The sequence below is a fragment of the Spermophilus citellus genome, assembly GCF_964194105.1.
Source record: "Spermophilus citellus genome assembly, chromosome: 6".
Taxonomy (NCBI): Eukaryota; Metazoa; Chordata; class Mammalia; order Rodentia; family Sciuridae; genus Spermophilus; species Spermophilus citellus.
Window position 1 is genome coordinate 57,383,614 of NC_138187.1, and position 72,089 is coordinate 57,455,702.

A 72,089-nucleotide genomic window follows, 5' to 3' on the forward strand; every position below is an offset into this window, starting at 1 on the left:
GAGTTTCCTGAAATCTCAGCACACATTTTTTCACCCAAGCATGATGACACTTTCAGGTAATGATCAGTAGCCCAATCCGACTTGGCATTCCAAATTTCGTTCTTCTAGGTGAAACCGTTCGTTGGCAGTAACAGTTTTAATTTTTAGGTTTCACTCTGTTTTCTCCTATATGGATACATGTAGTTGGAACTCTAAATCAAACACGGTTTGTGCTAGCTCTTTGAAACTTGACACAATAAAGTAGTTCCAAGTTCTATCTCTATGGTTTGTTTCCTATTGATGTAGCCCTAAGCAGAGACTGTCGCAAATCACTTTCATGGAAAGTGGTTGCCAAGCTTCCAAAAAACTACGAGTTTCCTGACATCTCAGCACACATTTTTTCACCCAAGCTTGATGACACTTTCAGGTAATGATCAGTACCCCAATCCTCCTTGGCTCACAAAATTTCGTTCTTCTAGGTTAAACCGTTCGTTGGCAGTAACAGTTTTAATATTTAGGTTTCACTCTGTTTTCTCCTATATGGATACATGTAGTTGGAACTCTAAATCAAACACGGTTTGTGCTAGCTCTTTGAAACTTGACACAATAAAGTAGTTCCAAGTTCTATCTCTATGGTTTGTTTCCTATTGATGTAGCCCTAAGCAGAGATTGTCGCAAATCACTTTCATGGAAAGGGGTTGCCAAGCTTCCAAAAAACTACGAGTTTCCTGAAATCTCAGCACACATTTTTTCACCCAAGCTTGATGACACTTTCAGGTAATGATCAGTAGCCCAATCCGACTTGGCATTCCAAATTTCGTTCTTCTAGGTTAAACCGTTCGTTGGCAGTAACAGTTTTAATTTTTAGGTTTCACTCTGTTTTCTCCTATATGGATACATGTAGTTGAACTCTAAATCAAACACTGTTTGTGCTAGCTATTTGAAACTTGACACAATAAAGTAGTTCCAAGTTCTATCTCTATGGTTTGTTTCCTATTGATGTAGCCCTAAGCAGAGACTGTCGCAAATCACTTTCATGGAAAAGGGTTGCCAAGCTTCCAAAAAACTACGAGTTTCCTGAAATCTCAGCACACATTTTTTCACCCAAGCTTGATGACACTTTCAGGTAATGATCAGTACCCCAATCCTCCTTGGCTCACCAAATTTCGTTCTTCTAGGTTAAACCGTTCGTTGGCAGTAACATTTTTAATATTTAGGTTTCACTCTGTTTTCTCCTATATGGATACATGTAGTTGAACTCTAAATCAAACACTGTTTGTGCTAGCTATTTGAAACTTGACACAATAAAGTAGTTCCAAGTTCTATCTCTATGGTTTGTTTCCTATTGATGTAGCCCTAAGCAGAGACTGTCGCAAATCACTTTCATGGAAAAGGGTTGCCAAGCTTCCAAAAAACTACGAGTTTCCTGAAATCTCAGCACACATTTTTTCACCCAAGCTTGATGACACTTTCAGGTAATGATCAGTACCCCAATCCTCCTTGGCTCACCAAATTTCGTTCTTCTAGGTTAAACCGTTCGTTGGCAGTAACAGTTTTAATATTTAGGTTTTACTCTGTTTTCTCCTATATGGATACATGTAGTTGGAACTCTAAATCAAACACGGTTTGTGCTAGCTCTTTGAAACTTCACAAAATAAAGTAGTTCCAAGTTCTATCTCTATGGTTTGTATCCTATTGATGTAGCCCTAAGCAGAGACTGTCGCAAATCACTTTCATGGAAAGGGGTTGCCAAGCTTCCAAAAAACTACGAGTTTCCTGAAATCTCAGCACACATTTTTTCACCCAAGCTTGATGACACTTTCAGGTAATGATCAGTACCCCAATCCTCCTTGGCTCACCAAATTTCGTTCTTCTAGGTTAAACCGTTCGTTCACAGTAACAGTTTTAATATTTAGGTTTCACTCTGTTTTCTCCTATATGGATACATGTAGTTGGAACTCTAAATCAAACACGGTTTGTGCTAGCTCTTTGAAACTTGACACAATAAAGTAGTTCCAAGTTCTATCTCTATGGTTTGTTTCCTATTGATGTAGCCCTAAGCAGAGACTGTCGCAAATCACTTTCATGGAAAGGGGTTGCCAAGCTTCCAAAAAACTACGAGTTTCCTGAAATCTCAGCACACATTTTTTCACCCAAGCTTGATGACACTTTCAGGTAATGATCAGTAGCCCAATCCGACTTGGCATTCCAAATTTCGTTCCTCTAGGTTAAACCGTTCGTTAGCAGTAACAGTTTTAATTTTTAGGTTTCACTCTGTTTTCTCCTATATGGATACATGTAGTTGGAACTCTAAATCAAACACGGTTTGTGCTAGCTCTTTTAAACTTGACACAATAAAGTAGTTCCAAGTTCTATCTCTATGGTTTGTTTCCTATTGATGTAGCCCTAAGCAGAGACTGTCGCAAATCACTTTCATGGAAAGTGGTTGCCAAGCTTCCAAAAAACTACGAGTTTCCTGACATCTCAGCACACATTTTTTCACCCAAGCTTGATGACACTTTCAGGTAATGATCAGTACCCCAATCCTCCTTGGCTCACCAAATTTCGTTCTTCTAGGTTAAACCATTCGTTGGCAGTAACAGTTTTAATATTTAGGTTTCACTCTGTTTTCTCCTATATGGATACATGTAGTTGGAACTCTAAATCAAACACGGTTTGTGCTAGCTCTTTGAAACTTGACACAATAAAGTAGTTCCAAGTTCTATCTCTATGGTTTGTTTCCTATTGATGTAGCCCTAAGCAGAGATTGTTGCAAATCACTTTCATGGAAAAAGGTTGCCAAGCTTCCAAAACACTACGAGTTTCCTGAAATCTCAGCACACATTTTTTCACCCAAGCTTGATGACACTTTCAGGTAATGATCAGTACCCCAATCCGACTTGGCATTCCAAATTTCATTCTTCTAGGACAAACCATTCGTTGGCAGTAACAGTTTTAATTTTTAGGTTTCACTCTGTTTTCTCCTATATGGATACATGTAGTTGGAACTCTAAATCAAACACGGTTTGTGCTAGCTCTTTGAAACTTGACACAATAATGTAGTTCCAAGTTCTGTCTCTATGGTTTGCTTCCTATTGATGTAGCCTTAACAGAGACTGGCAAAAATCACTTTTATGAAAAGTGGTTGCAAAGCTTTCAAAAAACTACGAGTTTCCTGACATCTCAGCACACATTTTTTTACCCAAGCTTGATGACACTTTCAGGTAATGATCAGTACCCCAATCCTCCTTGGCTCACCAATTTCGTTCTTCTAGGTTAAACCATTCGTTGGCACTATCAGTTTTAATATTTAGGTTTCACTCTGTTTTCTCCAATATGGATACATGTAGTTGGAACTCTAAATCAAACACGGTTTGTGCTAGCTCTTTGAAACTTGACACAATAATGTAGTTCCAAGTTCTATCTCTATGGTTTGTTTCCTATTGATGTAGTCCTAAGCAGAGACTGTCGCAAATCACTTTCATGGAAAGGGGTTGCCAAGCTTCCAAAAACCTACGAGTTTCCTGAAATCTCAGCACACATTTTTTCACCCAAGCTTGATGACACTTTCAGGTAATGATCAGTACCCCAATCCTCTTTGGCTCACCAAATTTCGTTCTTCTAGGTTAAACCGTTCGTTGGCAGTAACAGTTTTAATATTTAGGTTTTACTCTGTTTTCTCCTATATGGATACATCTAGTTGGAACTCTAAATCATACACGGTTTGTGCTAGCTCTTTGAAACTTGACACAATAAAGTAGTTCCAAGTTCTATCTCTATGGTTTGTTTCCTATGGATGTAGCCCTAAGCAGAGATTGTCACAAATCACTTTCATGGAAAGGGGTTGCCAAGCTTCCAAAAAACTACGAGTTTCCTGAAATCTCAGCACACATTTTTTCACCCAAGCTTGATGACACTTTCAGGTAATGATCAGTACCCCAATCCGACTTGGCATTCCAAATTTCATTCTTCTAGGACAAACCATTCGTTGGCAGTAACAGTTTTAATTTTTAGGTTTCAATGTTTTCTCCTATATGGATATATGCAGTTGGAACTCTAAATCAAACACGGTTTGTGCTAGCTCTTTGAATCTTGACACAATAAAGTAGTTCCAAGTTCTATCTCTATGGTTTGTTTCCTATTGATGTAGCCCTAACCAGAGACTGTCGCAAATCACTTTCATGGAAAGGGGTTGCCAAGCTTCCAAAAACCTACGAGTTTCCTGAAACCTCAGCACACATTTTTTCACCCAAGCTTGATGACACTTTCAGGTAATGATCAGTACCCCAATCCGACTTGGCATTCCAAATTTCGTTCTTCTAGGTTAAACCTTTCGTTGGCAGTAACAGTTTTAATTTTTAGGTTTCACTCTGTTTTCTCCTATATGGATACATGTAGTTGGAACTCTAAATCAAACACGGTTTGTGCTAGCTCTTTGAAACTTGACACAATAAAGTAGTTCCAAGTTCTATCTCTACGGTTTGTTTCCTATTGATGTAGCCCTAAGCAGAGACTGTCGCAAATCACTTTCATGGAAAGGGGTTGCCAAGCTTCCAAAAAACTACGAGTTTCCTGAAATCTCAGCACACATTTTTTCACCCAAGCTTGATGACACTTTCAGGTAATGATCAGTAGCCCAATCCGACTTGGCATTCCAAATTTCGTTCCTCTAGGTTAAACCGTTCGTTAGCAGTAACAGTTTTAATTTTTAGGTTTCACTCTGTTTTCTCCTATATGGATACATGTAGTTGGAACTCTAAATCAAACACGGTTTGTGCTAGCTCTTTGAAACTTGACACAATAAAGTAGTTCCAAGTTCTATCTCTATGGTTTGTTTCCTATTGATGTAGCCCTAAGCAGAGACTGTCGCAAATCACTTTCATGGAAAGTGGTTGCCAAGCTTCCAAAAAACTACGAGTTTCCTGACATCTCAGCACACATTTTTTCACCCAAGCTTGATGACACTTTCAGGTAATGATCAGTACCCCAATCCTCCTTGGCTCACCAAATTTCGTTCTTCTAGGTTAAACCATTCGTTGGCAGTAACAGTTTTAATATTTAGGTTTCACTCTGTTTTCTCCTATATGGATACATGTAGTTGGAACTCTAAATCAAACACGGTTTGTGCTAGCTCTTTGAAACTTGACACAATAAAGTAGTTCCAAGTTCTATCTCTATGGTTTGTTTCCTATTGATGTAGCCCTAAGCAGAGATTGTTGCAAATCACTTTCATGGAAAGGGGTTGCCAAGCTTCCAAAAAACTACGAGTTTCCTGAAATCTCAGCACACATTTTTTCACCCAAGCTTGATGACACTTTCAGGTAATGATCAGTACCCCAATCCGACTTGGCGTTCCAAATTTCATTCTTCTAGGACAAACCATTCGTTGGCAGTAATAGTTTTAATTTTTTAGGTTTCACTCTGTTTTCTCCTATATGGATACATGTAGTTGGAACTCTAAATCAAACACGGTTTGTGCTAGCTCTTTGAAACTTGACACAATAATGTAGTTCCAAGTTCTATCTCTATGGTTTGTTTCCTATTGATGTAGCCCTAAGCAGAGACTGGCAAAAATCACTTTTATGAAAAGTGGTTGCCAAGCTTCCAAAAAACTATGAGTTTCCTGACATCTCAGCACACATTTTTTCACCCAAGCTTGATGACACTTTCAGGTAATGATCAGTACCCCAATCATCCTTGGCTCACCAAATTTCGTTCTTCTAGGTGAAACCGTTCGTTGGCAGTAACAGTTTTAAAATTTAGGTTTTACTCTGTTTTCTCCTATAGGGATACATGTTGTTGGAACTCTAAATTAAACACGGTTTGTGCCAGCTCTTTGAAACTTGACACAATAAAGTAGTTCCAAGTTCTATCTCTATGGTTTGTTTCCTATTGATGTAGCCCTAAGCAGAGACTGGTGCAAATGACTTTCAGGGAGAGGGGTTGCCAAGCTTCCAAAAAAGTATGAGTTTCCTGGAATCTCAGCACACATTTTTTTACCCAAGCTTGATGACACTTTCAGGTAATGATCAGTACCCCAATCCTCCTTGGCTCACCAAATTTCATTCTTCTAGGTTAAACCGTTCGTTGGCAGTAACTGTTTTAATTTTCAGGTTTCACTCTGTTTTCTCCTATATGGATACATGTAGGTGGAACTCTAAATCAAACACGGTTTGTGCTAGCTCTTTGAAACTTGACACAATAAAGTAGTTCCAAGTTCTATCTCTATGGTTTGTTTCCTATTGATGTAGCCCTAAGCAGAGACTGTCGCAAATCACTTTCATGGAAAGGGGTTGCCAAGCTTCCAAAAAACTACGAGTTTCCTGAAATCTCAGCACACATTTTTTCACCCAAGCTTGATGACACTTTCAGGTAATGATCAGTACCCCAATCCGACTTGGCATTCCAAATTTCATTCTTCTAGAACAAACCATTCGTTGGCAGTAACAGTTTTAATTTTTAGGTTTCACTCTGTTTTCTCCTATATGGATACATGTAGTTGGAACTCTAAATCAAACACGGTTTGTGCTAGCTCTTTGAAACTTGACACAATAAAGTAGTTCCAAGTTCTATCTCTATGGTTTGTTTCCTATTGATGTAGCCCTAAGCAGAGACTGTCGCAAATTACTTTCATGGAAAGGGGTTGCCAAGCTTCCAAAAAACTACGAGTTTCCTGAAATCTCAGCACACATTTTTTCACCCAAGCTTGATGACACTTTCAGGTAATGATCAGTAGCCCAATCCGACTTGGCATTCCAAATTTCGTTCTTCTAGGTTAAACCGTTCGTTGGCAGTAACAGTTTTAATTTTTAGGTTTCACTCTGTTTTCTCCTATATGGATACATGTAGTGGGAACTCTAAATCAAACACTGTTTGTGCTAGCTCTTTGAAACTTGACACAATAAAGTAGTTCCAAGTTCTATCTCTATGGTTTGTTTCCTATTGATGTAGCCCTAAGCAGAGACTGTTGCAAATCACTTTCATGGAAAAGGGTTGCCAAGCTTCCAAAAAACTACGAGTTTCCTGAAATCTCAGCACACATTTTTTCACCCAAGCTTGATGACACTTTCAGGTAATGATCAGTACCCCAATCCTCCTTGGCTCACCAAATTTCGTTCTTCTAGGTTAAACCGTTCGTTGGCAGTAACAGTTTTAATATTTAGGTTTTACTCTGTTTTCTCCTATATGGATACATGTAGTTGGAACTCTAAATCAAACATGGTTTGTGCTAGCTCTTTGAAACTTGACACACGAAAGTAGTTCCAAGTTCTATCTCTATGGTGTGTTTCCTATTGAATAGCCCTAAGAAGAGACTGTTGCAAAACACTTTCATGGAAAGGGGTTGCCAAACTTCCAAAAAACTATGAGTTTCCTGAAATCTCAGCACACATTTTTTCACCCAATCTTGATGACACTTTAAGTTAATGATCAGTACCCCAAACCACTTGGATCACCAAATTTCGTTCTTCTAGGTTAAACCGTTCGTTGTCAGTAACAGTTTTAATTTTTAGGTTTCACTCTGTTTTCTCCTATATGGATACATGTAGTTGGAACTCTAAACCAAACACGGTTTGTGCTAGCTCTTTGAAACTTGACACAATAAAGTAGTTCCAAGTTCTCTCTCTATGGTTTGTTTCCTATTGATGTAGCCCTAAGCAGAGACTGTCGCAAATCACTTTCATGGAAAGTGGTTGCCAAGCTTCCAAAAAACTACGAGTTTCCTGACATCTCAGCACACATTTTTTCACCCAAGCTTGATGACACTTTCAGGTAATGATCAGTACCCCAATCCTCCTTGGCTCACCAAATTTCGTTCTTCTAGGTTAAACCGTTCGTTGGCAGTAACAGTTTTAATATTTAGGTTTTACTCTGTCTTCTCCTATATGGATACATGTAGTTGGAACTCTAAATCAAACACGGTTTGTGCTAGCTCTTTGAAACTTGACACAATAAAGTAGTTCCAAGTTCTATCTCTATGGTTTGTTTCCTATTGATGTAGCCCTAAGCAGAGATTGTCGCAAATCACTTTCATGGAAAGGGGTTGCCAAGCTTCCAAAAAACTACGAGTTTCCTGAAATCTCAGCACACATTTTTTCACCCAAGCTTGATGACACTTTCAGGTAATGATCAGTAGCCCAATCCGACTTGGCATTCCAAATTTCGTTCTTCTAGGTTAAACCGTTCGTTGGCAGTAACAGTTTTAATTTTTAGGTTTCACTCTGTTTTCTCCTATATGGATACATGTAGTTGGAACTCTAAATCAAACACTGTTTGTGCTAGCTATTTGAAACTTGACACAATAAAGTAGTTCCAAGTTCTATCTCTATGGTTTGTTTCCTATTGATGTAGCCCTAAGCAGAGACTGTCGCAAATCACTTTCATGGAAAAGGGTTGCCAAGCTTCCAAAAAACTACGAGTTTCCTGAAATCTCAGCACACATTTTTTCACCCAAGCTTGATGACACTTTCAGGTAATGATCAGTACCCCAATCCTCCTTGGCTCACCAAATTTCGTTCTTCTAGGTTAAACCGTTCGTTGGCAGTAACAGTTTTAATATTTAGGTTTTACTCTGTTTTCTCCTATATGGATACATGTAGTTGGAACTCTAAATCAAACATGGTTTGTGCTAGCTCTTTGAAACTTGACACAATAAAGTAGTTCCAAGTTCTATCTCTATGGTTTGTTTCCTATTGATGTAGCCCTAAGCAGAGACTGTCGCAAATCACTTTCATGGAAAGGGGTTGCCAAGCTTCCAAAAAACTACGAGTTTCCTGAAATCTCAGCACACATTTTTTCACCCAAGCTTGATGACACTTTCAGGTAATGATCAGTAGCCCAATCCGACTTGGCATTCCAAATTTCGTTCTTCTAGGTGAAACCGTTCGTAGGCAGTAACAGTTTTAATTTTTAGGTTTCACTCTGTTTTCTCCTATATGGATACATATAGTTGGAACTCTAAATCAAACACGGTTTGTGCTAGCTCTTTGAAACTTGACACAATAAAGTAGTTCCAAGTTCTATCTCTATGGTTTGTTTCCTATTGATGTAGCCCTAAGCAGAGACTGTCGCAAATCACTTTCATGGAAAGGGGTTGCCAAGCTTCCAAAAACCTACGAGTTTCCTGAAATCTCAGCACACATTTTTTCACCCAACTTGATGACACTTTCAGGTAATGATCAGTACCCCAATCCGACTTGGCATTCCAAATTTCGTTCTTCTAGGTTAAACCTTTCGTTGGCAGTAACAGTTTTAATTTTTAGGTTTCACTGTGTTTTCTCCTATATGGATACATGTAGTTGGAACTCTAAATCAAACACGGTTTGTGCTAGCTCTTTGAAACTTGACACAATAAAGTAGTTCCAAGTTCTATCTCTATGGTTTGTTTCCTATTGATGTAGCCCTAAGCAGAGACTGTCGCAAATCACTTTCATGGAAAGGGGTTGCCAAGCTTCCAAAAAACTACGAGTTTCCTGACATCTCAGCACACATTTTTTCACCCAAGCTTGATGACACTTTCAGGTAATGATCATTACCCAAATCCTCCTTGGCTCACCAAATTTCGTTCTTCTAGGTTAAACCATTCGTTGGCACTAACAGTTTAAATATTTAGGTTTCACTCTGTTTTCTCCTATATGGATACATGTAGTTGGAACTCTAAATCAAACACGGTTTGTGCTAGCTCTTTGAAACTTGACACAATAAAGTAGTTCCAAGTTCTATCTCTATGGTTTGTTTCCTATTGATGTAGCCCTAAGCAGAGACTGTCGCAAATCACTTTCATGGAAAGGGGTTGCCAAGCTTCCAAAAAACTACGAGTTTCCTGACATCGCAGCACACATTTTTTAACCCAAGCTTGATGACACTTTCAGGTAATGATCAGTACCCCAATCCGACTTGGCATTCCAAATTTCGTTCCTCTAGGTTAAACCGTTCGTTAGCAGTAACAGTTTTAATATTTAGGTTTCACTCTGTTTTCTCCTATATGGATACATGTAGTTGGAACTCTAAATAAAACACGGTTTGTGCTAGCTCTTTGAAACTTGACACAATAAAGTAGTTCCAAGTTCTATCTCTATGGTTTGTTTCCTATTGATGTAGCCCTAAGCAGAGACTGTCGCAAATCACTGTCATGGAAAGGGGTTGCCAAGCTTCCAAAAAACTACGAGTTTCCTGAAATCTCAGCACACATTTTTTCACCCAAGCTTGATGACACTTTCAGGTAATGATCAGTAGCCCAATAGGACTTGGCATTCCAAATTTCGTTCTTCTAGGTTAAACCGTTCGTTGGCAGTAACAGTTTTAATTTTTAGGTTTCACTCTGTTTTCTCCTATATGGATACATGTAGTTGGAACTCTAAATCAAACACTGTTTGTGCTAGCTATTTGAAACTTGACACAATAAAGTAGTTCCAAGTTCTATCTCTATGGTTTGTTTCCTATTGATGTAGCCCTAAGCAGAGACTGTCGCAAATCACTTTCATGGAAAAGGGTTGCCAAGCTTCCAAAAAATTACGAGTTTCCTGACATCTCAGCACACATTTTTTCACCCAAGCTTGATGACACTTTCAGGTAATGATCAGTACCCCAATCCTCCTTGGCTCACCAAATTTCGTTCTTCTAGGTTAAACCGTTCGTTGGCAGTAACAGTTTTAATTTTTAGGTTTCACTCTGTTTTCTCCTATATGGATACATGTAGTTGGAACTCTAAATCAAACACGGTTTGTGCTAGCTCTTTGAAACTTGACACAATAAAGTAGTTCCAAGTTCTATCTCTATGGTTTGTTTCCTATTGATGTAGCCCTAAGCAGAGACTGTCGCAAATCACTTTCATGGAAAGGGGTTGCCAAGCTTCCAAAAAACTACGAGTTTCCTGAAATCTCAGCAAAAATTTTTTCACCCAAGCTTGATGACACTTTCAGGTAATGATCAGTACCCCAATCCGACTTGGCATTCCAAATTTCGTTCCTCTAGGTTAAACCGTTCGTTAGCAGTAACAGTTTTAATTTTTAGGTTTCACTCTGTTTTCTCCTATATGGATACATGTAGTTGGAACTCTAAATCAAACACGGTTTGTGCTAGCTCTTTGAAACTTGACACAATAAAGTAGTTCCAAGTTCTATCTCTATGGTTTGTTTCCTATTGATGTAGCCCTAAGCAGAGACTGTCGCAAATCACTTTCATGGAAAGGGCTTCCCAAGCTTCCAAAAAACTACGAGTTTCCTGAAATCTCAGCACACCTTTTTTCACCCAAGCTTGATGACACTTTCAGGTAATTATCAGTACCCCAATCCTCCTTGGCTCACCAAATTTCGTTCTTCTAGGTTAAACCGTTCGTTGACAGTAACAGTTTTAATATTTAGGTTTCACTCTGTTTTCTCCTATATGGATACATGTAGTTGGAACTCTAAATCAAACACGGTTTGTGCTAGCTCTTTGAAACTTGACACAATAAAGTAGTTCCAAGTTCTATCTCTATGGTTTGTTTCCTATTGATGTAGCCCTAAGCAGAGATTGTCGCAAATCACTTTCATGGAAAGGGGTTGCCAAGCTTCCAAAAAACTACGAGTTTCCTGAAATCTCAGCACACATTTTTTCACCCAAGCTTGATGACACTTTCAGGTAATGATCAGTACCCCAATCCTCCTTGGCATTCCAAATTTCGTTCTTCTAGGTTAAACCGTTCGTTGGCAGTAACAGTTTTAATTTTTAGGTTTCACTCTGTTTTCTCCTATATGGATACATGTAGTGGGAACTCTAAATCAAACACTGTTTGTGCTAGCTATTTGAAACTTGACACAATAAAGTAGTTCCAAGTTCTATCTCTATGGTTTGTTTCCTATTGATGTAGCCCTAAGCAGAGACTGTCGCAAATCACTTTCATGGAAAATGGTTGCCAAGCTTCCAAAAAACTACGAGTTTCCTGAAATCTCAGCACACATTTTTTCACCCAAGCTTGATGACACTTGCAGGTAATGATCAGTACCCCAATCCTCCTTGGCTCACCAAATTTCGTTCTTCTAGGTTAAACCGTTCGTTGGCAGTAACAGTTTTAATATTTAGGTTTTACTGTGTTTTCTCCTATATGGATACATGTAGTTGGAACTCTAAATCAAACACGGTTTGTGCTAGCTCTTTGAAACTTGACACAATAAAGTAGTTCCAAGTTCTATCTCTATGGTTTGTTTCCTATTGATGTAGCCCTAAGCAGAGACTGTCGCAAATCACTTTCATGGAAAGGGGTTGCCAAGCTTCCAAAAAACTACGAGTTTCCTGAAATCTCAGCACACATTTTTTCACCCAAGCTTGATGACACTTTCAGGTAATGATCAGTAGCCCAATCCGACTTGGCATTCCAAATTTCGTTCTTCTAGGTTAAACCGTTCGTTGGCAGTAACAGTTTTAATTTTTAGGTTTCACTCTGTTTTCTCCTATATGGATACATGTAGTTGGAACTCTAAATCAAACACTGTTTGTGCTAGCTCTTTGAAACTTGACACAATAAAGTAGTTCCAAGTTCTATCTCTATGGTTTGTTTCCTATTGATGTAGCCCTAAGCAGAGACTGTCGCAAATCACTTTCATGGAAAAGGGTTGCCAAGCTTCCAAAAAACTACGAGTTTCCTGAAATCTCAGCACACATTTTTTCACCCAAGCTTGATGACACTTTCAGGTAATGATCAGTACCCCAATCCTCCTTGGCTCACCAAATTTCGTTCTTCTAGGTTAAACCGTTCGTTGGCAGTAACAGTTTTAATATTTAGGTTTTACTCTGTTTTCTCCTATATGGGTACATGTAGTTGGAACTCTAAATCAAACATGGTTTGTGCTAGCTCTTTGAAACTTGACACACGAAAGTAGTTCCAAGTTCTATCTCTATGGTGTGTTTCCTATTGAATAGCCCTAAGAAGAGACTGTTGCAAAACACTTTCATGGAAAGGGGTTGCCAAACTTCCAAAAAACTATGAGTTTCCTGAAATCTCAGCACACATTTTTTCACCCAATCTTGATGACACTTTAAGTTAATGATCAGTACCCCAAACCACTTGGATCACCAAATTTCGTTCTTCTAGATTAAACCGTTCGTTGTCAGTAACAGTTTTAATTTTTAGGTTTCACTCTGTTTTCTCCTATATGGATACATGTAGTTGGAACTCTAAACCAAACACGGTTTGTGCTAGCTCTTTGAAACTTGACACAATAAAGTAGTTCCAAGTTCTCTCTCTATGGTTTGTTTCCTATTGATGTAGCCCTAAGCAGAGACTGTCGCAAATCACTTTCATGGAAAGTGGTTGCCAAGCTTCCAAAAAACTACGAGTTTCCTGACATCTCAGCACACATTTTTTCACCCAAGCTTGATGACACTTTCAGGTAATGATCAGTACCCCAATCCTCCTTGGCTCACCAAATTTCGTTCTTCTAGGTTAAACCGTTCGTTGGCAGTAACAGTTTTAATATTTAGGTTTTACTCTGTCTTCTCCTATATGGATACATGTAGTTGGAACTCTAAATCAAACACGGTTTGTGCTAGCTCTTTGAAACTTGACACAATAAAGTAGTTCCAAGTTCTATCTCTATGGTTTGTTTCCTATTGATGTAGCCCTAAGCAGAGATTGTCGCAAATCACTTTCATGGAAAGGGGTTGCCAAGCTTCCAAAAAACTACGAGTTTCCTGAAATCTCAGCACACATTTTTTCACCCAAGCTTGATGACACTTTCAGGTAATGATCAGTAGCCCAATCCGACTTGGCATTCCAAATTTCGTTCTTCTAGGTTAAACCGTTCGTTGGCAGTAACAGTTTTAATTTTTAGGTTTCACTCTGTTTTCTCCTATATGGATACATGTAGTTGGAACTCTAAATCAAAGACTGTTTGTGCTAGCTATATGAAACTTGACACAATAAAGTAGTTCCAAGTTCTATCTCTATGGTTTGTTTCCTATTGATGTAGCCCTAAGCAGAGACTGTCGCAAATCACTTTCATGGAAAAGGGTTGCCAAGCTTCCAAAAAACTACGAGTTTCCTGAAATCTCAGCACACATTTTTTCACCCAAGCTTGATGACACTTTCAGGTAATGATCAGTACCCCAATCCTCCTTGGCTCACCAAATTTCGTTCTTCTAGGTTAAACCGTTCGTTGGCAGTAACAGTTTTAATATTTAGGTTTTACTCTGTTTTCTCCTATATGGATACATGTAGTTGGAACTCTAAATCAAACATGGTTTGTGCTAGCTCTTTGAAACTTGACACAATAAAATAGTTCCAAGTTCTATCTCTATGGTTTGTTTCCTATTGATGTAGCCCTAAGCAGAGACTGTCGCAAATCACTTTCATGGAAAGGGGTTGCCAAGCTTCCAAAAAACTACGAGTTTCCTGAAATCTCAGCACACATTTTTTCACCCAAGCTTGATGACACTTTCAGGTAATGATCAGTAGCCCAATCCGACTTGGCATTCCAAATTTCGTTCTTCTAGGTGAAACCGTTCGTAGGCAGTAACAGTTTTAAATTTTAGGTTTCACTCTGTTTTCTCCTATATGGATACATGTAGTTGGAACTCTAAATCAAACACGGTTTGTGCTAGCTCTTTGAAACTTGACACAATAAAGTAGTTCCAAGTTCTATCTCTATGGTTTGTTTCCTATTGATGTAGCCCTAAGCAGAGACTGTCGCAAATCACTTTCATGGAAAGGGGTTGCCAAGCTTCCAAAAACCTACGAGTTTCCTGAAATCTCAGCACACATTTTTTCACCCAAGCTTGATGACACTTTCAGGTAATGATCAGTACCCCAATCCGACTTGGCATTCCAAATTTCGTTCTTCTAGGTTAAACCTTTCCTTGGCAGTAACAGTTTTAATTTTTAGGTTTCACTGTGTTTTCTCCTATATGGATACATGTAGTTGGAACTCTAAATCAAACACGGTTTGTGCTAGCTCTTTGAAACTTGACACAATAAAGTAGTTCCAAGTTCTATCTCTATGGTTTGTTTCCTATTGATGTAGCCCTAAGCAGAGACTGTCGCAAATCACTTTCATGGAAAGGGGTTGCCAAGCTTCCAAAAAACTACGAGTTTCCTGACATCTCAGCACACATTTTTTCACCCAAGCTTGATGACACTTTCAGGTAATGATCATTACCCAAATCCTCCTTGGCTCACCAAATTTCGTTCTTCTAGGTTAAACCATTCGTTGGCACTAACAGTTTAAATATTTAGGTTTCACTCTGTTTTCTCCTATATGGATACATGTAGTTGGAACTCTAAATCAAACACGGTTTGTGCTAGCTCTTTGAAACTTGACACAATAAAGTAGTTCCAAGTTCTATCTCTATGGTTTGTTTCCTATTGATGTAGCCCTAAGCAGAGACTGTCGCAAATCACTTTCATGGAAAGGGGTTGCCAAGCTTCCAAAAAACTACGAGTTTCCTGACATCGCAGCACACATTTTTTCACCCAAGCTTGATGACACTTTCAGGTAATGATCAGTACCCCAATCCGACTTGGCATTCCAAATTTCGTTCCTCTAGGTTAAACCGTTCGTTAGCAGTAACAGTTTTAATATTTAGGTTTCACTCTGTTTTCTCCTATATGGATACATGTAGTTGGAACTCTAAATCAAACACGGTTTGTGCTAGCTCTTTGAAACTTGACACAATAAAGTAGTTCCAAGTTCTATCTCTATGGTTTGTTTCCTATTGATGTAGCCCTAAGCTGAGACTGTCGCAAATCACTGTCATGGAAAGGGGTTGCCAAGCTTCCAAAAAACTACGAGTTTCCTGAAATCTCAGCACACATTTTTTCACCCAAGCTTGATGACACTTTCAGGTAATGATCAGTAGCCCAATAGGACTTGGCATTCCAAATTTCATTCTTCTAGGTTAAACCGTTCGTTGGCAGTAACAGTTTTAATTTTTAGGTTTCACTCTGTTTTCTCCTATATGGATACATGTAGTTGGAACTCTAAATCAAACACTGTTTGTGCTAGCTATTTGAAACTTGACACAATAAAGTAGTTCCAAGTTCTATCTCTATGGTTTGTTTCCTATTGATGTAGCCCTAAGCAGAGACTGTCGCAAATCACTTTCATGGAAAAGGGTTGCCAAGCTTCCAAAAAATTACGAGTTTCCTGAAATCTCAGCACACATTTTTTCACCCAAGCTTGATGACACTTTCAGGTAATGATCAGTACCCCAATCCTCCTTGGCTCACCAAATTTCGTTCTTCTAGGTTAAACCGTTCGTTGGCAGTAACAGTTTTAATTTTTAGGTTTCACTCTGTTTTCTCCTATATGGATACATGTAGTTGGAACTCTAAATCAAACACGGTTTGTGCTAGCTCTTTGAAACTTGACACAATAAAGTAGTTCCAAGTTCTATCTCTATGGTTTGTTTCCTATTGATGTAGCCCTAAGCAGAGACTGTCGCAAATCACTTTCATGGAAAGGGGTTGCCAAGCTTCCAAAAACCTACGAGTTTCCTGAAATCTCAGCACACATTTTTTCACCCAAGCTTGATGACACTTTCAGGTAATGATCAGTACCCCAATCCGACTTGGCATTCCAAATTTCGTTCTTCTAGGTTAAACCTTTCCTTGGCAGTAACAGTTTTAATTTTTAGGTTTCACTGTGTTTTCTCCTATATGGATACATGTAGTTGGAACTCTAAATCAAACACGGTTTGTGCTAGCTCTTTGAAACTTGACACAATAAAGTAGTTCCAAGTTCTATCTCTATGGTTTGTTTCCTATTGATGTAGCCCTAAGCAGAGACTGTCGCAAATCACTTTCATGGAAAGGGGTTGCCAAGCTTCCAAAAAACTACGAGTTTCCTGACATCTCAGCACACATTTTTTCACCCAAGCTTGATGACACTTTCAGGTAATGATCATTACCCAAATCCTCCTTGGCTCACCAAATTTCGTTCTTCTAGGTTAAACCATTCGTTGGCACTAACAGTTTAAATATTTAGGTTTCACTCTGTTTTCTCCTATATGGATACATGTAGTTGGAACTCTAAATCAAACACGGTTTGTGCTAGCTCTTTGAAACTTGACACAATAAAGTAGTTCCAAGTTCTATCTCTATGGTTTGTTTCCTATTGATGTAGCCCTAAGCAGAGACTGTCGCAAATCACTTTCATGGAAAGGGGTTGCCAAGCTTCCAAAAAACTACGAGTTTCCTGACATCGCAGCACACATTTTTTCACCCAAGCTTGATGACACTTTCAGGTAATGATCAGTACCCCAATCCGACTTGGCATTCCAAATTTCGTTCCTCTAGGTTAAACCGTTCGTTAGCAGTAACAGTTTTAATATTTAGGTTTCACTCTGTTTTCTCCTATATGGATACATGTAGTTGGAACTCTAAATCAAACACGGTTTGTGCTAGCTCTTTGAAACTTGACACAATAAAGTAGTTCCAAGTTCTATCTCTATGGTTTGTTTCCTATTGATGTAGCCCTAAGCAGAGACTGTCGCAAATCACTGTCATGGATAGGGGTTGCCAAGCTTCCAAAAAACTACGAGTTTCCTGAAATCTCAGCACACATTTTTTCACCCAAGCTTGATGACACTTTCAGGTAATGATCAGTAGCCCAATAGGACTTGGCATTCCAAATTTCGTTCTTCTAGGTTAAACCGTTCGTTGGCAGTAACAGTTTTAATTTTTAGGTTTCACTCTGTTTTCTCCTATATGGATACATGTAGTTGGAACTCTAAATCAAACACTGTTTGTGCTAGCTATTTGAAACTTGACACAATAAAGTAGTTCCAAGTTCTATCTCTATGGTTTGTTTCCTATTGATGTAGCCCTAAGCAGAGACTGTCGCAAATCACTTTCATGGAAAAGGGTTGCCAAGCTTCCAAAAAATTACGAGTTTCCTGAAATCTCAGCACACATTTTTTCACCCAAGCTTGATGACACTTTCAGGTAATGATCAGTACCCCAATCCTCCTTGGCTCACCAAATTTCGTTCTTCTAGGTTAAACCGTTCGTTGGCAGTAACAGTTTTAACTTTTAGGTTTCACTCTGTTTTCTCCTATATGGATACATGTAGTTGGAACTCTAAATCAAACACGGTTTGTGCTAGCTCTTTGAAACTTGACACAATAAAGTAGTTCCAAGTTCTATCTCTATGGTTTGTTTCCTATTGATGTAGCCCTAAGCAGAGACTGTCGCAAATCACTTTCATGGAAAGGGGTTGCCAAGCTTCCAAAAAACTACGAGTTTCCTGAAATCTCAGCAAAAATTTTTTCACCCAAGCTTGATGACACTTTCAGGTAATGATCAGTACCCCAATCCGACTTGGCATTCCAAATTTCGTTCCTCTAGGTTAAACCGTTCGTTAGCAGTAACAGTTTTAATTTTTAGGTTTCACTCTGTTTTCTCCTATATGGATACATGTAGTTGGAACTCTAAATCAAACACGGTTTGTGCTAGCTCTTTGAAACTTGACACAATAAAGTAGTTCCAAGTTCTATCTCTATGGTTTGTTTCCTATTGATGTAGCCCTAAGCAGAGACTGTCGCAAATCACTCTCATGGAAAGGGCTTCCCAAGCTTCCAAAAAACTACGAGTTTCCTGAAATCTCAGCACACATTTTTTCACCCAAGCTTGATGACACTTTCAGGTAATGATCAGTACCCCAATCCTCCTTGGCTCACCAAATTTCGTTCTTCTAGGTTAAACCGTTCGTTGACAGTAACAGTTTTAATATTTAGGTTTCACTCTGTTTTCTCCTATATGGATACATGTAGTTGGAACTCTAAATCAAACACGGTTTGTGCTAGCTCTTTGAAACTTGACACAATAAAGTAGTTCCAAGTTCTATCTCTATGGTTTGTTTCCTATTGATGTAGCCCTAAGCAGAGATTGTCGCAAATCACTTTCATGGAAAGGGGTTGCCAAGCTTCCAAAAAACTACGAGTTTCCTGAAATCTCAGCATACATTTTTTCACCCAAGCTTGATGACACTTTCAGGTAATGATCAGTAGCCCAATCCGACTTGGCATTCCAAATTTCGTTCTTCTAGGTTAAACCGTTCGTTGGCAGTAACAGTTTTAATTTTTAGGTTTCACTCTGTTTTCTCCTATATGGATACATGTAGTGGGAACTCTAAATCAAACACTGTTTGTGCTAGCTATTTGAAACTTGACACAATAAAGTAGTTCCAAGTTCTATCTCTATGGTTTGTTTCCTATTGATGTAGCCCTAAGCAGAGACTGTCGCAAATCACTTTCATGGAAAAGGGTTGCCAAGCTTCCAAAAAACTACGAGTTTCCTGAAATCTCAGCACACATTTTTTCACCCAAGCTTGATGACACTTGCAGGTAATGATCAGTACCCGAATCCTCCTTGGCTCACCAAATTTCGTTCTTCTAGGTTAAACCGTTCGTTGGCAGTAACAGTTTTAATATTTAGGTTTTACTGTGTTTTCTCCTATATGGATACATGTAGTTGGAACTCTAAATCAAACACGGTTTGTGCTAGCTCTTTGAAACTTGACACAATAAAGTAGTTCCAAGTTCTATCTCTATGGTTTGTTTCCTATTGATGTAGCCCTAAGCAGAGACTGTCGCAAATCACTTTCATGGAAAGGGGTTGCCAAGCTTCCAAAAAACTACGAGTTTCCTGAAATCTCAGCACACATTTTTTCACCCAAGCTTAATGACACTTTCAGGTAATGATCAGTACACCAATCCGACTTGGCATTCCAAATTTCATTCTTCTAGGACAGACCATTCGTTGGCAGTAACAGTTTTAATTTTTAGTTTTCACTCTGTTTTCTCCTATATGGATACATGTAGTTGGAACTCTAAATCAAACACGGTTTGTGCTAGCTCTTTTAAACTTGACACAATAATGTAGTTCAAAGTTCTATCTCTATGGTTTGTTTCCTATTGATGTAGCCCTAAGCAGAGACTGGCAAAAATCACTTTTATGAAAAGTGGTTGCCAAGCTTCCAAAAAACTACGAGTTTCCTGACATCTCAGCACACATTTTTTCACCCAAGCTTGATGACACTTTCAGGTAATGATCAGTACCCCAATCCTCCTTGGCTCACCAAATTTCGTTCTTCTAGGTTAAACCATTCGTTGGCACTATCAGTTTTAATATTTAGGTTTCACTCTCTTTTCTCCTATATGGATACATGTAGTTGGAACTCTAAATCAAACACGGTTTGTGCTAGCTCTTTGAAACTTGACACAATAATGTAGTTCCAAGTTCTACCTCTATGGTTTGTTTCCTATTGATGTAGCCCTAAGCAGAGACTGTCGCAAATCACTTTCATGGAAAGGGGTTGCCAAGCTTCCAAAAAACTACGAGTTTCCTGAAATCTCAGCACACATTTTTTCACCCAAGCTTGATGACACTTTCAGGTAATGATCAGTAGCCCAATCCGACTTGGCATTCCAAATTTCGTTCTTCTAGGTTAAACCGTTCGTTGGCAGTAACAGTTTTAATTTTTAGGTTTCACTCTGTTTTCTCCTATATGGATACATGTAGTTGGAACTCTAAATCAAACACTGTTTGTGCTAGCTCTTTGAAACTTCACAAAATAAAGTAGTTCCAAGTTCTATCTCTATGGTTTGTTTCCTATTGATGTAGCCCTAAGCAGAGACTGTCGCAAATCACTTTCATGGAAAGGGGTTGCCAAGCTTCCAAGAAACTACGAGTTTCCTGAAATCTCAGCACACATTTTTTCAAACAAGCTTGATGACACTTTCAGGTAATGATCAGTACCCCAATCCGACTTGGTATTCCAAATTTCGTTCTTCTAGGTGAAACCGTTCGTTGGCAGTAACAGTATTAATTTTTAGGTTTCACTCTGTTTTCTCCTATATGGATACATGTAGTTGGAACTCTAAATCAAACATGGTTTGTGCTAGCTCTTTGAAACTTGACACAATAAAGTAGTTCCAAGTTCTATCTCTATGGTTTGTTTCCTATTGATGTAGCCCTAAGCAGAGACTGTCGCAAATCACTTTCATGGAAAGGGGTTGCCAAGCTTCCAAAAAACTACGAGTTTCCTGAAATCTCAGCAAAAATTTTTTCACCCAAGCTTGATGACACTTTCAGGTAATGATCAGTAGCCCAATCCGACTTGGCATTCCAAATTTCGTTCTTCTAGGTTAAACCGTTCGTTGGCAGTAACAGTTTTAATTTTTAGGTTTCACTCTGTTTTCTCCTATATGGATACATGTAGTTGGAACTCTAAATAAACACTGTTTGTGCTAGCTCTTTGAAACTTGACACAATAAAGTAGTTCCAAGTTCTATCTCTATGGTTTGTTTCCTATTGATGTAGCCCTAAGCAGAGACTGTCGCAAATCACTTTCATGGAAAGGGGTTGCCAAGCTTCCAAAAAACTACGAGTTTCCTGAAATCTCAGCACACATTTTTTCACCCAAGCTTGATGACACTTTCAGGTAATGATCAGTACCCCAATCCTCCTTGGCTCACCAAATTTCGTTCTTCTAGGTTAAACCGTTCGTTGGCAGTAACAGTTTTAATATTTAGGTTTTACTCTGTTTTCTCCTATATGGATACATGTAGTTGGAACTAAAAATCAAACACGGTTTGTGCTAGCTCTTTGAAACTTGACACAATAAAGTAGTTCCAAGTTCTATCTCAATGGTTTGTTTCCTATTGATGTAGCCCTAAGCAGAGACTGTCGCAAATCACTTTCATGGAAAGGGGTTGCCAAGCTTCCAAAAAACTACGAGTTTCCTGACATCTCAGCACACATTTTTTCACCCAAGCTTGATGACACTTTCAGGTAATGATCAGTACCCAAATCCTCCTTGGCTCACCAAATTTCGTTCTTCTAGGTTAAACCATTCGTTGGCACTAACAGTTTTAATATTTAGGTTTCACTCTGTTTTCTCCTATATGGATACATGTAGTTGGAACTCTAAATCAAACATGGTTTGTGCTAGCTCTTTGAAACTTGACACAATAAAATAGTTCCAAGTTCTATCTCTATGGTTTGTTTCCTATTGATGTAGCCCTAAGCAGAGACTGTCGCAAATCACTTTCATGGAAAGGGGTTGCCAAGCTTCCAAAAAACTACGAGTTTCCTGAAATCTCAGCACACATTTTTTCACCCAAGCTTGATGACACTTTCAGGTAATGATCAGTAGCCCAATCCGACTTGGCATTCCAAATTTCGTTCTTCTAGGTGAAACCATTCGTAGGCAGTAACAGTTTTAATTTTTAGGTTTCACTCTGTTTTCTCCTATATGGATACATGTAGTTGGAACTCTAAATCAAACACGGTTTGTGCTAGCTCTTTGAAACTTGACACAATAAAGTAGTTCCAAGTTCTATCTCTATGGTTTGTTTCCTATTGATGTAGCCCTAAGCAGAGACTGTCGCAAATCACTTTCATGGAAAGGGGTTGTCAAGCTTCCAAAAACCTACGAGTTTCCTGAAATCTCAGCACACATTTTTTCACCCAAGCTTGATGACACTTTCAGGTAATGATCAGTAGCCCAATCCGACTTGGCATTCCAAATTTCGTTCTTCTAGGTGAAACCGTTCGTAGGCAGTAACAGTTTTAATTTTTAGGTTTCACTCTGTTTTCTCCTATATGGATACATGTAGTTGGAACTCTAAATCAAACACGGTTTGTGCTAGCTCTTTGAAACTTGACACAATAAAGTAGTTCCAAGTTCTATCTCTATGGTTTGTTTCCTATTGATGTAGCCCTAAGCAGAGACTGTCGCAAATCACTTTCATGGAAAGGGGTTGCCAAGCTTCCAAAAACCTACGAGTTTCCTGAAATCTCAGCACACATTTTTTCACCCAAGCTTGATGACACTTTCAGGTAATGATCAGTACCCCAATCCGACTTGGCATTCCAAATTTCGTTCTTCTAGGTTAAACCTTTCCTTGGCAGTAACAGTTTTAATTTTTAGGTTTCACTGTGTTTTCTCCTATATGGATACATGTAGTTGGAACTCTAAATCAAACACGGTTTGTGCTAGCTCTTTGAAACTTGACACAATAAAGTAGTTCCAAGTTCTATCTCTATGGTTTGTTTCCTATTGATGTAGCCCTAAGCAGAGACTGTCGCAAATCACTTTCATGGAAAGTGGTTGCCAAGCTTCCAAAAAACTACGAGTTTCCTGACATCTCAGCACACATTTTTTCACCCAAGCTTGATGACACTTTCAGGTAATGATCATTACCCAAATCCTCCTTGGCTCACCAAATTTCGTTCTTCTAGGTTAAACCATTCGTTGGCACTAACAGTTTAAATATTTAGGTTTCACTCTGTTTTCTCCTATATGGATACATGTAGTTAGAACTCTAAATCAAACACGGTTTGTGCTAGCTCTTTGAAACTTGACACAATAAAGTAGTTCCAAGTTCTATCTCTATGGTTTGTTTCCTATTGATGTAGCCCTAAGCAGAGACTGTCGCAAATCACTTTCATGGAAAGGGGTTGCCAAGCTTCCAAAAAACTACGAGTTTCCTGACATCGCAGCACACATTTTTTCACCCAAGCTTGATGACACTTTCAGGTAATGATCAGTACCCCAATCCGACTTGGCATTCCAAATTTCGTTCCTCTAGGTTAAACCGTTCGTTAGCAGTAACAGTTTTAATATTTAGGTTTCACTCTGTTTTCTCCTATATGGATACATGTAGTTGGAACTCTAAATCAAACACGGTTTGTGCTAGCTCTTTGAAACTTGACACAATAAAGTAGTTCCAAGTTCTATCTCTATGGTTTGTTTCCTATTGATGTAGCCCTAAGCAGAGACTGTCGCAAATCACTTTCATGGAAAGGGGTTGCCAAGCTTCCAAAAAACTACGAGTTTCCTGAAATCTCAGCACACATTTTTTCACCCAAGCTTGATGACACTTTCAGGTAATGATCAGTACCCCAATCCGACTTGGCATTCCAAATTTCGTTCTTCTAGGTTAAACCGTTCGTTGGCAATAACAGTTTTAATTTTTAGGTTTCACTCTGTTTTCTCCTATATGGATACATGTAGTTGGAACTCTAAATCAAACACGGTTTGTGCTAGCTCTTTGAAACTTGACACAATAAAGTAGTTCCAAGTTCTATCTCTATGGTTTGTTTCCTATTGATGTAGCCCTAAGCAGAGACTGTCGCAAATCACTTTCATGGAAAGGGGTTGCCAAGCTTCCAAAAAACTACGAGTTTCCTGAAATCTCAGCACACATTTTTTCACCCAAGCTTGATGACACTTTCAGGTAATGATCAGTAGCCCAATAGGACTTGGCATTCCAAATTTCGTTCTTCTAGGTTAAACCGTTCATTGGCAGTAACAGTTTTAATTTTTAGGTTTCACTCTGTTTTCTCCTATATGGATACATGTAGTTGGAACTCTAAATCAAACACTGTTTGTGCTAGCTCTTTGAAACTTGACACAATAAAGTAGTTCCAAGTTCTATCTCTATGGTTTGTTTCCTATTGATGTAGCCCTAAGCAGAGACTGTCGCAAATCACTTTCATGGAAAAGGGTTGCCAAGCTTCCAAAAAACTACGAGTTTCCTGAAATCTCAGCACACATTTTTTCACCCAAGCTTGATGACACTTTCAGGTAATGATCAGTACCCCAATCCGACTTGGCATTCCAAATTTCGTTCTTCTAGGTGAAACCGTTCGTTGGCAGTAACAGTTTTAATTTTTAGGTTTCACTCTGTTTTCTCCTATATGGATACATGTAGTTGGAACTCTAAATCAAACACGGTTTGTGCTAGCTCTTTGAAACTTGACACAATAAAGTAGTTCCAAGTTCTATCTCTATGGTTTGTTTCCTATTGATGTAGCCCTAAGCAGAGACTGTAGCAAATCACTTTCATGGAAAGGGGTTGCCAAGCTTCCAAAAAACTACGAGTTTCCTGACATCTCAGCACACATTTTTTCACCCAAGCTTGATGACACTTTCAGGTAATGATCAGTAGCCCAATCCGACTTGGCATTCCAAATTTCGTTCTTCTAGGTTAAACCGTTCGTTGGCAGTAACAGTTTTAATTTTTAGGTTTCACTCTGTTTTCTCCTATATGGATACATGTAGTTGGAACTCTAAATCAAACACTGTTTGTGCTAGCTATTTGAAACTTGACACAATAAAGTAGTTCCAAGTTCTATCTCTATGGTTTGTTTCCTATTGATGTAGCCCTAAGCAGAGACTGTCGCAAATCACTTTCATGGAAAAGGGTTGCCAAGCTTCCAAAAAATTACGAGTTTCCTGAAATCTCAGCACACATTTTTTCACCCAAGCTTGATGACACTTTCAGGTAATGATCAGTACCCCAATCCTCAGTGGCTCACCAAATTTCGTTCTTCTAGGTTAAACCGTTCGTTGGCAGTAACAGTTTTAATATTTAGGTTTTACTCTGTTTTCTCCTATATGGATACATGTAGTTGGAACTCTAAATCAAACACGGTTTGTGCTAGCTCTTTGAAACTTCACAAAATAAAGTAGTTCCAAGTTCTATCTCTATGGTTTCTTTCCTATTGATGTAGCCCTAAGCAGAGACTGTCGCAAATCACTTTCATGGAAAGGGGTTGCCAAGCTTCCAAAAAACTACGAGTTTCCTGACATCTCAGCAGACATTTTTTCAAACAAGCTTGATGACACTTTCAGGTAATGATCAGTAGCCCAATCCGACTTGGCATTCCAAATTTCGTTCCTCTAGGTTAAACCGTTCGTTAGCAGTAACAGTTTTAATTTTTAGGTTTCACTCTGTTTTCTCCTATATGGATACATGTAGTTGGAACTCTAAATCAAACACGGTTTGTGCTAGCTCTTTGAAACTTGACACAATAAAGTAGTTCCAAGTTCTATCTCTATGGTTTGTTTCCTATTGATGTAGCCCTAAGCAGAGACTGTCGCAAATCACTTTCATGGAAAGGGGTTGCCAAGCTTCCAAAAAACTACGAGTTTCCTGAAATCTCAGCACACATTTTTTCACCCAAGCTTGATGACACTTTCAGGTAATGATCAGTAGCCCAATAGGACTTGGCATTCCAAATTTCGTTCTTCTAGGTTAAACCGTTCATTGGCAGTAACAGTTTTAATTTTTAGGTTTCACTCTGTTTTCTCCTATATGGATACATGTAGTTGGAACTCTAAATCAAACACTGTTTGTGCTAGCTCTTTGAAACTTGACACAATAAAGTATTTCCAAGTTCTATCTCTATGGTTTGTTTCCTATTGATGTAGCCCTAAGCAGAGACTGTCGCAAATCACTTTCATGGAAAAGGGTTGCCAAGCTTCCAAAAAACTACGAGTTTCCTGAAATCTCAGCACACATTTTTTCACCCAAGCTTGATGACACTTTCAGGTAATGATCAGTACCCCAATCCGACTTGGCATTCCAAATTTCGTTCTTCTAGGTGAAACCGTTCGTTGGCAGTAACAGTTTTAATTTTTAGGTTTCACTCTGTTTTCTCCTATATGGATACATGTAGTTGGAACTCTAAATCAAACACGGTTTGTGCTAGCTCTTTGAAACTTGACACAATAAAGTAGTTCCAAGTTCTATCTCTATGGTTTGTTTCCTATTGATGTAGCCCTAAGCAGAGACTGTAGCAAATCACTTTCATGGAAAGGGGTTGCCAAGCTTCCAAAAAACTACGAGTTTCCTGAAATCTCAGCACACATTTTTTCACCCAAGCTTGATGACACTTTCAGGTAATGATCAGTAGCCCAATCCGACTTGGCATTCCAAATTTCGTTCTTCTAGGTTAAACCGTTCGTTGGCAGTAACAGTTTTAATTTTTAGGTTTCACTCTGTTTTCTCCTATATGGATACATGTAGTTGGAACTCTAAATCAAACACTGTTTGTGCTAGCTATTTGAAACTTGACACAATAAAGTAGTTCCAAGTTCTATCTCTATGGTTTGTTTCCTATTGATGTAGCCCTAAGCAGAGACTGTCGCAAATCACTTTCATGGAAAAGGGTTGCCAAGCTTCCAAAAAATTACGAGTTTCCTGAAATCTCAGCACACATTTTTTCACCCAAGCTTGATGACACTTTCAGGTAATGATCAGTACCCCAATCCTCAGTGGCTCACCAAATTTCGTTCTTCTAGGTTAAACCGTTCGTTGGCAGTAACAGTTTTAATATTTAGGTTTTACTCTGTTTTCTCCTATATGGATACATGTAGTTGGAACTCTAAATCAAACACGGTTTGTGCTAGCTCTTTGAAACTTCACAAAATAAAGTAGTTCCAAGTTCTATCTCTATGGTTTCTTTCCTATTGATGTAGCCCTAAGCAGAGACTGTCGCAAATCACTTTCATGGAAAGGGGTTGCCAAGCTTCCAAAAAACTACGAGTTTCCTGAAATCTCAGCAGACATTTTTTCACCCAAGCTTGATGACACTTTCAGGTAATGATCAGTACCCCAATCCGACTTGGCATTCCAAATTTCGTTCCTCTAGGTTAAACCGTTCGTTAGCAGTAACAGTTTTAATTTTTAGGTTTCACTCTGTTTTCTCCTATATGGATACATGTAGTTGGAACTCTAAATCAAACACGGTTTGTGCTAGCACTTTGAAACTTGACACAATATAGTAGTTTCAAGTTCTATCTCTATGGTTTGTTTCCTATTGATGTATCCCTAAGCAGAGACTGTCGCAAATCACTTTCATGGAAAGGGGTTGCCAAGCTTCCAAAAAACTACGAGTTTCCTGAAATCTCAGCACACATTTTTTCACCCAAGCTTGATGACACTTTCAGGTAATGATCAGTACCCCAATCCGACTTGGCATTCCAAATTTCGTTCTTCTAGGTTAAACCGTTCGTTGGCAGTAACAGTTTTAATTTTTAGGTTTCACTCTGTTTTCTCCTATATGGATACATGTAGTTGGAACTCTAAATCAAACACGGTTTGTGCTAGCTCTTTGAAATTTGACACAATAAAGTAGTTCCATGTTCTATCTCTATGGTTTGTTTCCTATTGATGTAGCCCTAAGCAGAGACTGTCGCAAATCACTTTCATGGAAAGTGGTTGCCAAGCTTCCAAAAAACTACGAGTTTCCTGACATCTCAGCACACATTTTTTCACCCAAGCTTGATGACACTTTCAGGTAATGATCAGTAGCCCAATCCGACTTGGCATTCCAAATTTCGTTCCTCTAGGTTAAACCGTTCGTTAGCAGTAACAGTTTTAATTTTTAGGTTTCACTCTGTTTTCTCCTATATGGATACATATAGTTGGAACTCTAAATGAAACACGGTTTGTGCTAGCTCTTTGAAACTTGACACAATAAAGTAGTTCCAAGTTCTATCTCTATGGTTTGTTTCCTATTGATGTAGCCCTAAGCAGAGACTGTCGCAAATCACTTTCATGGAAAGGGGTTGCCAAGCTTCCAAAAAACTACGAGTTTCCTGAAATCTCAGCACACATTTTTTCACCCAAGCTTGATGACACTTTCAGGTAATGATCAGTAGCCCAATAGGACTTGGCATTCCAAATTTCGTTCTTCTAGGTTAAACCGTTCATTGGCAGTAACAGTTTTAATTTTTAGGTTTCACTCTGTTTTCTCCTATATGGATACATGTAGTTGGAACTCTAAATCAAACACTGTTTGTGCTAGCTCTTTGAAACTTGACACAATAAAGTAGTTCCAAGTTCTATCTCTATGGTTTGTTTCCTATTGATGTAGCCCTAAGCAGAGACTGTCGCAAATCACTTTCATGGAAAGGGGTTGCCAAGCTTCCAAAAAACTACGAGTTTCCTGAAATCTCAGCACACATTTTTTCACCCAAGCTTGATGACACTTTCAGGTAATGATCAGTAGCCCAATCCGACTTGGCATTCCAAATTTCGTTCTTCTAGGTTAAACCGTTCGTTGGCAGTAACAGTTTTAATTTTTATGTTTCACTCTGTTTTCTCCTATATGGATACATGTAGTTGGAACTCTAAATCAAACACTGTTTGTGCTAGCTATTTGAAACTTGACACAATAAAGTAGTTCCAAGTTCTATCTCTATGGTTTGTTTCCTATTGATGTAGCCCTAAGCAGAGACTGTCGCAAATCACTTTCATGGAAAAGGGTTGCCAAGCTTCCAAAAAACTACGAGTTTCCTGAAATCTCAGCACACATTTTTTCACCCAAGCTTGATGACACTTTCAGGTAATGATGAGTACCCCAATCCTCCTTGGCTCACCAAATTTCGTTCTTCTAGGTTAAACCGTTCGTTGGCAGTAACAGTTTTAATATTTAGGTTTTACTCTGTTTTCTCCTATATGGATACAAGCAGTTGGAACTCTAAATCAAACACGGTTTGTGCTAGCTCTTTGAAACTTGACACAATAAAGTAGTTCCAAGTTCTACCTCTATGGTTTGTTTCCTATTGATGTAGCCCTAAGCAGAGACTGTCGCAAATCACTTTCATGGAAAGGGGTTGCCAAGCTTCCAAAAAACTACGAGTTTCCTGACATCTCAGCACACATTTTTTCACCCAAGCTTGATGACACTTTCAGGTAATGATCAGTACCCAAATCCTCCTTGGCTCACCAAATTTCGTTCTTCTAGGTTAAACCATTCGTTGGCACTAACACTTTAAATATTTAGGTTTCACTCTGTTTTCTCCTATATGGATACATGTAGTTGGAACTCTAAATCAAACACGGTTTGTGCTAGCTCTTTGAAACTTGACACAATAAAGTAGTTCCAAGTTCTATCTCTATGGTTTGTTTCCTATTGATGTAGCCCTAAGCAGAGACTGTCGCAAATCACTTTCATGGAAAGGGGTTGCCAAGCTTCCAAAAAACTACGAGTTTCCTGAAATCTCAGCACACATTTTTTCACCCAAGCTTGATGACACTTTCAGATAATGATCAGTAGCCCAATCCGACTTGGCATTCCAAATTTCGTTCTTCTAGGTTAAACCGTTCGTTGGCAGTAACAGATTTAATTTTTAGGTTTCACTCTGTTTTCTCCTATATGGATACATGTAGTTGGAACTCTAAATCAAACACTGTTTGTGCTAGCTCTTTGAAACTTGACACAATAAAGTAGTTCCAAGTTCTATCTCTATGGTTTGTTTCCTATTGATGTAGCCCTAAGCAGAGACTGTCGCAAATCACTTTCATGGAAAAGGGTTGCCAAGCTTCCAAAAAACTACGAGTTTCCTGAAATCTCAGCACACATTTTTTCACCCAAGCTTGATGACACTTTCAGGTAATGATCAGTACCCCAATCCGACTTGGCATTCCAAATTTCGTTCTTCTAGGTGAAACCGTTCGTTGGCAGTAACAGTTTTAATTTTTAGGTTTCACTCTGTTTTCTCCTATATGGATACATGTAGTTGGAACTCTAAATCAAACACGGTTTGTGCTAGCTCTTTGAAACTTGACACAATAAAGTAGTTCCAAGTTCTATCTCTATGGTTTGTTTCCTATTGATGTAGCCCTAAGCAGAGACTGTAGCAAATCACTTTCATGGAAAGTGGTTGCCAAGCTTCCAAAAAACTACGAGTTTCCTGACATCTCAGCACACATTTTTTCACCCAAGCTTGATGACACTTTCAGGTAATGATCAGTAGCCCAATCCGACTTGGCATTCCAAATTTCGTTCCTCTAGGTTAAACCGTTCGTTAGCAGTAACAGTTTTAATTTTTAGGTTTCACTCTGTTTTCTCCTATATGGATACATGTAGTTGGAACTCTAAATCAAACACGGTTTGTGCTAGCTCTTTGAAACTTGACACAATAAAGTAGTTCCAAGTTCTATCTCTATGGTTTGTTTCCTATTGATGTAGCCCTAAGCAGAGACTGTCGCAAATCACTTTCATGGAAAGGGGTTGCCAAGCTTCCAAAAAACTACGAGTTTCCTGAAATCTCAGCACACATTTTTTCACCCAAGCTTGATGACACTTTCAGGTAATGATCAGTACCCCAATCCTCCTTGGCTCAACAAATTTCGTTCTTCTAGGTTAAACCGTTCGTTGGCAGTAACAGTTTTAATATTTAGGTTTTACTCTGTTTTCTCCTATATGGATACATGTAGTTGGAACTCTAAATCAAACACGGTTTGTGCTAGCTCTTTGAAACTTCACAAAATAAAGTAGTTCCAAGTTCTATCTCTATGGTTTGTTTCCTATTGATGTAGCCCTAAGCAGAGACTGTCGCAAATCACTTTCATGGAAAGGGGTTGCCAAGCTTCCAAAAAACTACGAGTTTCCTGAAATCTCAGCACACATTTTTTCACCCAAGCTTGATGACACTTTCAGGTAATGATCAGTAGCCCAATAGGACTTGGCATTCCAAATTTCGTTCTTCTAGGTTAAACCGTTCGTTGGCAGTAACAGTTTTAATTTTTAGGTTTCACTCTGTTTTCTCCTATATGGATACATGTAGTTGGAACTCTAAATCAAACACTGTTTGTGCTAGCTCTTTGAAACTTGACACAATAATGTAGTTCCAAGTTCTATCTCTATGGTTTGTTTCCTATTGATGTAGCCCTAAGCAGAGACTGTCGCAAATCACTTTCATGGAAAAGGGTTGCCACGCTTCCAAAAACCTACGAGTTTCCTGAAATCTCAGCACACATTTTTTCACCCAAGCTTGATGACACTTTCAGGTAATGATCAGTACCCCAATCCGACTTGGCATTCCAAATTTCGTTCTTCTAGGTGAAACCGTTCGTTGGCAGTAACAGTTTTAATTTTTAGGTTTCACTCTGTTTTCTCCTATATGGATACATGTAGTTGGAACTCTAAATCAAACACGGTTTGTGCTAGCTCTTTGAAACTTGACACAATAAAGTAGTTCCAAGTTCTATCTCTATGGTTTGTTTCCTATTGATGTAGCCCTAAGCAGAGACTGTAGCAAATCACTTTCATGGAAAGGGGTTGCCAAGCTTCCAAAAAACTACGAGTTTCCTGAAATCTCAGCACACATTTTTTCACCCAAGCTTGATGACACTTTCAGGTAATGATCAGTAGCCCAATCCGACTTGGCATTCCAAATTTCGTTCTTCTAGGTTAAACCGTTCGTTGGCAGTAACAGTTTTAATTTTTAGGTTTCACTCTGTTTTCTCCTATATGGATACATGTAGTTGGAACTCTAAATCAAACACTGTTTGTGCTAGCTCTTTGAAACTTGACACAATAAAGTAGTTCCAAGTTCTATCTCTATGGTTTGTTTCCTATTGATGTAGCCCTAAGCAGAGACTGTCGCAAATCACTTTCATGGAAAAGGGTTGCCAAGCTTCCAAAAAATTACGAGTTTCCTGAAATCTCAGCACACATTTTTTCACCCAAGCTTGATGACACTATCAGGTAATGATCAGTACCCCAATCCTCCTTGGCTCAACAAATTTCGTTCTTCTAGGTTAAACCGTTCGTTGGCAGTAACAGTTTTAATATTTAGGTTTTACTCTGTTTTCTCCTATATGGATACATGTAGTTGGAACTCTAAATCAAACACGGTTTGTGCTAGCTCTTTGAAACTTCACAAAATAAAGTAGTTCCAAGTTCTATCTCTATGGTTTGTTTCCTATTGATGTAGCCCTAAGCAGAGACTGTCGCAAATCACTTTCATGGAAAGGGGTTGCCAAGCTTCCAAAAAACTACGAGTTTCCTGAAATCTCAGCACACATTTTTTCACCCAAGCTTGATGACACTTTCAGGTAATGATCAGTACCCCAATCCGACTTGGCATTCCAAATTTCGTTCTTCTAGGTTAAACCGTTCGTTGGCAGTAACAGTTTTAATTTTTAGGTTTCACTCTGTTTTCTCCTATATGGATACATGTAGTTGGAACTCTAAATCAAACACTGTTTGTGCTAGCTCTTTGAAACTTGACACAATAATGTAGTTCCAAGTTCTATCTCTATGGTTTGTTTCCTATTGATGTAGCCCTAAGCAGAGACTGTCGCAAATCACTTTCATGGAAAAGGGTTGCCAAGCTTCCAAAAACCTACGAGTTTCCTGAAATCTCAGCACACATTTTTTCACCCAAGCTTGATGACACTTTCAGGTAATGATCAGTACCCCAATCCGACTTGGCATTCCAAATTTCGTTCTTCTAGGTGAAACCGTTCGTTGGCAGTAACAGTTTTAATTTTTAGGTTTCACTCTGTTTTCTCCTATATGGATACATGTAGTTGGAACTCTAAATCAAACACGGTTTGTGCTAGCTCTTTGAAACTTGACACAATAAAGTAGTTCCAAGTTCTATCTCTATGGTTTGTTTCCTATTGATGTAGCCCTAAGCAGAGACTGTAGCAAATCACTTTCATGGAAAGGGGTTGCCAAGCTTCCAAAAAACTACGAGTTTCCTGAAATCTCAGCACACATTTTTTCACCCAAGCTTGATGACACTTTCAGGTAATGATCAGTAGCCCAATCCGACTTGGCATTCCAAATTTCGTTCTTCTAGGTTAAACCGTTCATTGGCAGTAACAGTTTTAATTTTTAGGTTTCACTCTGTTTTCTCCTATATGGATACATGTAGTTGGAACTCTAAATCAAACACTGTTTGTGCTAGCTATTTGAAACTTGACACAATAAAGTAGTTCCAAGTTCTATCTCTATGGTTTGTTTCCTATTGATGTAGCCCTAAGCAGAGACTGTCGCAAATCACTTTCATGGAAAAGGGTTGCCAAGCTTCCAAAAAATTACGAGTTTCCTGAAATCTCAGCACACATTTTTTCACCCAAGCTTGATGACACTATCAGGTAATGATCAGTACCCCAATCCTCCTTGGCTCAACAAATTTCGTTCTTCTAGGTTAAACCGTTCGTTGGCAGTAACAGTTTTAATATTTAGGTTTTACTCTGTTTTCTCCTATATGGATACATGTAGTTGGAACTCTAAATCAAACACGGTTTGTGCTAGCTCTTTGAAACTTCACAAAATAAAGTAGTTCCAAGTTCTATCTCTATGGTTTGTTTCCTATTGATGTAGCCCTAAGCAGAGACTGTCGCAAATCACTTTCATGGAAAGGGGTTGCCAAGCTTCCAAAAAACTACGAGTTTCCTGAAATCTCAGCACACATTTTTTCACCCAAGCTTGATGACACTTTCAGGTAATGATCAGTACCCCAATCCGACTTGGCATTCCAAATTTCGTTCTTCTAGGTGAAACCGTTCGTTGGCAGTAACAGTTTTAATTTTTAGGTTTCACTCTGTTTTCTCCTATATGGATACATGTAGTTGGAACTCTAAATCAAACACGGTTTGTGCTAGCTCTTTGAAACTTGACACAATAAAGTAGTTCCAAGTTCTATCTCTATGGTTTGTTTCCTATTGATGTAGCCCTAAGCAGAGACTGTAGCAAATCACTTTCATGAAAAGGGGTTGCCAAGCTTCCAAAAAACTACGAGTTTCCTGAAATCTCAGCACACATTTTTTCACCCAAGCTTGATGACACTTTCAGGTAATGATCAGTAGCCCAATCCGACTTGGCATTCCAAATTTCGTTCTTCTAGGTTAAACCGTTCGTTGGCAGTAACAGTTTTAATTTTTAGGTTTCACTCTGTTTTCTCCTATATGGATACATGTAGTTGGAACTCTAAATCAAACACTGTTTGTGCTAGCTATTTGAAACTTGACACAATAAAGTAGTTCCAAGTTCTATCTCTATGGTTTGTTTCCTATTGATGTAGCCCTAAGCAGAGACTGTCGCAAATCACTTTCATGGAAAAGGGTTGCCAAGCTTCCAAAAAATTACGAGTTTCCTGAAATCTCAGCACACATTTTTTCACCCAAGCTTGATGACACTTTCAGGTAATGATCAGTACCCCAATCCTCCTTGGCTCAACAAATTTCGTTCTTCTAGGTTAAACCGTTCGTTGGCAGTAACAGTTTTAATATTTAGGTTTCACTCTGTTTTCTCCTATATGGATACATGTAGTTGGAACTCTAAATCAAACACGGTTTGTGCTAGCTCTTTGAAACTTCACAAAATAAAGTAGTTCCAAGTTCTATCTCTATGGTTTGTTTCCTATTGATGTAGCCCTAAGCAGAGACTGTCGCAAATCACTTTCATGGAAAGGGGTTGCCAAGCTTCCAAAAAACTACGAGTTTCCTGAAATCTCAGCACACATTTTTTCACCCAAGCTTGATGACACTTTCAGGTAATGATCAGTACCCCAATCCGACTTGGCATTCCAAATTTCGTTCTTCTAGGTGAAACCGTTCGTTGGCAGTAACAGTTTTAATTTTTAGGTTTCACTCTGTTTTCTCCTATATGGATACATGTAGTTGGAACTCTAAATCAAACACGGTTTGTGCTAGCTCTTTGAAACTTGACACAATAAAGTAGTTCCAAGTTCTATCTCTATGGTTTGTTTCCTATTGATGTAGCCCTAAGCAGAGACTGTCGCAAATCACTTTCATGGAAAGGGGTTGCCAAGCTTCCAAAAACCTACGAGTTTCCTGAAATCTCAGCACACATTTTTTCACCCAAGCTTGATGACACTTTCAGGTAATGATCAATACCCCAATCCGACTTGGCATTCCAAATTTCGTTCTTCTAGGTTAAACCGTTCGTTGGCAGTAACAGTTTTAATTTTTAGGTTTCACTCTGTATTCTCCTATATGGATACATGTAGTTGGAACTCTAAATCAAACACGGTTTGTGCTAGCTCTTTGAAACTTGACACAATAAAGTAGTTCCAAGTTCTATCTCTATGGTTTGTTTCCTATTGATGTAGCCCTAAGCAGAGACTGTCGCAAATCACTTTCATGGAAAGGGGTTTCCAAGCTTCCAAAAAACTACGAGTTTCCTGAAATCTCAGCACACATTTTTTAACCCAAGCTTGATGACACTTTCAGGTAATGATCAGTACCCCAATCCGACTTGGCATTCCAAATTTCGTTCCTCTAGGTTAAACCGTTCGTTAGCAGTAACAGTTTTAATTTTTAGGTTTCACTCTGTTTTCTCCTATATGGATACATGTAGTTGGAACTCTAAATCAAACACGGTTTGTGCTAGCTCTTTGAAACTTGACACAATAAAGTAGTTCCAAGTTCTATCTCTATGGTTTGTTTCCTATTGATGTAGCCCTAAGCAGAGACTGTAGCAAATCACTTTCATGGAAAGGGGTTGCCAAGCTTCCAAAAAACTACGAGTTTCCTGAAATCTCAGCACACATTTTTTCACCCAAGCTTGATGACACTTTCAGGTAATGATCAGTAGCCCAATCCGACTTGGCATTCCAAATTTCGTTCTTCTAGGTTAAACCGTTCGTTGGCAGTAACAGTTTTAATTTTTAGGTTTCACTCTGTTTTCTCCTATATGGATACATGTAGTTGGAACTCTAAATCAAACACTGTTTGTGCTAGCTCTTTGAAACTTGACACAATAAAGTAGTTCCAAGTTCTATCTCTATGGTTTGTTTCCTATTGATGTAGCCCTAAGCAGAGACTGTCGCAAATCACTTTCATGGAAAAGGGTTGCCAAGCTTCCAAAAAATTACGAGTTTCCTGAAATCTCAGCACACATTTTTTCACCCAAGCTTGATGACACTATCAGGTAATGATCAGTACCCCAATCCTCCTTGGCTCAACAAATTTCGTTCTTCTAGGTTAAACCGTTCGTTGGCAGTAACAGTTTTAATATTTAGGTTTTACTCTGTTTTCTCCTATATGGATACATGTAGTTGGAACTCTAAATCAAACACGGTTTGTGCTAGCTCTTTGAAACTTCACAAAATAAAGTAGTTCCAAGTTCTATCTCTATGGTTTGTTTCCTATTGATGTAGCCCTAAGCAGAGACTGTCGCAAATCACTTTCATGGAAAGGGGTTGCCAAGCTTCCAAAAAACTACGAGTTTCCTGAAATCTCAGCACACATTTTTTCACCCAAGCTTGATGACACTTTCAGGTAATGATCAGTACCCCAATCCGACTTGGCATTCCAAATTTCGTTCTTCTAGGTTAAACCGTTCGTTGGCAGTAACAGTTTTAATTTTTAGGTTTCACTCTGTTTTCTCCTATATGGATACATGTAGTTGGAACTCTAAATCAAACACTGTTTGTGCTAGCTCTTTGAAACTTGACACAATAATGTAGTTCCAAGTTCTATCTCTATGGTTTGTTTCCTATTGATGTAGCCCTAAGCAGAGACTGTCGCAAATCACTTTCATGGAAAAGGGTTGCCAAGCTTCCAAAAACCTACGAGTTTCCTGAAATCTCAGCACACATTTTTTCACCCAAGCTTGATGACACTTTCAGGTAATGATCAGTACCCCAATCCGACTTGGCATTCCAAATTTCGTTCTTCTAGGTGAAACCGTTCGTTGGCAGTAACAGTTTTAATTTTTAGGTTTCACTCTGTTTTCTCCTATATGGATACATGTAGTTGGAACTCTAAATCAAACACGGTTTGTGCTAGCTCTTTGAAACTTGACACAATAAAGTAGTTCCAAGTTCTATCTCTATGGTTTGTTTCCTATTGATGTAGCCCTAAGCAGAGACTGTAGCAAATCACTTTCATGGAAAGGGGTTGCCAAGCTTCCAAAAAACTACGAGTTTCCTGAAATCTCAGCACACATTTTTTCACCCAAGCTTGATGACACTTTCAGGTAATGATCAGTAGCCCAATCCGACTTGGCATTCCAAATTTCGTTCTTCTAGGTTAAACCGTTCATTGGCAGTAACAGTTTTAATTTTTAGGTTTCACTCTGTTTTCTCCTATATGGATACATGTAGTTGGAACTCTAAATCAAACACTGTTTGTGCTAGCTATTTGAAACTTGACACAATAAAGTAGTTCCAAGTTCTATCTCTATGGTTTGTTTCCTATTGATGTAGCCCTAAGCAGAGACTGTCGCAAATCACTTTCATGGAAAAGGGTTGCCAAGCTTCCAAAAAATTACGAGTTTCCTGAAATCTCAGCACACATTTTTTCACCCAAGCTTGATGACACTATCAGGTAATGATCAGTACCCCAATCCTCCTTGGCTCAACAAATTTCGTTCTTCTAGGTTAAACCGTTCGTTGGCAGTAACAGTTTTAATATTTAGGTTTTACTCTGTTTTCTCCTATATGGATACATGTAGTTGGAACTCTAAATCAAACACGGTTTGTGCTAGCTCTTTGAAACTTCACAAAATAAAGTAGTTCCAAGTTCTATCTCTATGGTTTGTTTCCTATTGATGTAGCCCTAAGCAGAGACTGTCGCAAATCACTTTCATGGAAAGGGGTTGCCAAGCTTCCAAAAAACTACGAGTTTCCTGAAATCTCAGCACACATTTTTTCACCCAAGCTTGATGACACTTTCAGGTAATGATCAGTACCCCAATCCGACTTGGCATTCCAAATTTCGTTCTTCTAGGTGAAACCGTTCGTTGGCAGTAACAGTTTTAATTTTTAGGTTTCACTCTGTTTTCTCCTATATGGATACATGTAGTTGGAACTCTAAATCAAACACGGTTTGTGCTAGCTCTTTGAAACTTGACACAATAAAGTAGTTCCAAGTTCTATCTCTATGGTTTGTTTCCTATTGATGTAGCCCTAAGCAGAGACTGTAGCAAATCACTTTCATGAAAAGGGGTTGCCAAGCTTCCAAAAAACTACGAGTTTCCTGAAATCTCAGCACACATTTTTTCACCCAAGCTTGATGACACTTTCAGGTAATGATCAGTAGCCCAATCCGACTTGGCATTCCAAATTTCGTTCTTCTAGGTTAAACCGTTCGTTGGCAGTAACAGTTTTAATTTTTAGGTTTCACTCTGTTTTCTCCTATATGGATACATGTAGTTGGAACTCTAAATCAAACACTGTTTGTGCTAGCTATTTGAAACTTGACACAATAAAGTAGTTCCAAGTTCTATCTCTATGGTTTGTTTCCTATTGATGTAGCCCTAAGCAGAGACTGTCGCAAATCACTTTCATGGAAAAGGGTTGCCAAGCTTCCAAAAAATTACGAGTTTCCTGAAATCTCAGCACACATTTTTTCACCCAAGCTTGATGACACTTTCAGGTAATGATCAGTACCCCAATCCTCCTTGGCTCAACAAATTTCGTTCTTCTAGGTTAAACCGTTCGTTGGCAGTAACAGTTTTAATATTTAGGTTTCACTCTGTTTTCTCCTATATGGATACATGTAGTTGGAACTCTAAATCAAACACGGTTTGTGCTAGCTCTTTGAAACTTCACAAAATAAAGTAGTTCCAAGTTCTATCTCTATGGTTTGTTTCCTATTGATGTAGCCCTAAGCAGAGACTGTCGCAAATCACTTTCATGGAAAGGGGTTGCCAAGCTTCCAAAAAACTACGAGTTTCCTGAAATCTCAGCACACATTTTTTCACCCAAGCTTGATGACACTTTCAGGTAATGATCAGTACCCCAATCCGACTTGGCATTCCAAATTTCGTTCTTCTAGGTGAAACCGTTCGTTGGCAGTAACAGTTTTAATTTTTAGGTTTCACTCTGTTTTCTCCTATATGGATACATGTAGTTGGAACTCTAAATCAAACACGGTTTGTGCTAGCTCTTTGAAACTTGACACAATAAAGTAGTTCCAAGTTCTATCTCTATGGTTTGTTTCCTATTGATGTAGCCCTAAGCAGAGACTGTCGCAAATCACTTTCATGGAAAGGGGTTGCCAAGCTTCCAAAAACCTACGAGTTTCCTGAAATCTCAGCACACATTTTTTCACCCAAGCTTGATGACACTTTCAGGTAATGATCAATACCCCAATCCGACTTGGCATTCCAAATTTCGTTCTTCTAGGTTAAACCGTTCGTTGGCAGTAACAGTTTTAATTTTTAGGTTTCACTCTGTATTCTCCTATATGGATACATGTAGTTGGAACTCTAAATCAAACACGGTTTGTGCTAGCTCTTTGAAACTTGACACAATAAAGTAGTTCCAAGTTCTATCTCTATGGTTTGTTTCCTATTGATGTAGCCCTAAGCAGAGACTGTCGCAAATCACTTTCATGGAAAGGGGTTTCCAAGCTTCCAAAAAACTACGAGTTTCCTGAAATCTCAGCACACATTTTTTAACCCAAGCTTGATGACACTTTCAGGTAATGATCAGTACCCCAATCCGACTTGGCATTCCAAATTTCGTTCCTCTAGGTTAAACCGTTCGTTAGCAGTAACAGTTTTAATTTTTAGGTTTCACTCTGTTTTCTCCTATATGGATACATGTAGTTGGAACTCTAAATCAAACACGGTTTGTGCTAGCTATTTGAAACTTGACACAATAAAGTAGTTTCAAGTTCTATCTCTATGGTTTGTTTCCTATTGATGTAGCCCTAAGCAGACACTGTCGCAAATCACTTTCATGGAAAGGGCTTCCCAAGCTTCCAAAAAACTACGAGTTTCCTGAAATCTCAGCACACATTTTTTCACCCAAGCTTGATGACACTTTCAGGTAATGATCAGTACCCCAATCCGACTTGGCATTCCAAATTTCGTTCTTCTAGGTTAACCCGTTCGTTGGCAGTAACAGTTTTAATTTTTAGGTTTCACTCTGTTTTCTCCTATATGGATACATGTAGTTGGAACTCTAAATCAAACACGGTTTGTGCTAGCTCTTTGAAACTTGACACAATAAAGTAGTTCCAAGTTCTGTCTCTATGGTTTGTTTCCTATTGATGTAGCCCTAAGCAGAGACTGTCGCAAATCACTGTCATGGAAAGTGGTTGCCAAGCTTCCAAAAAACTACGAGTTTCCTGATATCTCAGCACACATTTTTTTACCCAAGCTTGATGACACTTTCAGGTAATGATCAGTACCCAAATCCTCCTTGGCTCACCAAATTTCGTTCTTGTAGGTTAAACCATTCGTTGGCACTAACAGTTTTAATATTTAGATTTCACTCTGTTTTCTCCTATATGGATACATGTAGTTGGAACTCTAAATCAAAAACGGTTTGTGCTAGCTCTTTGAAACTTGACACAATAAAGTAGTTCCAAGTTTTATCTCTATGGTTTGTTTCCTATTGATGTAGCCCTAAGCAGAGACTGTCGCAAATCACTTTCATGGAAAGGGGTTGCCAAGCTTCCAAAAAACTACGAGTTTCCTGAAATCTCAGCACACATTTTTTCACCCAAGCATGATGACACTTTCAGGTAATGATCAGTAGCCCAATCCGACTTGGCATTCCAAATTTCGTTCTTCTAGGTGAAACCGTTCGTTGGCAGTAACAGTTTTAATTTTTAGGTTTCACTCTGTTTTCTCCTATATGGATACATGTAGTTGGAACTCTAAATCAAACACGGTTTGTGCTAGCTCTTTGAAACTTGACACAATAAAGTAGTTCCAAGTTCTATCTCTATGGTTTGTTTCCTATTGATGTAGCCCTAAGCAGAGACTGTCGCAAATCACTTTCATGGAAAGTGGTTGCCAAGCTTCCAAAAAACTACGAGTTTCCTGACATCTCAGCACACATTTTTTCACCCAAGCTTGATGACACTTTCAGGTAATGATCAGTACCCCAATCCTCCTTGGCTCACAAAATTTCGTTCTTCTAGGTTAAACCGTTCGTTGGCAGTAACAGTTTTAATATTTAGGTTTCACTCTGTTTTCTCCTATATGGATACATGTAGTTGGAACTCTAAATCAAACACGGTTTGTGCTAGCTCTTTGAAACTTGACACAATAAAGTAGTTCCAAGTTCTATCTCTATGGTTTGTTTCCTATTGATGTAGCCCTAAGCAGAGATTGTCGCAAATCACTTTCATGGAAAGGGGTTGCCAAGCTTCCAAAAAACTACGAGTTTCCTGAAATCTCAGCACACATTTTTTCACCCAAGCTTGATGACACTTTCAGGTAATGATCAGTAGCCCAATCCGACTTGGCATTCCAAATTTCGTTCTTCTAGGTTAAACCGTTCGTTGGCAGTAACAGTTTTAATTTTTAGGTTTCACTCTGTTTTCTCCTATATGGATACATGTAGTTGAACTCTAAATCAAACACTGTTTGTGCTAGCTATTTGAAACTTGACACAATAAAGTAGTTCCAAGTTCTATCTCTATGGTTTGTTTCCTATTGATGTAGCCCTAAGCAGAGACTGTCGCAAATCACTTTCATGGAAAAGGGTTGCCAAGCTTCCAAAAAACTACGAGTTTCCTGAAATCTCAGCACACATTTTTTCACCCAAGCTTGATGACACTTTCAGGTAATGATCAGTACCCCAATCCTCCTTGGCTCACCAAATTTCGTTCTTCTAGGTTAAACCGTTCGTTGGCAGTAACATTTTTAATATTTAGGTTTCACTCTGTTTTCTCCTATATGGATACATGTAGTTGAACTCTAAATCAAACACTGTTTGTGCTAGCTATTTGAAACTTGACACAATAAAGTAGTTCCAAGTTCTATCTCTATGGTTTGTTTCCTATTGATGTAGCCCTAAGCAGAGACTGTCGCAAATCACTTTCATGGAAAAGGGTTGCCAAGCTTCCAAAAAACTACGAGTTTCCTGAAATCTCAGCACACATTTTTTCACCCAAGCTTGATGACACTTTCAGGTAATGATCAGTACCCCAATCCTCCTTGGCTCACCAAATTTCGTTCTTCTAGGTTAAACCGTTCGTTGGCAGTAACAGTTTTAATATTTAGGTTTTACTCTGTTTTCTCCTATATGGATACATGTAGTTGGAACTCTAAATCAAACACGGTTTGTGCTAGCTCTTTGAAACTTCACAAAATAAAGTAGTTCCAAGTTCTATCTCTATGGTTTGTATCCTATTGATGTAGCCCTAAGCAGAGACTGTCGCAAATCACTTTCATGGAAAGGGGTTGCCAAGCTTCCAAAAAACTACGAGTTTCCTGAAATCTCAGCACACATTTTTTCACCCAAGCTTGATGACACTTTCAGGTAATGATCAGTACCCCAATCCTCCTTGGCTCACCAAATTTCGTTCTTCTAGGTTAAACCGTTCGTTCACAGTAACAGTTTTAATATTTAGGTTTCACTCTGTTTTCTCCTATATGGATACATGTAGTTGGAACTCTAAATCAAACACGGTTTGTGCTAGCTCTTTGAAACTTGACACAATAAAGTAGTTCCAAGTTCTATCTCTATGGTTTGTTTCCTATTGATGTAGCCCTAAGCAGAGACTGTCGCAAATCACTTTCATGGAAAGGGGTTGCCAAGCTTCCAAAAAACTACGAGTTTCCTGAAATCTCAGCACACATTTTTTCACCCAAGCTTGATGACACTTTCAGGTAATGATCAGTAGCCCAATCCGACTTGGCATTCCAAATTTCGTTCCTCTAGGTTAAACCGTTCGTTAGCAGTAACAGTTTTAATTTTTAGGTTTCACTCTGTTTTCTCCTATATGGATACATGTAGTTGGAACTCTAAATCAAACACGGTTTGTGCTAGCTCTTTTAAACTTGACACAATAAAGTAGTTCCAAGTTCTATCTCTATGGTTTGTTTCCTATTGATGTAGCCCTAAGCAGAGACTGTCGCAAATCACTTTCATGGAAAGTGGTTGCCAAGCTTCCAAAAAACTACGAGTTTCCTGACATCTCAGCACACATTTTTTCACCCAAGCTTGATGACACTTTCAGGTAATGATCAGTACCCCAATCCTCCTTGGCTCACCAAATTTCGTTCTTCTAGGTTAAACCATTCGTTGGCAGTAACAGTTTTAATATTTAGGTTTCACTCTGTTTTCTCCTATATGGATACATGTAGTTGGAACTCTAAATCAAACACGGTTTGTGCTAGCTCTTTGAAACTTGACACAATAAAGTAGTTCCAAGTTCTATCTCTATGGTTTGTTTCCTATTGATGTAGCCCTAAGCAGAGATTGTTGCAAATCACTTTCATGGAAAAAGGTTGCCAAGCTTCCAAAACACTACGAGTTTCCTGAAATCTCAGCACACATTTTTTCACCCAAGCTTGATGACACTTTCAGGTAATGATCAGTACCCCAATCCGACTTGGCATTCCAAATTTCATTCTTCTAGGACAAACCATTCGTTGGCAGTAACAGTTTTAATTTTTAGGTTTCACTCTGTTTTCTCCTATATGGATACATGTAGTTGGAACTCTAAATCAAACACGGTTTGTGCTAGCTCTTTGAAACTTGACACAATAATGTAGTTCCAAGTTCTGTCTCTATGGTTTGCTTCCTATTGATGTAGCCTTAACAGAGACTGGCAAAAATCACTTTTATGAAAAGTGGTTGCAAAGCTTTCAAAAAACTACGAGTTTCCTGACATCTCAGCACACATTTTTTTACCCAAGCTTGATGACACTTTCAGGTAATGATCAGTACCCCAATCCTCCTTGGCTCACCAATTTCGTTCTTCTAGGTTAAACCATTCGTTGGCACTATCAGTTTTAATATTTAGGTTTCACTCTGTTTTCTCCAATATGGATACATGTAGTTGGAACTCTAAATCAAACACGGTTTGTGCTAGCTCTTTGAAACTTGACACAATAATGTAGTTCCAAGTTCTATCTCTATGGTTTGTTTCCTATTGATGTAGTCCTAAGCAGAGACTGTCGCAAATCACTTTCATGGAAAGGGGTTGCCAAGCTTCCAAAAACCTACGAGTTTCCTGAAATCTCAGCACACATTTTTTCACCCAAGCTTGATGACACTTTCAGGTAATGATCAGTACCCCAATCCTCTTTGGCTCACCAAATTTCGTTCTTCTAGGTTAAACCGTTCGTTGGCAGTAACAGTTTTAATATTTAGGTTTTACTCTGTTTTCTCCTATATGGATACATCTAGTTGGAACTCTAAATCATACACGGTTTGTGCTAGCTCTTTGAAACTTGACACAATAAAGTAGTTCCAAGTTCTATCTCTATGGTTTGTTTCCTATGGATGTAGCCCTAAGCAGAGATTGTCACAAATCACTTTCATGGAAAGGGGTTGCCAAGCTTCCAAAAAACTACGAGTTTCCTGAAATCTCAGCACACATTTTTTCACCCAAGCTTGATGACACTTTCAGGTAATGATCAGTACCCCAATCCGACTTGGCATTCCAAATTTCATTCTTCTAGGACAAACCATTCGTTGGCAGTAACAGTTTTAATTTTTAGGTTTCAATGTTTTCTCCTATATGGATATATGCAGTTGGAACTCTAAATCAAACACGGTTTGTGCTAGCTCTTTGAATCTTGACACAATAAAGTAGTTCCAAGTTCTATCTCTATGGTTTGTTTCCTATTGATGTAGCCCTAACCAGAGACTGTCGCAAATCACTTTCATGGAAAGGGGTTGCCAAGCTTCCAAAAACCTACGAGTTTCCTGAAACCTCAGCACACATTTTTTCACCCAAGCTTGATGACACTTTCAGGTAATGATCAGTACCCCAATCCGACTTGGCATTCCAAATTTCGTTCTTCTAGGTTAAACCTTTCGTTGGCAGTAACAGTTTTAATTTTTAGGTTTCACTCTGTTTTCTCCTATATGGATACATGTAGTTGGAACTCTAAATCAAACACGGTTTGTGCTAGCTCTTTGAAACTTGACACAATAAAGTAGTTCCAAGTTCTATCTCTACGGTTTGTTTCCTATTGATGTAGCCCTAAGCAGAGACTGTCGCAAATCACTTTCATGGAAAGGGGTTGCCAAGCTTCCAAAAAACTACGAGTTTCCTGAAATCTCAGCACACATTTTTTCACCCAAGCTTGATGACACTTTCAGGTAATGATCAGTAGCCCAATCCGACTTGGCATTCCAAATTTCGTTCCTCTAGGTTAAACCGTTCGTTAGCAGTAACAGTTTTAATTTTTAGGTTTCACTCTGTTTTCTCCTATATGGATACATGTAGTTGGAACTCTAAATCAAACACGGTTTGTGCTAGCTCTTTGAAACTTGACACAATAAAGTAGTTCCAAGTTCTATCTCTATGGTTTGTTTCCTATTGATGTAGCCCTAAGCAGAGACTGTCGCAAATCACTTTCATGGAAAGTGGTTGCCAAGCTTCCAAAAAACTACGAGTTTCCTGACATCTCAGCACACATTTTTTCACCCAAGCTTGATGACACTTTCAGGTAATGATCAGTACCCCAATCCTCCTTGGCTCACCAAATTTCGTTCTTCTAGGTTAAACCATTCGTTGGCAGTAACAGTTTTAATATTTAGGTTTCACTCTGTTTTCTCCTATATGGATACATGTAGTTGGAACTCTAAATCAAACACGGTTTGTGCTAGCTCTTTGAAACTTGACACAATAAAGTAGTTCCAAGTTCTATCTCTATGGTTTGTTTCCTATTGATGTAGCCCTAAGCAGAGATTGTTGCAAATCACTTTCATGGAAAGGGGTTGCCAAGCTTCCAAAAAACTACGAGTTTCCTGAAATCTCAGCACACATTTTTTCACCCAAGCTTGATGACACTTTCAGGTAATGATCAGTACCCCAATCCGACTTGGCGTTCCAAATTTCATTCTTCTAGGACAAACCATTCGTTGGCAGTAATAGTTTTAATTTTTTAGGTTTCACTCTGTTTTCTCCTATATGGATACATGTAGTTGGAACTCTAAATCAAACACGGTTTGTGCTAGCTCTTTGAAACTTGACACAATAATGTAGTTCCAAGTTCTATCTCTATGGTTTGTTTCCTATTGATGTAGCCCTAAGCAGAGACTGGCAAAAATCACTTTTATGAAAAGTGGTTGCCAAGCTTCCAAAAAACTATGAGTTTCCTGACATCTCAGCACACATTTTTTCACCCAAGCTTGATGACACTTTCAGGTAATGATCAGTACCCCAATCATCCTTGGCTCACCAAATTTCGTTCTTCTAGGTGAAACCGTTCGTTGGCAGTAACAGTTTTAAAATTTAGGTTTTACTCTGTTTTCTCCTATAGGGATACATGTTGTTGGAACTCTAAATTAAACACGGTTTGTGCCAGCTCTTTGAAACTTGACACAATAAAGTAGTTCCAAGTTCTATCTCTATGGTTTGTTTCCTATTGATGTAGCCCTAAGCAGAGACTGGTGCAAATGACTTTCAGGGAGAGGGGTTGCCAAGCTTCCAAAAAAGTATGAGTTTCCTGGAATCTCAGCACACATTTTTTTACCCAAGCTTGATGACACTTTCAGGTAATGATCAGTACCCCAATCCTCCTTGGCTCACCAAATTTCATTCTTCTAGGTTAAACCGTTCGTTGGCAGTAACTGTTTTAATTTTCAGGTTTCACTCTGTTTTCTCCTATATGGATACATGTAGGTGGAACTCTAAATCAAACACGGTTTGTGCTAGCTCTTTGAAACTTGACACAATAAAGTAGTTCCAAGTTCTATCTCTATGGTTTGTTTCCTATTGATGTAGCCCTAAGCAGAGACTGTCGCAAATCACTTTCATGGAAAGGGGTTGCCAAGCTTCCAAAAAACTACGAGTTTCCTGAAATCTCAGCACACATTTTTTCACCCAAGCTTGATGACACTTTCAGGTAATGATCAGTACCCCAATCCGACTTGGCATTCCAAATTTCATTCTTCTAGAACAAACCATTCGTTGGCAGTAACAGTTTTAATTTTTAGGTTTCACTCTGTTTTCTCCTATATGGATACATGTAGTTGGAACTCTAAATCAAACACGGTTTGTGCTAGCTCTTTGAAACTTGACACAATAAAGTAGTTCCAAGTTCTATCTCTATGGTTTGTTTCCTATTGATGTAGCCCTAAGCAGAGACTGTCGCAAATTACTTTCATGGAAAGGGGTTGCCAAGCTTCCAAAAAACTACGAGTTTCCTGAAATCTCAGCACACATTTTTTCACCCAAGCTTGATGACACTTTCAGGTAATGATCAGTAGCCCAATCCGACTTGGCATTCCAAATTTCGTTCTTCTAGGTTAAACCGTTCGTTGGCAGTAACAGTTTTAATTTTTAGGTTTCACTCTGTTTTCTCCTATATGGATACATGTAGTGGGAACTCTAAATCAAACACTGTTTGTGCTAGCTCTTTGAAACTTGACACAATAAAGTAGTTCCAAGTTCTATCTCTATGGTTTGTTTCCTATTGATGTAGCCCTAAGCAGAGACTGTTGCAAATCACTTTCATGGAAAAGGGTTGCCAAGCTTCCAAAAAACTACGAGTTTCCTGAAATCTCAGCACACATTTTTTCACCCAAGCTTGATGACACTTTCAGGTAATGATCAGTACCCCAATCCTCCTTGGCTCACCAAATTTCGTTCTTCTAGGTTAAACCGTTCGTTGGCAGTAACAGTTTTAATATTTAGGTTTTACTCTGTTTTCTCCTATATGGATACATGTAGTTGGAACTCTAAATCAAACATGGTTTGTGCTAGCTCTTTGAAACTTGACACACGAAAGTAGTTCCAAGTTCTATCTCTATGGTGTGTTTCCTATTGAATAGCCCTAAGAAGAGACTGTTGCAAAACACTTTCATGGAAAGGGGTTGCCAAACTTCCAAAAAACTATGAGTTTCCTGAAATCTCAGCACACATTTTTTCACCCAATCTTGATGACACTTTAAGTTAATGATCAGTACCCCAAACCACTTGGATCACCAAATTTCGTTCTTCTAGGTTAAACCGTTCGTTGTCAGTAACAGTTTTAATTTTTAGGTTTCACTCTGTTTTCTCCTATATGGATACATGTAGTTGGAACTCTAAACCAAACACGGTTTGTGCTAGCTCTTTGAAACTTGACACAATAAAGTAGTTCCAAGTTCTCTCTCTATGGTTTGTTTCCTATTGATGTAGCCCTAAGCAGAGACTGTCGCAAATCACTTTCATGGAAAGTGGTTGCCAAGCTTCCAAAAAACTACGAGTTTCCTGACATCTCAGCACACATTTTTTCACCCAAGCTTGATGACACTTTCAGGTAATGATCAGTACCCCAATCCTCCTTGGCTCACCAAATTTCGTTCTTCTAGGTTAAACCGTTCGTTGGCAGTAACAGTTTTAATATTTAGGTTTTACTCTGTCTTCTCCTATATGGATACATGTAGTTGGAACTCTAAATCAAACACGGTTTGTGCTAGCTCTTTGAAACTTGACACAATAAAGTAGTTCCAAGTTCTATCTCTATGGTTTGTTTCCTATTGATGTAGCCCTAAGCAGAGATTGTCGCAAATCACTTTCATGGAAAGGGGTTGCCAAGCTTCCAAAAAACTACGAGTTTCCTGAAATCTCAGCACACATTTTTTCACCCAAGCTTGATGACACTTTCAGGTAATGATCAGTAGCCCAATCCGACTTGGCATTCCAAATTTCGTTCTTCTAGGTTAAACCGTTCGTTGGCAGTAACAGTTTTAATTTTTAGGTTTCACTCTGTTTTCTCCTATATGGATACATGTAGTTGGAACTCTAAATCAAACACTGTTTGTGCTAGCTATTTGAAACTTGACACAATAAAGTAGTTCCAAGTTCTATCTCTATGGTTTGTTTCCTATTGATGTAGCCCTAAGCAGAGACTGTCGCAAATCACTTTCATGGAAAAGGGTTGCCAAGCTTCCAAAAAACTACGAGTTTCCTGAAATCTCAGCACACATTTTTTCACCCAAGCTTGATGACACTTTCAGGTAATGATCAGTACCCCAATCCTCCTTGGCTCACCAAATTTCGTTCTTCTAGGTTAAACCGTTCGTTGGCAGTAACAGTTTTAATATTTAGGTTTTACTCTGTTTTCTCCTATATGGATACATGTAGTTGGAACTCTAAATCAAACATGGTTTGTGCTAGCTCTTTGAAACTTGACACAATAAAGTAGTTCCAAGTTCTATCTCTATGGTTTGTTTCCTATTGATGTAGCCCTAAGCAGAGACTGTCGCAAATCACTTTCATGGAAAGGGGTTGCCAAGCTTCCAAAAAACTACGAGTTTCCTGAAATCTCAGCACACATTTTTTCACCCAAGCTTGATGACACTTTCAGGTAATGATCAGTAGCCCAATCCGACTTGGCATTCCAAATTTCGTTCTTCTAGGTGAAACCGTTCGTAGGCAGTAACAGTTTTAATTTTTAGGTTTCACTCTGTTTTCTCCTATATGGATACATATAGTTGGAACTCTAAATCAAACACGGTTTGTGCTAGCTCTTTGAAACTTGACACAATAAAGTAGTTCCAAGTTCTATCTCTATGGTTTGTTTCCTATTGATGTAGCCCTAAGCAGAGACTGTCGCAAATCACTTTCATGGAAAGGGGTTGCCAAGCTTCCAAAAACCTACGAGTTTCCTGAAATCTCAGCACACATTTTTTCACCCAACTTGATGACACTTTCAGGTAATGATCAGTACCCCAATCCGACTTGGCATTCCAAATTTCGTTCTTCTAGGTTAAACCTTTCGTTGGCAGTAACAGTTTTAATTTTTAGGTTTCACTGTGTTTTCTCCTATATGGATACATGTAGTTGGAACTCTAAATCAAACACGGTTTGTGCTAGCTCTTTGAAACTTGACACAATAAAGTAGTTCCAAGTTCTATCTCTATGGTTTGTTTCCTATTGATGTAGCCCTAAGCAGAGACTGTCGCAAATCACTTTCATGGAAAGGGGTTGCCAAGCTTCCAAAAAACTACGAGTTTCCTGACATCTCAGCACACATTTTTTCACCCAAGCTTGATGACACTTTCAGGTAATGATCATTACCCAAATCCTCCTTGGCTCACCAAATTTCGTTCTTCTAGGTTAAACCATTCGTTGGCACTAACAGTTTAAATATTTAGGTTTCACTCTGTTTTCTCCTATATGGATACATGTAGTTGGAACTCTAAATCAAACACGGTTTGTGCTAGCTCTTTGAAACTTGACACAATAAAGTAGTTCCAAGTTCTATCTCTATGGTTTGTTTCCTATTGATGTAGCCCTAAGCAGAGACTGTCGCAAATCACTTTCATGGAAAGGGGTTGCCAAGCTTCCAAAAAACTACGAGTTTCCTGACATCGCAGCACACATTTTTTAACCCAAGCTTGATGACACTTTCAGGTAATGATCAGTACCCCAATCCGACTTGGCATTCCAAATTTCGTTCCTCTAGGTTAAACCGTTCGTTAGCAGTAACAGTTTTAATATTTAGGTTTCACTCTGTTTTCTCCTATATGGATACATGTAGTTGGAACTCTAAATAAAACACGGTTTGTGCTAGCTCTTTGAAACTTGACACAATAAAGTAGTTCCAAGTTCTATCTCTATGGTTTGTTTCCTATTGATGTAGCCCTAAGCAGAGACTGTCGCAAATCACTGTCATGGAAAGGGGTTGCCAAGCTTCCAAAAAACTACGAGTTTCCTGAAATCTCAGCACACATTTTTTCACCCAAGCTTGATGACACTTTCAGGTAATGATCAGTAGCCCAATAGGACTTGGCATTCCAAATTTCGTTCTTCTAGGTTAAACCGTTCGTTGGCAGTAACAGTTTTAATTTTTAGGTTTCACTCTGTTTTCTCCTATATGGATACATGTAGTTGGAACTCTAAATCAAACACTGTTTGTGCTAGCTATTTGAAACTTGACACAATAAAGTAGTTCCAAGTTCTATCTCTATGGTTTGTTTCCTATTGATGTAGCCCTAAGCAGAGACTGTCGCAAATCACTTTCATGGAAAAGGGTTGCCAAGCTTCCAAAAAATTACGAGTTTCCTGACATCTCAGCACACATTTTTTCACCCAAGCTTGATGACACTTTCAGGTAATGATCAGTACCCCAATCCTCCTTGGCTCACCAAATTTCGTTCTTCTAGGTTAAACCGTTCGTTGGCAGTAACAGTTTTAATTTTTAGGTTTCACTCTGTTTTCTCCTATATGGATACATGTAGTTGGAACTCTAAATCAAACACGGTTTGTGCTAGCTCTTTGAAACTTGACACAATAAAGTAGTTCCAAGTTCTATCTCTATGGTTTGTTTCCTATTGATGTAGCCCTAAGCAGAGACTGTCGCAAATCACTTTCATGGAAAGGGGTTGCCAAGCTTCCAAAAAACTACGAGTTTCCTGAAATCTCAGCAAAAATTTTTTCACCCAAGCTTGATGACACTTTCAGGTAATGATCAGTACCCCAATCCGACTTGGCATTCCAAATTTCGTTCCTCTAGGTTAAACCGTTCGTTAGCAGTAACAGTTTTAATTTTTAGGTTTCACTCTGTTTTCTCCTATATGGATACATGTAGTTGGAACTCTAAATCAAACACGGTTTGTGCTAGCTCTTTGAAACTTGACACAATAAAGTAGTTCCAAGTTCTATCTCTATGGTTTGTTTCCTATTGATGTAGCCCTAAGCAGAGACTGTCGCAAATCACTTTCATGGAAAGGGCTTCCCAAGCTTCCAAAAAACTACGAGTTTCCTGAAATCTCAGCACACCTTTTTTCACCCAAGCTTGATGACACTTTCAGGTAATTATCAGTACCCCAATCCTCCTTGGCTCACCAAATTTCGTTCTTCTAGGTTAAACCGTTCGTTGACAGTAACAGTTTTAATATTTAGGTTTCACTCTGTTTTCTCCTATATGGATACATGTAGTTGGAACTCTAAATCAAACACGGTTTGTGCTAGCTCTTTGAAACTTGACACAATAAAGTAGTTCCAAGTTCTATCTCTATGGTTTGTTTCCTATTGATGTAGCCCTAAGCAGAGATTGTCGCAAATCACTTTCATGGAAAGGGGTTGCCAAGCTTCCAAAAAACTACGAGTTTCCTGAAATCTCAGCACACATTTTTTCACCCAAGCTTGATGACACTTTCAGGTAATGATCAGTACCCCAATCCTCCTTGGCATTCCAAATTTCGTTCTTCTAGGTTAAACCGTTCGTTGGCAGTAACAGTTTTAATTTTTAGGTTTCACTCTGTTTTCTCCTATATGGATACATGTAGTGGGAACTCTAAATCAAACACTGTTTGTGCTAGCTATTTGAAACTTGACACAATAAAGTAGTTCCAAGTTCTATCTCTATGGTTTGTTTCCTATTGATGTAGCCCTAAGCAGAGACTGTCGCAAATCACTTTCATGGAAAATGGTTGCCAAGCTTCCAAAAAACTACGAGTTTCCTGAAATCTCAGCACACATTTTTTCACCCAAGCTTGATGACACTTGCAGGTAATGATCAGTACCCCAATCCTCCTTGGCTCACCAAATTTCGTTCTTCTAGGTTAAACCGTTCGTTGGCAGTAACAGTTTTAATATTTAGGTTTTACTGTGTTTTCTCCTATATGGATACATGTAGTTGGAACTCTAAATCAAACACGGTTTGTGCTAGCTCTTTGAAACTTGACACAATAAAGTAGTTCCAAGTTCTATCTCTATGGTTTGTTTCCTATTGATGTAGCCCTAAGCAGAGACTGTCGCAAATCACTTTCATGGAAAGGGGTTGCCAAGCTTCCAAAAAACTACGAGTTTCCTGAAATCTCAGCACACATTTTTTCACCCAAGCTTGATGACACTTTCAGGTAATGATCAGTAGCCCAATCCGACTTGGCATTCCAAATTTCGTTCTTCTAGGTTAAACCGTTCGTTGGCAGTAACAGTTTTAATTTTTAGGTTTCACTCTGTTTTCTCCTATATGGATACATGTAGTTGGAACTCTAAATCAAACACTGTTTGTGCTAGCTCTTTGAAACTTGACACAATAAAGTAGTTCCAAGTTCTATCTCTATGGTTTGTTTCCTATTGATGTAGCCCTAAGCAGAGACTGTCGCAAATCACTTTCATGGAAAAGGGTTGCCAAGCTTCCAAAAAACTACGAGTTTCCTGAAATCTCAGCACACATTTTTTCACCCAAGCTTGATGACACTTTCAGGTAATGATCAGTACCCCAATCCTCCTTGGCTCACCAAATTTCGTTCTTCTAGGTTAAACCGTTCGTTGGCAGTAACAGTTTTAATATTTAGGTTTTACTCTGTTTTCTCCTATATGGGTACATGTAGTTGGAACTCTAAATCAAACATGGTTTGTGCTAGCTCTTTGAAACTTGACACACGAAAGTAGTTCCAAGTTCTATCTCTATGGTGTGTTTCCTATTGAATAGCCCTAAGAAGAGACTGTTGCAAAACACTTTCATGGAAAGGGGTTGCCAAACTTCCAAAAAACTATGAGTTTCCTGAAATCTCAGCACACATTTTTTCACCCAATCTTGATGACACTTTAAGTTAATGATCAGTACCCCAAACCACTTGGATCACCAAATTTCGTTCTTCTAGATTAAACCGTTCGTTGTCAGTAACAGTTTTAATTTTTAGGTTTCACTCTGTTTTCTCCTATATGGATACATGTAGTTGGAACTCTAAACCAAACACGGTTTGTGCTAGCTCTTTGAAACTTGACACAATAAAGTAGTTCCAAGTTCTCTCTCTATGGTTTGTTTCCTATTGATGTAGCCCTAAGCAGAGACTGTCGCAAATCACTTTCATGGAAAGTGGTTGCCAAGCTTCCAAAAAACTACGAGTTTCCTGACATCTCAGCACACATTTTTTCACCCAAGCTTGATGACACTTTCAGGTAATGATCAGTACCCCAATCCTCCTTGGCTCACCAAATTTCGTTCTTCTAGGTTAAACCGTTCGTTGGCAGTAACAGTTTTAATATTTAGGTTTTACTCTGTCTTCTCCTATATGGATACATGTAGTTGGAACTCTAAATCAAACACGGTTTGTGCTAGCTCTTTGAAACTTGACACAATAAAGTAGTTCCAAGTTCTATCTCTATGGTTTGTTTCCTATTGATGTAGCCCTAAGCAGAGATTGTCGCAAATCACTTTCATGGAAAGGGGTTGCCAAGCTTCCAAAAAACTACGAGTTTCCTGAAATCTCAGCACACATTTTTTCACCCAAGCTTGATGACACTTTCAGGTAATGATCAGTAGCCCAATCCGACTTGGCATTCCAAATTTCGTTCTTCTAGGTTAAACCGTTCGTTGGCAGTAACAGTTTTAATTTTTAGGTTTCACTCTGTTTTCTCCTATATGGATACATGTAGTTGGAACTCTAAATCAAAGACTGTTTGTGCTAGCTATATGAAACTTGACACAATAAAGTAGTTCCAAGTTCTATCTCTATGGTTTGTTTCCTATTGATGTAGCCCTAAGCAGAGACTGTCGCAAATCACTTTCATGGAAAAGGGTTGCCAAGCTTCCAAAAAACTACGAGTTTCCTGAAATCTCAGCACACATTTTTTCACCCAAGCTTGATGACACTTTCAGGTAATGATCAGTACCCCAATCCTCCTTGGCTCACCAAATTTCGTTCTTCTAGGTTAAACCGTTCGTTGGCAGTAACAGTTTTAATATTTAGGTTTTACTCTGTTTTCTCCTATATGGATACATGTAGTTGGAACTCTAAATCAAACATGGTTTGTGCTAGCTCTTTGAAACTTGACACAATAAAATAGTTCCAAGTTCTATCTCTATGGTTTGTTTCCTATTGATGTAGCCCTAAGCAGAGACTGTCGCAAATCACTTTCATGGAAAGGGGTTGCCAAGCTTCCAAAAAACTACGAGTTTCCTGAAATCTCAGCACACATTTTTTCACCCAAGCTTGATGACACTTTCAGGTAATGATCAGTAGCCCAATCCGACTTGGCATTCCAAATTTCGTTCTTCTAGGTGAAACCGTTCGTAGGCAGTAACAGTTTTAAATTTTAGGTTTCACTCTGTTTTCTCCTATATGGATACATGTAGTTGGAACTCTAAATCAAACACGGTTTGTGCTAGCTCTTTGAAACTTGACACAATAAAGTAGTTCCAAGTTCTATCTCTATGGTTTGTTTCCTATTGATGTAGCCCTAAGCAGAGACTGTCGCAAATCACTTTCATGGAAAGGGGTTGCCAAGCTTCCAAAAACCTACGAGTTTCCTGAAATCTCAGCACACATTTTTTCACCCAAGCTTGATGACACTTTCAGGTAATGATCAGTACCCCAATCCGACTTGGCATTCCAAATTTCGTTCTTCTAGGTTAAACCTTTCCTTGGCAGTAACAGTTTTAATTTTTAGGTTTCACTGTGTTTTCTCCTATATGGATACATGTAGTTGGAACTCTAAATCAAACACGGTTTGTGCTAGCTCTTTGAAACTTGACACAATAAAGTAGTTCCAAGTTCTATCTCTATGGTTTGTTTCCTATTGATGTAGCCCTAAGCAGAGACTGTCGCAAATCACTTTCATGGAAAGGGGTTGCCAAGCTTCCAAAAAACTACGAGTTTCCTGACATCTCAGCACACATTTTTTCACCCAAGCTTGATGACACTTTCAGGTAATGATCATTACCCAAATCCTCCTTGGCTCACCAAATTTCGTTCTTCTAGGTTAAACCATTCGTTGGCACTAACAGTTTAAATATTTAGGTTTCACTCTGTTTTCTCCTATATGGATACATGTAGTTGGAACTCTAAATCAAACACGGTTTGTGCTAGCTCTTTGAAACTTGACACAATAAAGTAGTTCCAAGTTCTATCTCTATGGTTTGTTTCCTATTGATGTAGCCCTAAGCAGAGACTGTCGCAAATCACTTTCATGGAAAGGGGTTGCCAAGCTTCCAAAAAACTACGAGTTTCCTGACATCGCAGCACACATTTTTTCACCCAAGCTTGATGACACTTTCAGGTAATGATCAGTACCCCAATCCGACTTGGCATTCCAAATTTCGTTCCTCTAGGTTAAACCGTTCGTTAGCAGTAACAGTTTTAATATTTAGGTTTCACTCTGTTTTCTCCTATATGGATACATGTAGTTGGAACTCTAAATCAAACACGGTTTGTGCTAGCTCTTTGAAACTTGACACAATAAAGTAGTTCCAAGTTCTATCTCTATGGTTTGTTTCCTATTGATGTAGCCCTAAGCTGAGACTGTCGCAAATCACTGTCATGGAAAGGGGTTGCCAAGCTTCCAAAAAACTACGAGTTTCCTGAAATCTCAGCACACATTTTTTCACCCAAGCTTGATGACACTTTCAGGTAATGATCAGTAGCCCAATAGGACTTGGCATTCCAAATTTCATTCTTCTAGGTTAAACCGTTCGTTGGCAGTAACAGTTTTAATTTTTAGGTTTCACTCTGTTTTCTCCTATATGGATACATGTAGTTGGAACTCTAAATCAAACACTGTTTGTGCTAGCTATTTGAAACTTGACACAATAAAGTAGTTCCAAGTTCTATCTCTATGGTTTGTTTCCTATTGATGTAGCCCTAAGCAGAGACTGTCGCAAATCACTTTCATGGAAAAGGGTTGCCAAGCTTCCAAAAAATTACGAGTTTCCTGAAATCTCAGCACACATTTTTTCACCCAAGCTTGATGACACTTTCAGGTAATGATCAGTACCCCAATCCTCCTTGGCTCACCAAATTTCGTTCTTCTAGGTTAAACCGTTCGTTGGCAGTAACAGTTTTAATTTTTAGGTTTCACTCTGTTTTCTCCTATATGGATACATGTAGTTGGAACTCTAAATCAAACACGGTTTGTGCTAGCTCTTTGAAACTTGACACAATAAAGTAGTTCCAAGTTCTATCTCTATGGTTTGTTTCCTATTGATGTAGCCCTAAGCAGAGACTGTCGCAAATCACTTTCATGGAAAGGGGTTGCCAAGCTTCCAAAAACCTACGAGTTTCCTGAAATCTCAGCACACATTTTTTCACCCAAGCTTGATGACACTTTCAGGTAATGATCAGTACCCCAATCCGACTTGGCATTCCAAATTTCGTTCTTCTAGGTTAAACCTTTCCTTGGCAGTAACAGTTTTAATTTTTAGGTTTCACTGTGTTTTCTCCTATATGGATACATGTAGTTGGAACTCTAAATCAAACACGGTTTGTGCTAGCTCTTTGAAACTTGACACAATAAAGTAGTTCCAAGTTCTATCTCTATGGTTTGTTTCCTATTGATGTAGCCCTAAGCAGAGACTGTCGCAAATCACTTTCATGGAAAGGGGTTGCCAAGCTTCCAAAAAACTACGAGTTTCCTGACATCTCAGCACACATTTTTTCACCCAAGCTTGATGACACTTTCAGGTAATGATCATTACCCAAATCCTCCTTGGCTCACCAAATTTCGTTCTTCTAGGTTAAACCATTCGTTGGCACTAACAGTTTAAATATTTAGGTTTCACTCTGTTTTCTCCTATATGGATACATGTAGTTGGAACTCTAAATCAAACACGGTTTGTGCTAGCTCTTTGAAACTTGACACAATAAAGTAGTTCCAAGTTCTATCTCTATGGTTTGTTTCCTATTGATGTAGCCCTAAGCAGAGACTGTCGCAAATCACTTTCATGGAAAGGGGTTGCCAAGCTTCCAAAAAACTACGAGTTTCCTGACATCGCAGCACACATTTTTTCACCCAAGCTTGATGACACTTTCAGGTAATGATCAGTACCCCAATCCGACTTGGCATTCCAAATTTCGTTCCTCTAGGTTAAACCGTTCGTTAGCAGTAACAGTTTTAATATTTAGGTTTCACTCTGTTTTCTCCTATATGGATACATGTAGTTGGAACTCTAAATCAAACACGGTTTGTGCTAGCTCTTTGAAACTTGACACAATAAAGTAGTTCCAAGTTCTATCTCTATGGTTTGTTTCCTATTGATGTAGCCCTAAGCAGAGACTGTCGCAAATCACTGTCATGGATAGGGGTTGCCAAGCTTCCAAAAAACTACGAGTTTCCTGAAATCTCAGCACACATTTTTTCACCCAAGCTTGATGACACTTTCAGGTAATGATCAGTAGCCCAATAGGACTTGGCATTCCAAATTTCGTTCTTCTAGGTTAAACCGTTCGTTGGCAGTAACAGTTTTAATTTTTAGGTTTCACTCTGTTTTCTCCTATATGGATACATGTAGTTGGAACTCTAAATCAAACACTGTTTGTGCTAGCTATTTGAAACTTGACACAATAAAGTAGTTCCAAGTTCTATCTCTATGGTTTGTTTCCTATTGATGTAGCCCTAAGCAGAGACTGTCGCAAATCACTTTCATGGAAAAGGGTTGCCAAGCTTCCAAAAAATTACGAGTTTCCTGAAATCTCAGCACACATTTTTTCACCCAAGCTTGATGACACTTTCAGGTAATGATCAGTACCCCAATCCTCCTTGGCTCACCAAATTTCGTTCTTCTAGGTTAAACCGTTCGTTGGCAGTAACAGTTTTAACTTTTAGGTTTCACTCTGTTTTCTCCTATATGGATACATGTAGTTGGAACTCTAAATCAAACACGGTTTGTGCTAGCTCTTTGAAACTTGACACAATAAAGTAGTTCCAAGTTCTATCTCTATGGTTTGTTTCCTATTGATGTAGCCCTAAGCAGAGACTGTCGCAAATCACTTTCATGGAAAGGGGTTGCCAAGCTTCCAAAAAACTACGAGTTTCCTGAAATCTCAGCAAAAATTTTTTCACCCAAGCTTGATGACACTTTCAGGTAATGATCAGTACCCCAATCCGACTTGGCATTCCAAATTTCGTTCCTCTAGGTTAAACCGTTCGTTAGCAGTAACAGTTTTAATTTTTAGGTTTCACTCTGTTTTCTCCTATATGGATACATGTAGTTGGAACTCTAAATCAAACACGGTTTGTGCTAGCTCTTTGAAACTTGACACAATAAAGTAGTTCCAAGTTCTATCTCTATGGTTTGTTTCCTATTGATGTAGCCCTAAGCAGAGACTGTCGCAAATCACTCTCATGGAAAGGGCTTCCCAAGCTTCCAAAAAACTACGAGTTTCCTGAAATCTCAGCACACATTTTTTCACCCAAGCTTGATGACACTTTCAGGTAATGATCAGTACCCCAATCCTCCTTGGCTCACCAAATTTCGTTCTTCTAGGTTAAACCGTTCGTTGACAGTAACAGTTTTAATATTTAGGTTTCACTCTGTTTTCTCCTATATGGATACATGTAGTTGGAACTCTAAATCAAACACGGTTTGTGCTAGCTCTTTGAAACTTGACACAATAAAGTAGTTCCAAGTTCTATCTCTATGGTTTGTTTCCTATTGATGTAGCCCTAAGCAGAGATTGTCGCAAATCACTTTCATGGAAAGGGGTTGCCAAGCTTCCAAAAAACTACGAGTTTCCTGAAATCTCAGCATACATTTTTTCACCCAAGCTTGATGACACTTTCAGGTAATGATCAGTAGCCCAATCCGACTTGGCATTCCAAATTTCGTTCTTCTAGGTTAAACCGTTCGTTGGCAGTAACAGTTTTAATTTTTAGGTTTCACTCTGTTTTCTCCTATATGGATACATGTAGTGGGAACTCTAAATCAAACACTGTTTGTGCTAGCTATTTGAAACTTGACACAATAAAGTAGTTCCAAGTTCTATCTCTATGGTTTGTTTCCTATTGATGTAGCCCTAAGCAGAGACTGTCGCAAATCACTTTCATGGAAAAGGGTTGCCAAGCTTCCAAAAAACTACGAGTTTCCTGAAATCTCAGCACACATTTTTTCACCCAAGCTTGATGACACTTGCAGGTAATGATCAGTACCCGAATCCTCCTTGGCTCACCAAATTTCGTTCTTCTAGGTTAAACCGTTCGTTGGCAGTAACAGTTTTAATATTTAGGTTTTACTGTGTTTTCTCCTATATGGATACATGTAGTTGGAACTCTAAATCAAACACGGTTTGTGCTAGCTCTTTGAAACTTGACACAATAAAGTAGTTCCAAGTTCTATCTCTATGGTTTGTTTCCTATTGATGTAGCCCTAAGCAGAGACTGTCGCAAATCACTTTCATGGAAAGGGGTTGCCAAGCTTCCAAAAAACTACGAGTTTCCTGAAATCTCAGCACACATTTTTTCACCCAAGCTTAATGACACTTTCAGGTAATGATCAGTACACCAATCCGACTTGGCATTCCAAATTTCATTCTTCTAGGACAGACCATTCGTTGGCAGTAACAGTTTTAATTTTTAGTTTTCACTCTGTTTTCTCCTATATGGATACATGTAGTTGGAACTCTAAATCAAACACGGTTTGTGCTAGCTCTTTTAAACTTGACACAATAATGTAGTTCAAAGTTCTATCTCTATGGTTTGTTTCCTATTGATGTAGCCCTAAGCAGAGACTGGCAAAAATCACTTTTATGAAAAGTGGTTGCCAAGCTTCCAAAAAACTACGAGTTTCCTGACATCTCAGCACACATTTTTTCACCCAAGCTTGATGACACTTTCAGGTAATGATCAGTACCCCAATCCTCCTTGGCTCACCAAATTTCGTTCTTCTAGGTTAAACCATTCGTTGGCACTATCAGTTTTAATATTTAGGTTTCACTCTCTTTTCTCCTATATGGATACATGTAGTTGGAACTCTAAATCAAACACGGTTTGTGCTAGCTCTTTGAAACTTGACACAATAATGTAGTTCCAAGTTCTACCTCTATGGTTTGTTTCCTATTGATGTAGCCCTAAGCAGAGACTGTCGCAAATCACTTTCATGGAAAGGGGTTGCCAAGCTTCCAAAAAACTACGAGTTTCCTGAAATCTCAGCACACATTTTTTCACCCAAGCTTGATGACACTTTCAGGTAATGATCAGTAGCCCAATCCGACTTGGCATTCCAAATTTCGTTCTTCTAGGTTAAACCGTTCGTTGGCAGTAACAGTTTTAATTTTTAGGTTTCACTCTGTTTTCTCCTATATGGATACATGTAGTTGGAACTCTAAATCAAACACTGTTTGTGCTAGCTCTTTGAAACTTCACAAAATAAAGTAGTTCCAAGTTCTATCTCTATGGTTTGTTTCCTATTGATGTAGCCCTAAGCAGAGACTGTCGCAAATCACTTTCATGGAAAGGGGTTGCCAAGCTTCCAAGAAACTACGAGTTTCCTGAAATCTCAGCACACATTTTTTCAAACAAGCTTGATGACACTTTCAGGTAATGATCAGTACCCCAATCCGACTTGGTATTCCAAATTTCGTTCTTCTAGGTGAAACCGTTCGTTGGCAGTAACAGTATTAATTTTTAGGTTTCACTCTGTTTTCTCCTATATGGATACATGTAGTTGGAACTCTAAATCAAACATGGTTTGTGCTAGCTCTTTGAAACTTGACACAATAAAGTAGTTCCAAGTTCTATCTCTATGGTTTGTTTCCTATTGATGTAGCCCTAAGCAGAGACTGTCGCAAATCACTTTCATGGAAAGGGGTTGCCAAGCTTCCAAAAAACTACGAGTTTCCTGAAATCTCAGCAAAAATTTTTTCACCCAAGCTTGATGACACTTTCAGGTAATGATCAGTAGCCCAATCCGACTTGGCATTCCAAATTTCGTTCTTCTAGGTTAAACCGTTCGTTGGCAGTAACAGTTTTAATTTTTAGGTTTCACTCTGTTTTCTCCTATATGGATACATGTAGTTGGAACTCTAAATAAACACTGTTTGTGCTAGCTCTTTGAAACTTGACACAATAAAGTAGTTCCAAGTTCTATCTCTATGGTTTGTTTCCTATTGATGTAGCCCTAAGCAGAGACTGTCGCAAATCACTTTCATGGAAAGGGGTTGCCAAGCTTCCAAAAAACTACGAGTTTCCTGAAATCTCAGCACACATTTTTTCACCCAAGCTTGATGACACTTTCAGGTAATGATCAGTACCCCAATCCTCCTTGGCTCACCAAATTTCGTTCTTCTAGGTTAAACCGTTCGTTGGCAGTAACAGTTTTAATATTTAGGTTTTACTCTGTTTTCTCCTATATGGATACATGTAGTTGGAACTAAAAATCAAACACGGTTTGTGCTAGCTCTTTGAAACTTGACACAATAAAGTAGTTCCAAGTTCTATCTCAATGGTTTGTTTCCTATTGATGTAGCCCTAAGCAGAGACTGTCGCAAATCACTTTCATGGAAAGGGGTTGCCAAGCTTCCAAAAAACTACGAGTTTCCTGACATCTCAGCACACATTTTTTCACCCAAGCTTGATGACACTTTCAGGTAATGATCAGTACCCAAATCCTCCTTGGCTCACCAAATTTCGTTCTTCTAGGTTAAACCATTCGTTGGCACTAACAGTTTTAATATTTAGGTTTCACTCTGTTTTCTCCTATATGGATACATGTAGTTGGAACTCTAAATCAAACATGGTTTGTGCTAGCTCTTTGAAACTTGACACAATAAAATAGTTCCAAGTTCTATCTCTATGGTTTGTTTCCTATTGATGTAGCCCTAAGCAGAGACTGTCGCAAATCACTTTCATGGAAAGGGGTTGCCAAGCTTCCAAAAAACTACGAGTTTCCTGAAATCTCAGCACACATTTTTTCACCCAAGCTTGATGACACTTTCAGGTAATGATCAGTAGCCCAATCCGACTTGGCATTCCAAATTTCGTTCTTCTAGGTGAAACCGTTCGTAGGCAGTAACAGTTTTAATTTTTAGGTTTCACTCTGTTTTCTCCTATATGGATACATGTAGTTGGAACTCTAAATCAAACACGGTTTGTGCTAGCTCTTTGAAACTTGACACAATAAAGTAGTTCCAAGTTCTATCTCTATGGTTTGTTTCCTATTGATGTAGCCCTAAGCAGAGACTGTCGCAAATCACTTTCATGGAAAGGGGTTGTCAAGCTTCCAAAAACCTACGAGTTTCCTGAAATCTCAGCACACATTTTTTCACCCAAGCTTGATGACACTTTCAGGTAATGATCAGTAGCCCAATCCGACTTGGCATTCCAAATTTCGTTCTTCTAGGTGAAACCGTTCGTAGGCAGTAACAGTTTTAATTTTTAGGTTTCACTCTGTTTTCTCCTATATGGATACATGTAGTTGGAACTCTAAATCAAACACGGTTTGTGCTAGCTCTTTGAAACTTGACACAATAAAGTAGTTCCAAGTTCTATCTCTATGGTTTGTTTCCTATTGATGTAGCCCTAAGCAGAGACTGTCGCAAATCACTTTCATGGAAAGGGGTTGCCAAGCTTCCAAAAACCTACGAGTTTCCTGAAATCTCAGCACACATTTTTTCACCCAAGCTTGATGACACTTTCAGGTAATGATCAGTACCCCAATCCGACTTGGCATTCCAAATTTCGTTCTTCTAGGTTAAACCTTTCCTTGGCAGTAACAGTTTTAATTTTTAGGTTTCACTGTGTTTTCTCCTATATGGATACATGTAGTTGGAACTCTAAATCAAACACGGTTTGTGCTAGCTCTTTGAAACTTGACACAATAAAGTAGTTCCAAGTTCTATCTCTATGGTTTGTTTCCTATTGATGTAGCCCTAAGCAGAGACTGTCGCAAATCACTTTCATGGAAAGTGGTTGCCAAGCTTCCAAAAAACTACGAGTTTCCTGACATCTCAGCACACATTTTTTCACCCAAGCTTGATGACACTTTCAGGTAATGATCATTACCCAAATCCTCCTTGGCTCACCAAATTTCGTTCTTCTAGGTTAAACCATTCGTTGGCACTAACAGTTTAAATATTTAGGTTTCACTCTGTTTTCTCCTATATGGATACATGTAGTTAGAACTCTAAATCAAACACGGTTTGTGCTAGCTCTTTGAAACTTGACACAATAAAGTAGTTCCAAGTTCTATCTCTATGGTTTGTTTCCTATTGATGTAGCCCTAAGCAGAGACTGTCGCAAATCACTTTCATGGAAAGGGGTTGCCAAGCTTCCAAAAAACTACGAGTTTCCTGACATCGCAGCACACATTTTTTCACCCAAGCTTGATGACACTTTCAGGTAATGATCAGTACCCCAATCCGACTTGGCATTCCAAATTTCGTTCCTCTAGGTTAAACCGTTCGTTAGCAGTAACAGTTTTAATATTTAGGTTTCACTCTGTTTTCTCCTATATGGATACATGTAGTTGGAACTCTAAATCAAACACGGTTTGTGCTAGCTCTTTGAAACTTGACACAATAAAGTAGTTCCAAGTTCTATCTCTATGGTTTGTTTCCTATTGATGTAGCCCTAAGCAGAGACTGTCGCAAATCACTTTCATGGAAAGGGGTTGCCAAGCTTCCAAAAAACTACGAGTTTCCTGAAATCTCAGCACACATTTTTTCACCCAAGCTTGATGACACTTTCAGGTAATGATCAGTAGCCCAATCCGACTTGGCATTCCAAATTTCGTTCTTCTAGGTGAAACCGTTCGTAGGCAGTAACAGTTTTAATTTTTAGGTTTCACTCTGTTTTCTCCTATATGGATACATGTAGTTGGAACTCTAAATCAAACACGGTTTGTGCTAGCTCTTTGAAACTTGACACAATAAAGTAGTTCCAAGTTCTATCTCTATGGTTTGTTTCCTATTGATGTAGCCCTAAGCAGAGACTGTCGCAAATCACTTTCATGGAAAGGGGTTGCCAAGCTTCCAAAAACCTACGAGTTTCCTGAAATCTCAGCACACATTTTTTCACCCAAGCTTGATGACACTTTCAGGTAATGATCAGTAGCCCAATCCGACTTGGCATTCCAAATTTCGTTCTTCTAGGTGAAACCGTTCGTAGGCAGTAACAGTTTTAATTTTTAGGTTTCACTCTGTTTTCTCCTATATGGATACATGTAGTTGGAACTCTAAATCAAACACGGTTTGTGCTAGCTCTTTGAAACTTGACACAATAAAGTAGTTCCAAGTTCTATCTCTATGGTTTGTTTCCTATTGATGTAGCCCTAAGCAGAGACTGTCGCAAATCACTTTCATGGAAAGGGGTTGCCAAGCTTCCAAAAACCTACGAGTTTCCTGAAATCTCAGCACACATTTTTTCACCCAAGCTTGATGACACTTTCAGGTAATGATCAGTACCCCAATCCGACTTGGCATTCCAAATTTCGTTCTTCTAGGTTAAACCTTTCCTTGGCAGTAACAGTTTTAATTTTTAGGTTTCACTGTGTTTTCTCCTATATGGATACATGTAGTTGGAACTCTAAATCAAACACGGTTTGTGCTAGCTCTTTGAAACTTGACACAATAAAGTAGTTCCAAGTTCTATCTCTATGGTTTGTTTCCTATTGATGTAGCCCTAAGCAGAGACTGTCGCAAATCACTTTCATGGAAAGTGGTTGCCAAGCTTCCAAAAAACTACGAGTTTCCTGACATCTCAGCACACATTTTTTCACCCAAGCTTGATGACACTTTCAGGTAATGATCATTACCCAAATCCTCCTTGGCTCACCAAATTTCGTTCTTCTAGGTTAAACCATTCGTTGGCACTAACAGTTTAAATATTTAGGTTTCACTCTGTTTTCTCCTATATGGATACATGTAGTTGGAACTCTAAATCAAACACGGTTTGTGCTAGCTCTTTGAAACTTGACACAATAAAGTAGTTCCAAGTTCTATCTCTATGGTTTGTTTCCTATTGATGTAGCCCTAAGCAGAGACTGTCGCAAATCACTTTCATGGAAAGGGGTTGCCAAGCTTCCAAAAAACTACGAGTTTCCTGACATCGCAGCACACATTTTTTCACCCAAGCTTGATGACACTTTCAGGTAATGATCAGTACCCCAATCCGACTTGGCATTCCAAATTTCGTTCCTCTAGGTTAAACCGTTCGTTAGCAGTAACAGTTTTAATATTTAGGTTTCACTCTGTTTTCTCCTATATGGATACATGTAGTTGGAACTCTAAATCAAACACGGTTTGTGCTAGCTCTTTGAAACTTGACACAATAAAGTAGTTCCAAGTTCTATCTCTATGGTTTGTTTCCTATTGATGTAGCCCTAAGCAGAGACTGTCGCAAATCACTGTCATGGAAAGGGGTTGCCAAGCTTCCAAAAAACTACGAGTTTCCTGAAATCTCAGCACACATTTTTTCACCCAAGCTTGATGACACTTTCAGGTAATGATCAGTAGCCCAATAGGACTTGGCATTCCAAATTTCGTTCTTCTAGGTTAAACCGTTCGTTGGCAGTAACAGTTTTAATTTTTAGGTTTCACTCTGTTTTCTCCTATATGGATACATGTAGTTGGAACTCTAAATCAAACACTGTTTGTGCTAGCTATTTGAAACTTGACACAATAAAGTAGTTCCAAGTTCTATCTCTATGGTTTGTTTCCTATTGATGTAGCCCTAAGCAGAGACTGTCGCAAATCACTTTCATGGAAAAGGGTTGCCAAGCTTCCAAAAAATTACGAGTTTCCTGAAATCTCAGCACACATTTTTTCACCCAAGCTTGATGACACTTTCAGGTAATGATCAGTACCCCAATCCTCCCTGGCTCACCAAATTTCGTTCTTCTAGGTTAAACCGTTCGTTGGCAGTAACAGTTTTAATTTTTAGGTTTCACTCTGTTTTCTCCTATATGGATACATGTAGTTGGAACTCTAAATCAAACACGGTTTGTGCTAGCACTTTGAAACTTGACACAATAAAGTAGTTCCAAGTTCTATCTCTATGGTTTGTTTCCTATTGATGTAGCCCTAAGCAGAGACTGTCGCAAATCACTTTCATGGAAAGGGGTTGCCAAGCTTCCAAAAAACTACGAGTTTCCTGAAATCTCAGCAAAAATTTTTTCACCCAAGCTTGATGACACTTTCAGGTAATGATCAGTACCCCAATCCGACTTGGCATTCCAAATTTCGTTCCTCTAGGTTAAACCGTTCGTTAGCAGTAACAGTTTTAATTTTTAGGTTTCACTCTGTTTTCTCCTATATGGATACATGTAGTTGGAACTCTAAATCAAACACGGTTTGTGCTAGCTCTTTGAAACTTGACACAATAAAGTAGTTCCAAGTTCTATCTCTATGGTTTGTTTCCTATTGATGTAGCCCTAAGCAGAGACTGTCGCAAATCACTCTCATGGAAAGGGCTTCCCAAGCTTCCAAAAAACTACGAGTTTCCTGAAATCTCAGCACACATTTTTTCACCCAAGCTTGATGACACTTTCAGGTAATGATCAGTACCCCAATCCTCCTTGGCTCACCAAATTTCGTTCTTCTAGGTTAAACCGTTCGTTGACAGTAACAGTTTTAATATTTAGGTTTCACTCTGTTTTCTCCTATATGGATACATGTAGTTGGAACTCTAAATCAAACACGGTTTGTGCTAGCTCTTTGAAACTTGACACAATAAAGTAGTTCCAAGTTCTATCTCTATGGTTTGTTTCCTATTGATGTAGCCCTAAGCAGAGATTGTCGCAAATCACTTTCATGGAAAGGGGTTGCCAAGCTTCCAAAAAACTACGAGTTTCCTGAAATCTCAGCACACATTTTTTCACCCAAGCTTGATGACACTTTCAGGTAATGATCAGTAGCCCAATCCGACTTGGCATTCCAAATTTCGTTCTTCTAGGTTAAACCGTTCGTTGGCAGTAACAGTTTTAATTTTTAGGTTTCACTCTGTTTTCTCCTATATGGATACATGTAGTGGGAACTCTAAATCAAACACTGTTTGTGCTAGCTCTTTGAAACTTGACACAATAAAGTAGTTCCAAGTTCTATCTCTATGGTTTGTTTCCTATTGATGTAGCCCTAAGCAGAGACTGTCGCAAATCACTTTCATGGAAAAGGGTTGCCAAGCTTCCAAAAAACTACGAGTTTCCTGAAATCTCAGCACACATTTTTTCACCCAAGCTTGATGACACTTTCAGGTAATGATCAGTACCCCAATCCTCCTTGGCTCACCAAATTTCGTTCTTCTAGGTTAAACCGTTCGTTGGCAGTAACAGTTTTAATATTTAGGTTTTACTGTGTTTTCTCCTATATGGATACATGTAGTTGGAACTCTAAATCAAACACGGTTTGTGCTAGCTCTTTGAAACTTGACACAATAAAGTAGTTCCAAGTTCTATCTCTATGGTTTGTTTCCTATTGATGTAGCCCTAAGCAGAGACTGTCGCAAATCACTTTCATGGAAAGGGGTTGCCAAGCTTCCAAAAAACTACGAGTTTCCTGAAATCTCAGCACACATTTTTTCACCCAAGCTTAATGACACTTTCAGGTAATGATCAGTACACCAATCCGACTTGGCATTCCAAATTTCATTCTTCTAGGACAGACCATTCGTTGGCAGTAACAGTTTTAATTTTTAGTTTTCACTCTGTTTTCTCCTATATGGATACATGTAGTTGGAACTCTAAATCAAACACGGTTTGTGCTAGCTCTTTTAAACTTGACACAATAATGTAGTTCAAAGTTCTATCTCTATGGTTTGTTTCCTATTGATGTAGCCCTAAGCAGAGACTGGCAAAAATCACTTTTATGAAAAGTGGTTGCCAAGCTTCCAAAAAACTACGAGTTTCCTGACATCTCAGCACACATTTTTTCACCCAAGCTTGATGACACTTTCAGGTAATGATCAGTACCCCAATCCTCCTTGGCTCACCAAATTTCGTTCTTCTAGGTTAAACCATTCGTTGGCACTATCAGTTTTAATATTTAGGTTTCACTCTCTTTTCTCCTATATGGATACATGTAGTTGGAACTCTAAATCAAACACGGTTTGTGCTAGCTCTTTGAAACTTGACACAATAATGTAGTTCCAAGTTCTACCTCTATGGTTTGTTTCCTATTGATGTAGCCCTAAGCAGAGACTGTCGCAAATCACTTTCATGGAAAGGGGTTGCCAAGCTTCCAAAAAACTACGAGTTTCCTGAAATCTCAGCACACATTTTTTCACCCAAGCTTGATGACACTTTCAGGTAATGATCAGTAGCCCAATCCGACTTGGCATTCCAAATTTCGTTCTTCTAGGTTAAACCGTTCGTTGGCAGTAACAGTTTTAATTTTTAGGTTTCACTCTGTTTTCTCCTATATGGATACATGTAGTTGGAACTCTAAATCAAACACTGTTTGTGCTAGCTCTTTGAAACTTCACAAAATAAAGTAGTTCCAAGTTCTATCTCTATGGTTTGTTTCCTATTGATGTAGCCCTAAGCAGAGACTGTCGCAAATCACTTTCATGGAAAGGGGTTGCCAAGCTTCCAAGAAACTACGAGTTTCCTGAAATCTCAGCACACATTTTTTCAAACAAGCTTGATGACACTTTCAGGTAATGATCAGTACCCCAATCCGACTTGGCATTCCAAATTTCGTTCTTCTAGGTGAAACCGTTCGTTGGCAGTAACAGTTTTAATTTTTAGGTTTCACTCTGTTTTCTCCTATATGGATACATGTAGTTGGAACTCTAAATCAAATATGGTTTGTGCTAGCTCTTTGAAACTTGACACAATAAAGTAGTTCCAAGTTCTATCTCTATGGTTTGTTTCCTATTGATGTAGCCCTAAGCAGAGACTGTCGCAAATCACTTTCATGGAAAGGGGTTGCCAAGCTTCCAAAAAACTACGAGTTTCCTGAAATCTCAGCAAAAATTTTTTCACCCAAGCTTGATGACACTTTCAGGTAATGATCAGTACCCCAATCCGACTTGGCATTCCAAATTTCGTTCTTCTAGGTTAAACCGTTCGTTGGCAGTAACAGTTTTAATTTTTAGGTTTCACTCTGTTTTCTCCTATATGGATACATGTAGTTGGAACTCTAAATAAACACTGTTTGTGCTAGCTCTTTGAAACTTGACACAATAAAGTAGTTCCATGTTCTATCTCTATGGTTTGTTTCCTATTGATGTAGCCCTAAGCAGAGACTGTCGCAAATCACTTTCATGGAAAGGGGTTGCCAAGCTTCCAAAAAACTACGAGTTTCCTGAAATCTCAGCACACATTTTTTCACCCAAGCTTGATGACACTTTCAGGTAATGATCAGTACCCCAATCCTCCTTGGCTCACCAAATTTCGTTCTTCTAGGTTAAACCGTTCGTTGGCAGTAACAGTTTTAATATTTAGGTTTTACTCTGTTTTCTCCTATATGGATACATGTAGTTGGAACTAAAAATCAAACACGGTTTGTGCTAGCTCTTTGAAACTTGACACAATAAAGTAGTTCCAAGTTCTATCTCAATGGTTTGTTTCCTATTGATGTAGCCCTAAGCAGAGACTGTCGCAAATCACTTTCATGGAAAGGGGTTGCCAAGCTTCCAAAAAACTACGAGTTTCCTGACATCTCAGCACACATTTTTTCACCCAAGCTTGATGACACTTTCAGGTAATGATCAGTACCCAAATCCTCCTTGGCTCACCAAATTTCGTTCTTCTAGGTTAAACCATTCGTTGGCACTAACAGTTTTAATATTTAGGTTTCACTCTGTTTTCTCCTATATGGATACATGTAGTTGGAACTCTAAATCAAACACGGTTTGTGCTAGCTCTTTGAAACTTGACACAATAAAGTAGTTCCAAGTTCTATCTCTATGGTTTGTTTCCTATTGATGTAGCCCTAAGCAGAGACTGTCGCAAATCACTTTCATGGAAAGGGGTTGCCAAGCTTCCAAAAATCTACGAGTTTCCTGAAATCTCAGCACACATTTTTTCACCCAAGCTTGATGACACTTTCAGGTAATGATCAGTAGCCCAATCCGACTTGGCATTCCAAATTTCGTTCCTCTAGGTTAAACCGTTCGTTAGCAGTAACAGTTTTAATTTTTAGGTTTCACTCTGTTTTCTCCTATATGGATACATGTAGTTGGAACTCTAAATCAAACACGGTTTGTGCTAGCACTTTGAAACTTGACACAATAAAGTAGTTTCAAGTTCTATCTCTATGGTTTGTTTCCTATTGATGTAGCCCTAAGCAGAGACTGTCGCAAATCACTTTCATGGAAAGGGGTTGCCAAGCTTCCAAAAAACTACGAGTTTCCTGAAATCTCAGCAAAAATTTTTTCACCCAAGCTTGATGACACTTTCAGGTAATGATCAGTACCCCAATCCGACTTGGCATTCCAAATTTCGTTCCTCTAGGTTAAACCGTTCGTTAGCAGTAACAGTTTTAATTTTTAGGTTTCACTCTGTTTTCTCCTATATGGATACATGTAGTTGGAACTCTAAATCAAACACGGTTTGTGCTAGCTCTTTGAAACTTGACACAATAAAGTAGTTCCAAGTTCTATCTCTATGGTTTGTTTCCTATTGATGTAGCCCTAAGCAGAGACTGTCGCAAATCACTCTCATGGAAAGGGCTTCCCAAGCTTCCAAAAAACTACGAGTTTCCTGAAATCTCAGCACACATTTTTTCACCCAAGCTTGATGACACTTTCAGGTAATGATCAGTACCCCAATCCTCCTTGGCTCACCAAATTTCGTTCTTCTAGGTTAAACCGTTCGTTGACAGTAACAGTTTTAATATTTAGGTTTCACTCTGTTTTCTCCTATATGGATACATGTAGTTGGAACTCTAAATCAAACACGGTTTGTGCTAGCTCTTTGAAACTTGACACAATAAAGTAGTTCCAAGTTCTATCTCTATGGTTTGTTTCCTATTGATGTAGCCCTAAGCAGAGATTGTCGCAAATCACTTTCATGGAAAGGGGTTGCCAAGCTTCCAAAAAACTACGAGTTTCCTGAA